This window comes from Vigna radiata, chromosome 11 (genome assembly GCF_000741045.1).
Source record: "Vigna radiata var. radiata cultivar VC1973A chromosome 11, Vradiata_ver6, whole genome shotgun sequence".
NCBI lineage: Eukaryota > Viridiplantae > Streptophyta > Magnoliopsida > Fabales > Fabaceae > Vigna > Vigna radiata.
In genome coordinates, this window is record NC_028361.1 from 2,427,598 (window position 1) to 2,496,940 (window position 69,343).

The 69,343-nt window shown below is 32.1% G+C and overlaps 10 protein-coding genes and 1 non-coding gene across 15 annotated transcripts in view; 6 read left to right on the top strand and 5 right to left on the bottom strand.

Moving 5' to 3' along the window:
- The first annotated feature begins 3,522 nt into the window (after positions 1-3,522).
- On the top strand, positions 3,523-5,266 carry LOC106777734 (protein DETOXIFICATION 56). The gene has a single exon (XM_014665461.2). It carries the CDS (start codon positions 3,523-3,525, stop codon positions 5,047-5,049), a length of 1,527 nt encoding a protein of 508 aa, XP_014520947.1. The 3' UTR covers positions 5,050-5,266.
- A 100-nt stretch (positions 5,267-5,366) lies between these two features.
- Positions 5,367-11,404, bottom strand: LOC106777735 (ATP-dependent Clp protease ATP-binding subunit CLPT2, chloroplastic). The gene is made up of 5 exons (XM_014665462.2): positions 11,155-11,404; positions 11,027-11,065; positions 10,824-10,933; positions 6,850-7,029; positions 5,367-5,666 (listed from the first exon to the last, which is right to left on the bottom strand). Exons 1-5 carry the CDS (start codon positions 11,370-11,372, stop codon positions 5,509-5,511), a joined length of 705 nt encoding a protein of 234 aa, XP_014520948.1. The 5' UTR covers positions 11,373-11,404; the 3' UTR covers positions 5,367-5,508.
- A 5,434-nt stretch (positions 11,405-16,838) lies between these two features.
- Positions 16,839-19,967, top strand: LOC106776465 (ACT domain-containing protein ACR8). Its single transcript, XM_014663930.2, has 7 exons — positions 16,839-17,066; positions 17,661-17,706; positions 17,826-17,940; positions 18,053-18,120; positions 18,235-18,801; positions 18,889-18,993; positions 19,086-19,967. The coding sequence occupies exons 1-7, from the start codon at positions 17,005-17,007 to the stop codon at positions 19,446-19,448; spliced, it is 1,326 nt and encodes a 441-aa protein (XP_014519416.1). The 5' UTR covers positions 16,839-17,004; the 3' UTR covers positions 19,449-19,967.
- Positions 19,968-21,708: 1,741 nt separating this feature from the next.
- Positions 21,709-24,011, bottom strand: LOC106777461 (protein cornichon homolog 4-like). 2 transcript variants are annotated; one of them, XR_002665971.1, is made up of 5 exons: positions 23,549-24,011; positions 23,258-23,439; positions 22,555-22,677; positions 22,347-22,474; positions 21,709-22,065 (listed from the first exon to the last, which is right to left on the bottom strand). XR_002665971.1 is itself a non-coding variant. In XM_014665042.2 (4 exons), the coding sequence occupies exons 1-4, from the start codon at positions 23,618-23,620 to the stop codon at positions 22,450-22,452; spliced, it is 402 nt and encodes a 133-aa protein (XP_014520528.1). In that variant the 5' UTR covers positions 23,621-24,011; the 3' UTR covers positions 21,709-22,449. The 2 variants fall into 2 exon arrangements, 1 of the variants encoding a protein (XP_014520528.1); XM_014665042.2 differs by having other exon boundaries at positions 21,709-22,474.
- Positions 24,012-24,929: 918 nt separating this feature from the next.
- Positions 24,930-27,331, bottom strand: LOC106777116 (uncharacterized protein At4g22758). The gene is made up of 3 exons (XM_014664642.2): positions 26,889-27,331; positions 25,658-25,874; positions 24,930-25,512 (listed from the first exon to the last, which is right to left on the bottom strand). Exons 1-3 carry the CDS (start codon positions 27,165-27,167, stop codon positions 25,268-25,270), a joined length of 741 nt encoding a protein of 246 aa, XP_014520128.1. The 5' UTR covers positions 27,168-27,331; the 3' UTR covers positions 24,930-25,267.
- Positions 27,332-29,371: 2,040 nt separating this feature from the next.
- Positions 29,372-29,444, top strand: TRNAK-CUU. Its single transcript has one exon. It is a non-coding gene; the product is annotated as a tRNA-Lys (tRNA).
- A 1,944-nt stretch (positions 29,445-31,388) lies between these two features.
- On the top strand, positions 31,389-34,622 carry LOC106776542. The gene is made up of 2 exons (XM_014664023.2): positions 31,389-31,612; positions 31,698-34,622. The coding sequence occupies exon 2, from the start codon at positions 31,963-31,965 to the stop codon at positions 34,219-34,221; it is 2,259 nt and encodes a 752-aa protein (XP_014519509.1). The 5' UTR covers positions 31,389-31,612; positions 31,698-31,962; the 3' UTR covers positions 34,222-34,622.
- A 5,257-nt stretch (positions 34,623-39,879) lies between these two features.
- On the top strand, positions 39,880-43,641 carry LOC106776505 (deoxyribodipyrimidine photo-lyase). Of its 2 annotated transcripts, XM_014663984.2 has the most exons (9): positions 39,979-40,296; positions 40,764-41,113; positions 41,192-41,432; positions 41,565-41,722; positions 41,808-41,844; positions 42,083-42,141; positions 42,809-42,890; positions 42,985-43,056; positions 43,313-43,641. In XM_014663984.2, exons 1-9 carry the CDS (start codon positions 39,979-39,981, stop codon positions 43,499-43,501), a joined length of 1,506 nt encoding a protein of 501 aa, XP_014519470.1. In that variant the 3' UTR covers positions 43,502-43,641. The 2 variants fall into 2 exon arrangements, with proteins under 2 accessions (XP_014519471.1, XP_014519470.1); XM_014663985.2 differs by lacking the exons at positions 42,985-43,056; positions 43,313-43,641 and having other exon boundaries at positions 39,880-40,296; positions 42,746-42,851.
- A 1,670-nt stretch (positions 43,642-45,311) lies between these two features.
- Positions 45,312-55,267, bottom strand: LOC106777995 (SNARE-interacting protein KEULE). Of its 2 annotated transcripts, XM_014665863.2 has the most exons (21): positions 55,020-55,265; positions 53,767-53,825; positions 53,244-53,325; positions 52,250-52,328; positions 51,684-51,734; positions 51,492-51,588; positions 51,355-51,387; positions 50,440-50,565; positions 50,136-50,327; positions 49,961-50,044; positions 49,779-49,877; positions 49,625-49,698; positions 48,290-48,386; positions 47,272-47,397; positions 47,072-47,167; positions 46,817-46,936; positions 46,656-46,733; positions 46,195-46,379; positions 45,864-45,954; positions 45,672-45,761; positions 45,312-45,589 (listed from the first exon to the last, which is right to left on the bottom strand). In XM_014665863.2, exons 1-21 carry the CDS (start codon positions 55,090-55,092, stop codon positions 45,536-45,538), a joined length of 1,986 nt encoding a protein of 661 aa, XP_014521349.1. In that variant the 5' UTR covers positions 55,093-55,265; the 3' UTR covers positions 45,312-45,535. The 2 variants fall into 2 exon arrangements, with proteins under 2 accessions (XP_014521349.1, XP_014521350.1); XM_014665864.2 differs by lacking the exons at positions 45,312-45,589; positions 45,672-45,761; positions 45,864-45,954 and having other exon boundaries at positions 46,240-46,379; positions 46,656-46,740; positions 55,020-55,267.
- Positions 55,268-59,657: 4,390 nt separating this feature from the next.
- LOC106777348 lies at positions 59,658-60,930 on the bottom strand. The gene is made up of 2 exons (XM_014664926.2): positions 60,694-60,930; positions 59,658-60,577 (listed from the first exon to the last, which is right to left on the bottom strand). The coding sequence occupies exons 1-2, from the start codon at positions 60,751-60,753 to the stop codon at positions 59,999-60,001; spliced, it is 639 nt and encodes a 212-aa protein (XP_014520412.1). The 5' UTR covers positions 60,754-60,930; the 3' UTR covers positions 59,658-59,998.
- A 7,046-nt stretch (positions 60,931-67,976) lies between these two features.
- The window catches only part of LOC106777753 (putative transferase At4g12130, mitochondrial), a 3,482-nt gene continuing 2,115 nt past the window's right edge, over positions 67,977-69,343 (top strand). Inside the window, exon 1 of one of the 2 annotated variants that reach the window (XR_002665949.1) lies at positions 67,977-68,577. Coding sequence is in view for 1 of the 2 variants with exons in the window: in XM_014665491.2 (XP_014520977.1) it covers positions 68,108-68,577 (470 nt within the window). In the remaining variant the exon portion in view is untranslated. The remainder of the gene's footprint in view (positions 68,578-69,343) is intronic. The other variant, XM_014665491.2, reaches the window with a different exon arrangement.

Here is a 69,343-nt window from a genome sequence, read left to right on the forward strand (position 1 = left end):
GTATACTGAATAATTTATAGTACAAGTGTCGTATTGACAGGGAATTAGTGGAATACACAAAGTTTAAACTATATTAACTTGAATGAAACAATGTTTTTGAGTTGTATGAGAAGTGTGAAAAGAAATTTGATGTATAAATTGTGTATATTTAAAGGAGTAACAACATACTAAAACAACTTTGTGTAAAAGGTTAACTTTAAGATAATAAAAATATGTTAAAGCTAGAATTCACCAATTTGTCCCTCTGATGTATTAATTAAATCATTGTTTATAAAGATGCAATTACTCATGTTCTATAAGTTCTTTTTAAATGTAACTCTAATTCCATTCTTGACATCTAGAACTTAAGATCATCAAACTTTAATATGATTCTTCAATTATTAAATGAATCACTTGCATTAAGGTCAAAATTCTATAGTCAGCTAGAGTCTTAAATTTATTCTTAGGATTTAAAAGGAGAGAAGAGTCCATTAAATCACAACTTGAAATCAATTCCCACTCAATCTCAAGCTAGTAATAATGTTAAATCTTATTTTTTATTAAATTACAAATAGTTAAAATTAAATATAAACTCATTTATAATTAATGTAAAACATTTGAGATTAATTTGCAAGTTAAATATTTTAAAGACCTATATTATTATAAAAAATATTTAAAAGTTAATTAAAGTTGTATAATAAAGATCAAATAACATACTTTAAGTGGAAGTTTTTTCAATCTATTCATCTAGTGAACAAATAAAAGAGAAAAGTTATTTAGATAAGTTGATTGGAAACACTACTTAGTAGAAGAATCCCTTTGAGGCGGTGTGACATATTCTTATAGATTAGTTGTGAATCTTAGGCTCTTTTCATTCCTATCACAATTAAACAGTAAATCCAACTGGTTTAAAAAAACTAATTTCTACATTATCTCTTCAAATCGTATGAATAATCAAGGATTTAATTTGGATAAACTTCATCCCACGATTGACTTTGCTAACTACTACTATTGTTAATTTTTGGCCACATAATCTAGCATCTAACCATTTTTTAACCCGATATTCTTCATAACAGTGCTTCTTTTGCCCTAGTGGGAGCAATTAATGTTGTTTCATGTTTCATGTTAGATGATGAAAATGTTATGAAACCAAAAATCTTTGGGAAAAAGAGACGTCCATGCTTCTATTCCAATGATTAACATATTAAGAATCCTTCGAAGAATTGTAGCAATATCTTCATGATTGAAACAAAATAATACTTCCCATCTTTTCTTCTTAGCTAGCTCCATAACCATTAATGGATAATAAATCTTACCCCTTTAAGACAAAGTAAAGAGGTACACATCAATTTCCACTCCAACATTTTTATATATAACAAACATACTTCAAGACAACTTCTTATACCTTTTTCTATCAATAATTTCAACTTTCTAAACTTTCTGCCTTCTTATTTTTCCCTTTTATCATTGTCACTTAATTATCTTATCATCATTCCAATTACAATTATTTCTTCTTTTTTCAACCCTCACCATCATCTATTCTCTCTCACAACTCGCATTAATTATACCTTCTTCTCATTATTATTCTTGCATATAAATCGATACTTATTAACAATCTCTGCCATTCCATTTTTTGCAACCCTCTTTACACTTATTTTCAGCTTTCAACTCTCGTGCACAAATTTTGAAAAGGGACAAACATTGAACATAATTTCTAAAATTGTATCCCTCTATCATTCTCATAAACATCTAATCGAGTCTTCATTTAAATTTCTAAGTTATCGAAGAAAATGAAAAAGACATCTCTAATAAAACTAGAATTCAATACATATAAAGAATCAACATGATAATAAATTTATACTTTCTTTTACGATCATCAATTTATTCAACATATATTTTGTAATAAAAATAAAAAGAAATATAATACGACTTAAATGGAATATTAAAATATTTCAAAAGCTTAAACTAATAATTTAATTAATTATTTTAAAATGAGTAACTTATTTGAATCAAATCTATACATGAGTGTCTGTAAGTAATGTAGAAATATAATTATTACATTTAACTTCATTTACACGACATAAATTACTGATTATATTGAAGTTTGTCATTGCCATTTACATACATAAATATATGGAATTAGAATATGATTGAAAACGAAAATAATATATAGTGGGAATGGAAGAGACAAGTTGAAAGATTGGGTTTTGTAAGCTTTTGTTCTGCATTTGGACCAACCCTTCACCCCACTAACAACTTTACAGCTTTCGGAATGGGAAAGTAGCATACGTGAAGAAGACTTTCAACAATAAAAGAAAAAACCCTTAAGTATATGATTCCAGCTTTCGGTTCTCTTTTCCACTGTGCTCCCTGCTATCACAATTTCTATTAATCATATCTATCTGTTAAAGTAACACTTCATGCTTAAAAATTCCCAAGATTCCTTAGCCTTAATGTTGGAACTATATCCTCCTAGTACCTACAAATGTTAAATTATCCATTGATTCTCGCTCATGCATGCACTCAAATGGCCAAAGACATGAATATAACTTTCAGACCTAACCCACGGAATTTAACTATCAACCAGAATCAATGTATACATTGTGGATTGAAACCGGCTTTTATTCTTCATTAATTCTTCAACTTTCTAAGATTATGTATTCGCCAATATACCTTGCTCGCATGGGATGGGATCGATCAACCTAAGATTGACTGTCGCCTACCTGCATGCATGCAGGGGTTTCACAAGTGCATAAATAAATAATATGTCAAATAAAAATAATTGGTGTAATTGAAATTAAAAAAAAAAAAAAAAAAATAGACATAGTATAACAACATGTCATAATAATATAAGTATTTTGAATGTGCGTATATGAAGATGAACCTGGGAAGAGAATATTACCACCAATTTGATTAAAGAAAGAATATATTTTCTTATATTTTTGGTTGAAAAGAACATTTGTTTACAGTATGTAAGGAAGGTTCTCTTATCTGCGAATCCAGTGGCATAAGCATAAGACGGTGAAGGGATTTTTATTTTCGCACTTTAGAATTTATCCCCTTGGTTTGTATGCAAAAACGAAAATCTCGTTTAAATTTTAAATCAGTTTTGAAATTCTACGTTTTCAAAAAACTTATCATATAGTTTAGTAACAAAATATATTTAGCTAATGTTTGTGTTGTAGTTTATATAAGTAATATAATTATTTGTGGTAATGTTTTGATTTTGAATAAAAAAAAAGAGGATATCCCAGAGATACTGCATAAAAGGGTTTTGCCTAAATGCAAATGAGTTAAAGAAAACGTGTTGTTGCAAATATTGTTGTGAAAGTAGGGTTCTTGTAGTAACGGAAGTGCGTTATATGGTCTAAGGCATATGGCTCACGCACTATATATAAATCTTTCACCAACCGCTTCCTTTATGGGCACTTGAGAAAAGTATATTAGCACCCTCTGTTCCTCTTAGAAAAACTAAACTCCTGCATTCAAACAATCCGAGGTACAAAGGGAAAGAGACCAGACGCAGAACTTAGCACAGCAACAATGTCAGCAACATGTAAAGTAGGAGACAACCTAAGCTTAAACGATGAAACTAATCAACCCTTGTCACCTCCTCCTGCACTACAAGACCAAAACTATGCAGCCAATTCAGTGAAGATGCTGATCTCAGAGCTAAGAGTTCAACGAGGAATAGCCCTTCCAATGGTAGCCATGAATTTGGCTTGGTTTGCCAAGACAGCCATCACAACAGCTTTTTTAGGCCGTCTCGGGGAGCTCAGCTTAGCAGGTGGAGCTCTCGGCTTCACTTTTGCTAATGTCACTGGCTTCTCTGTTCTCAACGGTATATGCTGTGCCATGGAACCCATATGTGGCCAGGCTCATGGTGCCAAAAACTTCAGGCTCCTTCACAAGACCCTTCTCATGACAATCTTATTGTTGTTATTGGTATCGCTTCCCATCACTTTCTTGTGGCTTAATGTTGACAAAATTTTGATTAATTTTGGCCAACAGCAAGACATCTCCATTGTGGCCAGGACCTATGTTTCCTCTCTCATACCCGACTTGTTTGTTGCCTCGCTCTTCTGTCCCTTAAAGGCCTACTTGAGCTCTCAGAGCATAACTCTTCCCACCATGTTTAGTTCGGCTGTGGCACTAGCTTTCCACATACCAGTTAACATAGTGCTCTCAAAGACCATGGGCCTCAGAGGAGTCGCCATGGCGGTTTGGATTACTGATCTTATTGTTGTGATCCTGCTAGCCATTTATGTTTTAATTATTGAGAACAAAAAGGGAAGCATGTGGAAGGAAGGAGGGTGGTGGGATCAGAGCGTTGAGGATTGGATCAGGCTGGTGAAGCTTTGTGGATCATGCTGCCTCAACACGTGCCTTGAATGGTGGTGCTATGAGATCCTGGTTTTGCTTACTGGCCACCTCAAGAATGCTAAGCAAGCCGTGGGAGTTTTGGCCATTGTGCTAAACTTCGACTATTTGCTTTTCTCAGTGATGCTGTCGCTGGCCACATGTGTTTCCACCCGTGTCTCAAATGAGCTTGGTGCTAACCAAGCTGGCCTTGCTTACCGATCAGCGTATGTGTCTCTGACATTGGGTTTTATCTCTGGTTGCATAGGCAGTTTGCTGATGGTGGCTGCCAGGGGAATTTGGGGGCCACTGTTTAGCCATGATAGGGGAATTATAAAGGGAGTAAATAAGACAATGTTGCTGATGGCTGTGGTGGAAGTGTTTAATTTTCCTTTGGCAGTTTGTGGAGGCATAGTTCGAGGAACAGCACGACCTTGGTTGGGCGCATATGCGAATCTAGGTGGATTTTATTTCCTGGCCTTGCCACTTGGTATTGTTTTTGCCTTCAAACTCCGTCTTGGCCTTGTTGGACTCTTCATTGGACTTCTTGCTGGTATAGTTACCTGCTTGACGTTGTTATTGATATTCATTGCACGGTTAAACTGGGTGGAAGAAGCCGCCAAGGCACAAACACTGACAAGCATCGAGCAGGTTAAGGAACTTCCCAAATATGACGCAGAAACACGAATAGACGCCCGTGAAAAAGTATAAGTGTATCAAAGTAATTACAAATTATCATCTTCATCTAACCATGTTCATACGTATCTCCAACCACCGGGCCTAAACGAAAAAGACATTGGAGGCCATACATACAATATCTCAGTTGCTTGTCGTGTCATCCCCCATTTTTGTTATTCAGTGCTCAAGGACTTTCTTAAAAATCCCTTTAAAGCAACCCATATGATTTACCAGTCATTTTATGTCCCTTTCTCCTGCTTTACTTTAGCGTGCGTGCCTGTTTATTACTTTCTTTCTTTCTGTTTCTTTTTTTCTTTTTTTCTTTTTTTTTTTTTTTGAGAGGAAGGACATTTCACATTCGAAAATAGTAAGTTTTATGCATTCCAAATCAGTAGGCACAACCGAACAGCCTATTCATATATCGATTGTACAAACAATGGTATCAATGATAAATATAAAATTAAAACTAAAACTCTTGCACGTAGACATTCATCAATCATCCGTACATCCAGGTTTAGAAATTAAGGACTCAAGTTCTCCAGCTTTTTCATCATTAAAGCCAAGGGTGGACAGAATCTTGTGACCAGGAGATCCAGCTTCGGACCAGATACCAAGAAGTATGTGCGCCGTGGTCATTTCCCCGTCATCACCTGCAAGTCACGTAAAAGGATTAATTTCTTTGCCTAGAGCGTAGAACATTTGACTGGAATCAATCACCTTTTGAAAAACATAATGTGTAATGATGCACAAAGTGAATGAATAAAATACAGCGAGGGACTTATGGGATAATGTATAATTTGAAAGTGGCTAAATATTGAGAACAAGTTTGTCCCACGAAACAAAACCAATTGCGACGATGCTACCAATAAATCTTTATCAAATAATAATTAAACAGGGGAATATCACAAAAGGTCATTACGAAAACATTCTCAGAAACAAAGATCATTTTTTCAGTAGCAGGAAATATAATGACAAAGAAATGTCTTCGGAAATGACAAATGGCTCTTCTGTTTTGCTATAGAACCAACATGCCATCAAACTCTTAAATAAATGTTTCAAACTCCATCAGACAACTCTATATTTACAATATTTTTCCTAATTGCCTCGGGTTCTTTATCTTGGACTTCTAGTTTAATATTTTATTCTATATCAATATAATTTCCAAAAGCAGAATTTAGTCTTTTTTTATTGTTAAAATATGAACGAATGCCATTAACTAACTAACCATCATCAACCTGAACGCAGGTTTGACAATTATTTTTGCTAGAAGAAAAGCTTCAGGATCTAACAAGAAGTCATTAGCACACCCAAATAACACAAGATCTTGTAAAAATGTTAAGCAACCAGAAAATAAGTATAGGCACGCGAATAAGAACCAGGATTTTAGACAAAATAGTACCTGGCATCCTCAACTTCAACCACATTTATTTAATTTGGCAGGACTACAGATAAATGTGTAAATTCCATACATATTTATTTAGAATTTTTTTGTTATAATTCATTACAAAATGATATATTTTTGTCAAGCTCAAATACAAAATACAAACTGTGTTCCATCACTCCATGTTTAGTAACTAAATTGGCCCATCGCTTAGTAGAAGACGAACCCCAAATGACATCATTCTATAAAAAAATTGGCATACTTTTTGTGTTTTCGTGTTATTTAAAGTTAATTTAGAGGGAGAGAAGAGAGAAAAAAAATAATCAGGTAGAATTTAAACCACTAGCAAAAGCATTAATGCACAAAGTACTATAAGCATCGAAACCAGTTCTCCGCACTCCTCCGCAATTGGCGATAAAAAATAGTAAATGAGAAAAATGAAAATAACCAACCAGATTTTATTTTTCGATCAACAGCCCAATCAAGAGCTCTCTGAGCCTCATCGGTCAGTGGAGGATGCTCTGGGCTGAAGAAAAACAAATCACCTTTTCCAAGTAACTTCACTGTTTCGTCTTGAACCTTGAGAAGTGAAATTCCATTGGCTCGCAAAAACTTGGCAGCTAGATTAGTACCTAAAGCCCACAGATAGGTTAGGAATAATGCTTAAACTTCTATGTTCAGATATTGAAATGTAATAACAACACACGGAACACAATCAAATAATCAATTAAAAACATCCTAAATATAATAAAGGCACAGATTTTCGTTAAAAACAACTCAAAAAATTGAATCATCTGTTAGTGGCCTGGAGTTTTTAGTATTTGATGCAATACAGGTCGCAGTTTATGCTGATTCTATCTATTACTTTTCTGTTTTAGTCAACAGATTCAGTGGTCTCTTACTATCATGTGTTGGAGATATTGGTCCTATCTATTAGGAGTTTTCCAAGTTTGTAATTTACCGATTTAAGAGGCTCAATTGTTCTTAATAAAATGTAGAAAACTTAACAATCTTCACCTTGAAACAACAAAAAAATGTTCAAGTTATGTTGCGCAAAAATGTCCATTTGTCCCAATGGAATAACAAATCTTTTCTTGTCTTGAATTATTTGTAACAAGATGTAATCATCTCTGTACGCGAGTGATACGTACCCAGGAGAGAATAAAAATAGGTGGGGCAGAGTTTATAAGAAGAGAGAAAAGGGTGACGTGACTTTGTGAGGGAATGGTGTTAGTTAGAAGAGAGGGAAAAAGAAATGAGTATGGGTTGTTATATATGAGGTGTAGGAGGTGAGGGGGGACACGTTTTGGTCACTTTTTGGTGGGATTTAGAGGAGAAGAATTATACATTTCTCCTCAGGAGCTTGCTCTAGGCAGAGGGTGCTGAACCTTCTGATGTTTTCTGATTAATAATAATACTAGATTTGCATCATTTCTATTTTTACTGTTCATTTCGTTGATTAGTAAATTCTGGTTTCTAACAGCGAGTTCTAGTCAAACAAACATAGTGGGTTGACAGTTTGATGGTCCCAGTAAGTTGTAGTTGTCAAAGGAGTGCCAATAAACTGCTCTTCAGGATACTCTAATTACATTTCTTCCCTAGATGTATATAACAAATATCCAGGAATATATTTTATCCAAAGTAATCCGAATCATTATTAATCTTCAAACAATTTAAGGCACTACTTACAAAAATCAAAGCCCTTAAAACTAGATGTGAGGTGAGTTTGGGCCCTTCACACAATATTTCACTAATCTTAGAATACAGCATATATCCATATGTTGCACATCATCAAAATGAAGATTTTTAAAAAAAAAAAAAAAAAAAAAAAACTGTTCTTTAGTTGATATCGATGTTCCAAAAATCACATTTTACCTGGCAACTCATGATCCTAAAAGTTTCGCATAGGTCAATGAGCAAACTTGGACCTGAGATCGCAAACGGAGTATATTGATATTTCCCTCTAGAACTGCCCCAATTGCCAATATTTTACAAGTCTTGCATCTTTTCTTATGCTGTCCTAGTTCTAGTAGCGGCAAAACAAAGTCGTTTTGGCCTTACAAAGTCAAGTTTTCACTGACTCAGTTTTGGAAACACTAAATCCCAAGCTGTGTGGGAACCAGACTCAATAATCCCCTTTTTGAGACAAGGAGCGATTGGAAACACATCCTCTTAGTCTAATCATCATCATCATCATCACCACCACACCAGTGTTGTGTTTTACTCTACACTCTCCGTTTTGTTGTATGACATTTCTCCCTTAGCTGAGTGGCCTCGGTTCTTAGTTTATCATTTCTTGTTTGGTTGGGAGCTATATGGATGTTGTTCTTTGACTGTGGGTGTGTGCTGGATTCTTGTCTGGCTGGGGGTGCTTGGGTATTGGTGCATGTTGGGAATGTTTTTGGGTGGTTGTCTGCATGCAGTGCTTGGATTGTTCTCTGTTGTTCTCAAACTGGTGACCAAAATAAGGCTTCAAACACTACTAGAGGTGGTATAAAAAGCAGAAGTTGGTTCAAGAGGTGGAAGCAATAACTGCGTTACAAATCAGTCATACTGAGTACTGAGTACAAATCATTCATGATCAGTCGTGAACTATTTGAAGATGAATTTAATGTTAAAAGACTGAATTAGTTGAAGTTACTTCTTGATTAACTATATTTAGAAGTCATTCTTCTCATAATAGTTTTCAAACTCCTGATGCGTGAATTTCCATTTCCACAACTGTGTGCTTAGTTGACTCACAAGCAAGGTCATTTTCCAGTGAACTCAGAAAAATTGGGAGTAAATTCGCCTGAACTCAAATAAACTTGTGAATTCAGCACAAGTAAGAAAGTGAACTTGGATGGCCCTTTTCACTGTACACTCAGAAAAATGACAGCACCCAAGTCACTTTTGGGTTGTGATTACATACAGGAACGGTAAACATCTGAAAACCACACTGAGTTTTCACTTACTATGGACAAGGACATATTATATCACAACAATACTAATGTGTTATAATTGATTGGTGAACATTTTAAAACTATAGATTTTATTTTTATTACAATTTTTTTTTATCATTTTAAATAATTTAATCTCCTTTTATGCTAAAATTTATGCTTATTCGTGTTTTTTTATCAGTCAAACAATTTAGTCAAGTTTATATACAATTATAATTTTTTACATTAAAATTCACCTCAAAGTACATGTACCCTGGACTTTTGAAACATCTTGTACCCTAAACCCATAGCAAAACTACATGAACTGATTGACTATCAATTTTCTAAATGTTTATATTAAAAATGGTATATATAATTGAGTCTAAGGCTCTATTCAACCCCCTTCTAGAACCAGTTATTTTAACATCAACAAACAGTACTAGTCTATGACTCAACCCTTGGCTGAACATTGGAAGGCACTCAAACAATTTTTTTTGTACTTAAAAGGCAATATCAATCATGGATTTTTCAATGCAACCAACTTGCACTCGATTACATCTTGCACACTATGATGCTAATTAGGCATCTGATATTACTTCAAGGGTTATGTCTTTCTTGCTCTCATCTCTCAATGGTCCAAGAAGCAAAGCTTGGTAGCCTTTTCAAATGCAGAAACAGAATACAAAAGTTTAGCCATGGAGACTGCACATATTATATGGGTTCAAGTTTTTACAAAGAGAAATCCAAGTTGCAGTATCCACACCAATAATTTATGATGACAACCAAAGCACAAAGCCCTCAACCCCTCATACATAATCATGTTCTTCAATCTCACATAAATCGTACCCTATCAGATATCTTTGTACATAAAAAAACCTTTCAACGTGTCTCTCTTTTACTCACATTCGGTGGAATGTGAGTCAACTTAAGACCAGAAAACAGACGTCCTAACGAGGGCTCTTTCAAAACTTCAATTTTCCTCTCTTCGAGACGACAGATATTATGTTTCTGTTTTTTTTTTTATTCACGGGATTTTTCTGTTTCAATAATGTGGTCAGCTATGACGTATTTTGTAGGGATATGGTGCTAAAATTTAGCCCGTGATTTTAGGAAACCACCCACGACTTTATGCATGGTGTTAGTGGGTGCTGAGTCGGTTTTTTCGTTTTTGGTTTTATGGCTATAAGGCCAAACGTCTGCATTTGAATTCAATAACACGACAAGATTACACAAAACAGAGAAAAAACCATACCTTTGTTTTCAGTGTTTTGCGTAAAAACTTAACAGGAAACCAATATCTATTATATCAAGGATTATCCCGAATCCACATTAATGGGAGTAAGCTCCATAAAATGTGTGTTAAGTTAAAATATCACTTCCCAAAACACAAACAATTTTTCTTAATCTCAATTCTTCCAAAATAAATCCTTCTAAAATCAATTCCACAAAAATTGAAAAACTAACACAAAGATATAGAAAATTTTCAATGTAGCAAATGAGATAGTTACCCTCGATGAGAACCCCCATGAGAAGGGCTTCAGTTCCGGTAGTAGGATACTTAAGTTTCCTAGCCTCCAATTCAGACATTGCAAACGATTTTATAGCCTTGGAAGACCATCTTGCTTTCATCAAAGAAAATCAGCAATGAAATAATGACAACCAAACGAGAAAATGAAGTAGAGTGAAAAAACATTTGGGCGATACTACTCACTTGGGAAATTTTTGGCCAGGAGAAGCACGCTCCGGTTTTCTGTGATCAGAATAACAGAATTTAAACTTAAAACCCAAAAAGAGGCAAATCAATTCCGAATTGGGAACTGAAAAAAAAAAAAGACTTACGCCGTGGGAAGGCTAACGGAGACGGTGACGGCTAGGGGCCGGCGCCGTGAAACAGGCACGTGATTTCTGAGATTGAGACTGCATGATGAAACCCTAAGCTCAGTTCCAAGCCACGAACTTTGAGGACTCTCTAGCGTCAAAATCTGGCCCAAACGAGGTCCAGTGTCGGACCGGAATATCAGACTCGCCGCGCAATGGTAGTAGTGTGCACAAGCCATTTGACAACAAATTAATGCCACCGCTTGGGATTGGATAAAGCTATTTTAAGCAGAAGAAACATACGCCGTCGTATGTTGACGTTATACTTTGGGCCGCATGAAAACCACCAGTTGGGTTTACGGCCTCTAAAGCATTCTGCTTGGGCTGAACATTTTTAAAAGGTGAACCCAAAAGTGGTCTTTCTTCCTGCACCTCCAAGTTTTCTTCTTACACCTCCAAACTTTTATAAATTCTTAAATTGATTTTATGAGTAGAGTAAAAAAAAAAAATCTCTCATTTTATTTATCCCACTCCTAATTATATTTTCTCTTAACTCTAACGTTACATCACTCACCCAAAAAGTCTTTTTATTGTCTCTCACCTCTACACTTAGCATGCGCTCACCCACTCCAGATCATACCTTCAAGCCAAATAAATTGTGCCACGAAAATCAGATAAGTACACATTATTTACTACATCTCTAATTTGTAAATGTTTAATTGAAATATGTAATGCTTGGAAGGGAATTAGGATTTTAGGGTTAAGAATTTTGAAATTTAGGATTTAATACCAAAATTCAAAATAAATTTCAAAATATAATTTAGGAGTGTACAATATTTGTTTAAAAGAGTAAAAAATTTTGAAATCCAATAAATTTGAAGTGAATTCCTTGATCAAATTTCAAAATTTAATATTATTTTTAAATTTGATAATCATTAAATTGAATTTTTAATTTTAAATTTCAAAATTGTTATTTTGTTTATTTATTCTTTTTAAATTTAGTTATTTTTTATGTGTATTAGTTTTAATATTTATTTAAATTTATTTGTTATGAAAATAATAAAAATTATGAGGTGTCTGTTTATTGGAGTGAGAGTTCTATATAAGATGAAATTAGAAGAAAACTTGCAACATTTACTCCTAAAAGGAATTGTCTTGGTTAAATAAAGTCTAATCCAAAATTAGTTTTGCATACATCTCATCTTATAAATGTACTTCTTATTATGGTACCTAAAGTTTTTTTCTGGGTATTTTTCTTTTTCCAAAATATCTCTATTATATGTACACAAATCAAAATGCATATAAAAATATACATAATGTATACTCAATTTCAAAACGATTATTCTAGAATATAAATAATACACTTCAAAACAACTATTTCGAAGGAATCATTTAAAAATATTAAAAAAATGACTTTTATGAAATATTAATAACATGCCCCTACGATAGTACTTCTACTTCATAAACAAATGTGTATTCTATTTCAATAAAATAATTATAATATGTAAAATACACGTTTGAAACGATGTTGTGAAAAAATTGAAGAGAGAAATAATTTTCACAATATTCATTTTATAATGATATAGTATGAACGGCCAAGTAATTGAGAATTGTATTGAATTTCAACATAAAATCTTAAGCATAAGTTGAATGGATTTGTTAATCTAAAAAGATTTGTGTTAAGATACATTAAGTCAACGAACTTTTAAATATAGTTTTCGCTTTTAATTTTTAAAAAAACAATATCCTGATAAAAGATTTAGTACAGACAATATTTATTATTAATATAGTTATTGTCTTATCTCAAATGAGTTTAGGTCTCACAAATTACACTTAATAATAATTTGCCAAGAAAGTAAAAACACAAGAAGAAATCGAGGAAACAACGGTTCCAGATTAGGAAGGTTTTACGGGCGTGGATGAAGGAGCTGATGACTGAGGTTGTACTTGCAATAACGCCAAAATTATGTGGCTTCCTATTTTATTTTTATTTGCTTTTTGGTACAATCTCTTCCTGCCGTTGCACCTTCGTGGCAGCTTCAATAAACGTCTCCCACTATTGCACTTAAATGCTTTGGTCCCTTTCTTATTCTATATATTTGTTGTCACTATTCAAAACCCACTTACACACTTCAATATACGGCCTTTCAATATTTCTGCAAATTAAAATTTAATCATACTTAACCTATTTAAATGCAGGTTTATCCACCTTTTTCATATTAAAGAAAATAGAAGCATGGTGTCCGTATAATTGGCACGATAGTAGTTGCGGAGTGGAGTATCACACATTGTATTTAACTTGTTTTATTAATGAAGAGTATCAGGCGTTCTGATTTGGTGCATTAGGGTAATAATAGTGATTATTGATTAAAACATGTTGATGCACGTTGAAGGAAGACAGAAGATTTAGGTTGGAGCAAAACATGCGGTGAGTGTCCCACGGAAAGACATGCGGCGCCGTTGTATTAAAGGTCTCCCACTCCGCCTCCTCCTTCTCCTGTGAAAACCCTAAAACCCTAAATCGAAGTAACAAGTGCATTTGTCCTCGTACAGTCTCCCTTGGTTTGTGTAAAGAGACACGCTGACAAACCAATCACAGTGTGTGGTGTGTGTGTCCCACACGCCTTTTTAGGACGGATCTGTGTATGTCTGGCATTAACCACGTCTCTTCCCCAACACTTTCAATTCAACCATCTTTTTCTATTTCCCTCAACCAACCTGTCTTACAATTCTTTATTGTTTCTTGCAGGCGTTCAGCATTTTCTCTATCTTTCTTTTCCTTTTTTCATGGAATTCCATATTTCAAATTTTTGTATGTATGTATCTTCTGCACATAATACGAATACACTGTATTCGTATTCGTAAACCCTGGAACGTGTTTTCATCGCTCCCAACCCCACTTTCTCCTTTCCGCTTTTATATTTCTTACAAATAAGAATACTGTTCATAACATTTTAAATACATTGTAAGATAATGGTATTTTTCTTTTCGATTGTTATGTGTGGAGTGTTTACTTCAAGTAATATTTTTCATTTCTCAATTTCCTATGTATTAGCTAAAGATATTTTTTATACTTAAGTAAGTTCGATATTTCATTAGTTTGATAATTAATATGGTAATAAATGCATTGTAAATATTTTAACAATTTAATCACAATTTTCGTATATTTTGTGTAATTATTTAATATAGATCTTATTTAATAATATATTGTGAGTAATTATTTCCATACTTTATTACACATTTTGTCAAGTATAATGACTTATATTTTCATTTGTTCTTTTATATTTGTCTATTTAAATAATTGAGAATTATTCAAAGTTATTAATTAATACTCACACAAAACATGTTAACTCATTGGTATTTTTTTATACTACATGAAAAAAATATTTAATTATCATTGATAATGTCACTTTAATAAATTCTCAACTTATCATGACTGCAAGGTTTATTTTATTATCTGATCTTACACGTCTATCTCAACACCTAATAATTTTTTTGTTTTTTTTAATGGAATAAATAATATCTACCTGATATCCTAAGTACACATCACATTTGGTAGGTATTTAATCTATATATTGAGTTGATATAATTTAAAGTATACATTACCAAAATAAAGAAAAAAAATAAAATGTATTTTATATTTTTAAAATTAAAAATATAATATATTAAATTACATATAATGTTTAAATTAAATATCACTATTTAATTTTTATCTTTACACAATATATAATTAATATAAATATAATCTTGTTCACGATATATTAATATATTTTGTTATATCTATAGAGATAAAATTAAACATTAATAATATAATATAAATTATCTATAATCATTCAATATTATAAGATTAAAATTAATACATTAAAAATAAATCATGCACTCCAAATAAATTTTAGTTATTTCTATAAACATATGTTAAAAGTAAGTAATTACATAAAAAGTGAAAATAATATATAAAAGATTGTATTTATACTAAGTAATACATGCTTTTTATGTCTGTTGTGTACTTGAGACAACAAATATCTTAATTCAAAGCACTTTTTATTATTTTGATTATATTAATTAATATTTCCACTTTTTTTAGTGTTAGTTAATTAATGATAAAAGCTAAAAAAAATTAGTAAACTAAAATAAATAAACACTTATGCAGAAACTAAACACAATAAAATCTATAATAATAATAATAATAATAATAATAATAATAAATTTAAAATTACATAAAATTTGGAAATAACTTGTGATGTAATTAGTTTGAAAAAGACTACAAACAACTGAGGGAATATGTAGTTAGAAACTTTCGATACATTTCTTAAATATAACCTCCCACGATCTTATGTTTTAAAGATACATTATAATTATTGAATATTGTTCTTAAAAGTGTAATATTCATGTATATATAATTGAAAAATACATGATAACTAAATTGATATCAATTTGAAAATATGTTAAATAATTTGGAGAGATACATATTAAATCCACACTAAAACTCCCAAAACAATAACTGATTGCATTTAAGCTAGTTAATTATATTTATACAACAAATATTATCCTGCACTCATAAATTTAAATACATATGAATATTTTGAGCCAGTTTTCCTCTTCTGTCAAAGCAAAACTTATTTTATTAATAAATAGAAATATATAATTATTATTATCATTTAAAGACAATTACTGTTAAAATCACTTCATTATCAATAATTTTGACAAATTAAGATTTTCTAATTGGACAAAAAAAAAGAGTTATAATGATTTTTTTTATGGAAAGAAACAATAAGATAAAATTACTAAAATATCTACATTTTGTAAATTGTAATTGTTACATGACATTTTTATATTTTAAAAATATAATATACTTATTTATTGTTAATTTTATAAAAAAAAATTAAAATTAATAGCAGTACAGTAAAACTTTGTGGAGACAAAAGTAAAATTGATTATGTAAATATGAAACCGGGGACAAATTGCTCCCATATATTTCTTAAATATTATATACTTTAAAAAAACCGATTAAAATTTGATAATTTATCAAAAAATTGTTCTGTATGTATTCTATTGATTAATGGTTAATGATTAATTGATTAAAATTAAAATGAAAACAAGCAAAGATAAATACCAAAATAAAAATAATACAATAAAAAGATTAATATGATAACCAAAAGAGAATATCAAAGAAATGAGGAAAAGCAACTAAGAAGAATGAATGCTAAAATAAAAGAAAAGTCAATCCAAGCAGTGTTATCACGTGCGGACGTCATCATTGAGGTGGCAAAATCTCACCTTAATTACCAAGTTTACTGATCAGTTTTGAACTCAATCCTGCCACGTGTCTCTACCCTCTCTTGATATGTTCTTACCTGTTGAGTAGAGAGAAAGCAATGCGACATGCACAGGTCCCACGTGTCCTCCATGCTGGATTACAAGTCACGCTAATTGGTTTTAAAGGACACGGGTCATTCTTGTTTAATCCAAGATTAAATTGCTAATTAAACGATTTAACAGAATTATGGGGTGTGACTTCAAACAGAACATCTAAATTAGAAAGTTGGGTCAGCGCGCAGGCGCTAGTCACGCCATGTGACAGCACTGTGTGTGTTTTCTTTGCCTGTGTTTAGACATGCTAGGGATACCCTATACTAAATATATTAAATTATATCAATTAAAAAATATCTTTAAATATTGGTGCCAGATATATATATGGGTGTTTCTTTGTAATGGGAGGCAAATAGAGAGAGAAACAGAGTCACTGTTTGTTGTACACTGGGTTAAGGGAAGGAGAAGAGAAAGAAAAAAACTGGTAAATTTCATTCTGGTTCTGTTCTCATACAGATACAGGAATCTTCCTCCTCTCTTTTGAAGAAACGGAAAAGGAGAATGGAGTGGCCTGCTTGCACGGACGAATACGAAAAGCTTGTAATAAGAATGAGCACTCCCAGGTTTGCAAACCATTATTCCATTTGTTGCCTCTTTGTTTCTTTTAGTTAAGACTGTAGATTGTAATTCTCCATGTTTTGAATGGATCTATAAGTTTTGAAGCTGATTTTGTGTAATCTTAAGCCATCATTCTGTTTACTCTGGTTTTGTGTTTATTTATGGACACGCCATATGATTTTCTGCAAAAAAATTATCATTAAGCCATGATTTTTTGTTCTTACTCCGACTGGTCAGAACCCCTTACTGATAATTCCAAAGTAGGTGCTATTTTTTCTTGTGTTAGTTTATTTGTCAGCCAAATCCCTTTTTGGCAGACAAGAATTTTTGGTGCCTATGCTCTTTGCATTTGTTCCTTCTTGCATCCAATATTTCAAAGGATGTATATATTTTTTTTAAAAAAGTCACACCGACTTTTGAATTTGATTTGTCTGCTGCTACTATTTAACAGGTTTTTGACTTTTCTAATTGCGTATGGCCTCCTGCTCTTGTGAAACGTCACTGTTCCCTTTAGTGCATTCTTTGTATCTTTATATTGGAAGAAAAATCACGGGACAAATCAATTTTGCTAATTCTGAATTTTTTTTTATTTGAAACAGGGTTGTTATTGACAATTCCGTGTTCTCTTCAGCTACTCTTGTCAAGGTAACCTCCCTACGAAACTCTTGTCCAATGAAAACAAGTTGTTCTAAAAATATTTTGATTTCATGGGAAGAAAGAATAATTAATTAACAGTGACCTTTTTTTTTCAATGAATTTCACAGGTTGACAGTGCTAGAAGGCATGGTATTTTATTGGATGCTGTACAAGTGCTCACCGACCTGGACCTTTCTATAAAGAAAGCCTATATTTCTGCTGATGGCAAATGGTGTATGGATGGTAAGCTAATTGTTATTTCATTTTTTTCATAATTGGTTTGGTTCGGGATTCTTCTCCTGAGATGGGTAAATTCCCTGTGGACTTATATTTGTTTTGCCTGTTCAATTGACAGTTTTTCATGTCACTGATCAAAATGGAAACAAGATAACGGACGAAAAGGTTTTAAAATATATTGAGCAGGTATTGATGGTCTTTACAAGTTCTAAATGAATTACAATTTAAATGTTACCAGATATAATTTTTTGTTTTTAAATCGTGTTTATTGTGTATCTAATCTGATTTTTCTCACTACAGTCACTTGGGAACATTCAGTATGGAAGAACCAACAGTTCTAAAGGTCTCACTGCGCTGGAATTGACAGGAACTGACCGAGTCGGTCTTTTATCGGAGGTGTTTGCCGTACTGGCTGATCTTCAATGTGATGTGGTTGAGGCAAAGGTTTGGACTCACAATGGCCGGATTGCTTCCTTAATCTATGTAAAAGATTCTAGTTCTGGGTCTACTATTGAGGACTCTCAGAAAATTAAGAAGATTGAATTGCGCTTAAGAAATGTTTTGAAGGGAGACAATGACATTAGAAGTGCAAATATTTCTGTTTCTATGGCTGCGATGCACACTGAAAGAAGGCTACACCAGATGATGTTTAGAGACCGTGATTATGAGAGGACTCCCATTCTTGAGGTTACTTCTGATAACCCAGTAGTGACGGTTCAGAATTGGGCAGGAAGAGGGTATTCAGTCGTGAATGTTCAGTGCAAAGATCGAACCAAGCTTTTATTCGATGTTGTATGCAATTTGACAGACATGGAATACGATGTTTTTCATGCAACTATTAACACAAATGATGACAGAGCATACTTGGTGATTATTCTATTTCCTTCCCTCAAAACTAGTTTATTCCCCTTTCTTAATTTGTGTTACTTAAGTTTGTTCTGATCTTCACTGTAGGAGTTTTATATAAGACACAAAGATGGCAGTCCAATTAGCTCAGAACCAGAGCGACAACGTGTAATTCAATGCCTAAAAGCTGCTGTAGAGAGAAGGGCATCTGAGGTACAGGCCTCCTTCCTCTGGCGTTTGTTTTGTTATTACCTTACCTTCTGATATAAAATGAAGATTTTTAATTTTTAATTATTTGATTGTAGGGCGTTCGGCTAGAGTTATGTAAAGAAGACAGGCAGGGGCTTCTGGCAGAAGTAATGAGAACTTTCCGCGAGAATGGGCTCAATGTGACCAGGGCTGAGATATCCACTGTAGGGAATATGGCTACAAATGTATTCTATGTAACGGATGCCATTGGAAATCCAGCTGATTCAAAAATTATTGAATGTGTTAGGCAGAAAATTGGGTTAAGCTATTTAGAAGTGAAGGAATTGCCGTTGGTAAATCATCAGGAGATGCAGAGAGAGGATCAAGCGGTTGGAATTGGTGGGGCAGTGTTGTTTTCCATAGGGAGTCTGGTGAAAAGAAATCTGTACAGTTTGGGATTAATCAAATCCTGTTCCTGAGCCAGGCTAAAACAGAGGAATTTAGGGGTGAGGTTTTCTATGCAATCTTTTTGTAGCATACTATTCTTTGCTTCAGATTTGGGTTGTGTGCAGAAAAGTTGAAAGGTAGAATTTGGTGATGGCGGTTGTTTTAGTTGGTTGGGTTGGGTTTGGTAGGTGGAAACGGATAGTTAAATGTACAGCTGTGGTGGATTGGGGTGCCCACCGTTTTAAATGCTCCTTTTAATTACAACATATTTTGGTTATTGCGGAAAGGTGTTCAGCTCGGTTGGGAAGGTTGTTAATGTGAGAAGAATATAGAATTAGATTCCTGGTGGCAGCAGAGGCACAAGTTTAGGTAGGAGACAGAGCAAATTGGGTTCATTGTTCCCTTAGCATTACCCTCATCTGTACATATCCACATTTCCTCCCATGTTATCAGTATTCATTTTAGTGCTTTACTATTTTTAAATTCAACTCTCCCTTCTTTTCACCCCAAAAAGATTATTCTAATTGAATGCATTTTATATTTATTTGTTATCTCTTGAAAAATATAATTTTTTTTGTAAAATAAAAAATGAACTACATATAATTTGCCCACTTTTTTTTATGTTGGACGGTTTAAGTAGGCATTAGCATTTGACTTGTCTTATTTGTTGATGAAGCTAAAGGTATTGAAAACAAAATAATTGACTGTAGTGTAATATCCCTATCTACTAGAATAAAAGTTAGGCAGTTGTACTTATTGGGAATAAAGTTTTATGAAATAACGAAAGGGACCAGTATCCTATAGGTGGTTGAAATGATTTTACATTAAATGAGAATATTAAATAGGGAATAAATTATATATTCTAAATATTTCAAAATATCAATCAAGATGAAACTAAAAGTATTCTTTTTTTGTCTTCTATGTTCAATCTGAAAGTATTCTAGAACAACCAAAACGGAGGTGTGGGTGCATTTTTTTTTTTGTTTACACACTCACGCTTTGTTAATTCATTCTGGATTGCTTTCAAAAGAATTCATCTTGATTATCGTTGCAGAGTGGAAGATACTTAATATTGGGTCTTTAATTAAATTTTGATTAACTTTGAAGACAACCAAAGACATAATCTAATGATTCGTTGCAAAGGTTTTTATGTTTATTATGATCTTTGCATTATGCCGTTGACTTTTGTAAATATTTAATAATAATAATAATAATAATTTTGACATTATATTAGTAAACTTATTAAAATCAATAAATTTTATTTAACGTGTAAAAAACAGAGTTTAGTTTCTATCCACTGTCTAATTTACTTTTATATACTGTTTGTTCACAGAAACTGATAGTTCGTCAACAAATTGATAAACTGAACCATTTATTTTACTTAATCAACAAATTGATAAACTGATAGTACTATTACAACTTAAAAAGTTATGAAAATCTTAATTGATTATTGTCGTAATTCTTGTTCATTAGGGATCAGTTAATATATAAGACATGCATCAGGCCAGTATCCAATGAATCGGTGCGTCATCTGAAGTGTGAATTAGTGACGAAGACGAAAATAAAAACAAACGTCAGTTTGATTATTAAAAAATTGCATAAAAAGTAAACAAAAAAAAAAAGACAAAAGAAAGAAACAAATGAAGTGCCAACAATGGAACCTCCACATAATATTTTAAGGATTTGTTCACCTTTGTTTTATAGTAAGTTGGAAAGGAAGCAGAAAAAAAAACAGTAACTAAAAATAAATCAACAAAACAAGCTTTATTCTGCATAATATACAATATGGAGTTTCTTAATTAGCAACGATTCGTCCTTTTATGCAAAGAGGTATATAGCACAATCAACAATGTTTGATTGAAACATAAATTAGACTTAATTCAAATTTGACTATATATTTTTATAAAACAAGGACTGCAATACAATACATAAAATGTCTGAACAAGAGGAATGAACAAAAGACACGGACTTTGTTTTTGTTATTCAGAACAATGTTCTTGTTAATAGGCATAAAGATAGTTAAATATGTACTTGAGCAAGAAATTAAAATTTATTTTTATTTCAAACTTTCATAAATTTTCTTTTTGGCATTTTAACTTAACTATCTAAATTTAATGACTAAAAAGAAATTAAAGTTCTAAAACAAACACCAAGAAAGATTAAGTTAAGGAAAAATTTAGAACATATATATATATAAAAGATTGGACAGTCAAACAAGTTATTTCTGGTGTAAACTTCGATGACTGTTCATATATAAAATATTTTTCTAATTTTCAATAGCTGCAAGCCGCCTTACCCTTTTGAAGAGATTGGTGTCGTTGCATTTGCCGAAAGCTTATATTTGGAGTATGAACAATGATGCAAAGCCAAGGAAATAACAGTTAGAAAGGAAAAGAAAATGATGTCAGTAACAGATGTTGTTTTCCTTTTCATATGAGTGACCTGATAATCTGATATACGATAATGACAAGTCACCAAGTTGCACAAATAAATTAGGCTCGTATTTTCAGCTAGCCAACAATGTTTGTTCGTTAAACGTTACGATCCAAGTTGCACACTGCATTGTCTTTGATTACATTGTTTTATTTAATTGTCGTCCAAAAGATTATTATTGGCTGCTTCTGGGAAGAATCTTGAACCGATATGTGCCTGCTCATGCAAGTGTCAAAACCAACATGTTTTCAAATGAGATTACAATGAACATTAACATATTCAATGGAAACAGAAATTCCCTGGACTTGGTGGATGAATTTATATTTCAGAACTGTTTTCTTAAAACTATTTTTGTTATTTTTTCTGAGATAAAAGGAAACAAAAACACATTTCAGTGTTTTTTTAACTTCATTTTGGTAATCATTTAAGCTAAAATATTATTCTTTACCACTTTTTATGAGTACCAACAAACAATCAACACAGACCAGCAACCTCACCTCTAAAGTTCATCATTACAGTGTGAGAAGTAATTAACTGTTCTCTACCGCAAGCTTCTGGGAGTTTGCAGAACCAAATAATTCAAGCAATCAACTATAACTGCTACTCCAGTGATGAGTAAATCATCCTGCAACAGGATTAACAGCTATGAATAAAAGCATCCATTTTAACAAAATCTATATAAAATGAGAGACAAACAAACGTTACCAAAATACTGAGAGGAAAAGGGTAAAGACAAGGTAGAAGAATTTGACTAGCCGTTGCTTCTTTTCCCAGTGGAGCTGGTTGAATATCTCAGTTACATCAATCAAATGCCTTCTTCGTCTGTACCTGATCAAAGGATTAAAACATGCTATCAATACAACTATATTATTCACATTTCAGTACATTTAAATTTCAAGACTATTGTTTCATCTCCTTTAATCCTCTAACCTCTCTGCAACTATCTAACACCATGCAATGGAAAGCTAATCCCAAACTTGTATGTGTTGCAAATGTAACGAACACAAAATAGGACATAAATGAAAATTTAACTGAATGTGAGAACAAAAACCCAATAAGAAAACGAGGAAAAACATTATTTACTTGGTTTGTTTCAGCTCTCTAAACATTCCTAGACTCTCTAAAATGTAGAATACTGAAAAGACCCACAGTTTAATTAAATCCATACTCTGTTTTCTTCTCTCACCTAAATATAACAGCACTAAAGTACATTTTTTTTCTGGTAAAGTTTTCTAGAAATGGAAATCACTGGTTATCGTAGTGTATGTTTGTTTCATGTCGAGAATAGAAAGTCTCAAAGTTCAAAGTCGAGCTTTTTTCTCACTCTCAAACTGAAGACCGGAACGTTTGTAGAATCTGTGGTTGTGTATAATCAAGAAACAATGAAGCAGAATTGATACAAACTTACAATCGAATGTTGAAGAAAAGATAAGGAGCGCAGAAGAGTGCCATTATCCAATGCTGAGTAACAAGGTAGAAGAAGCATAGGGCAGCTTGCGTAGCAAACTCAGGCAAAACCAGCACATTTATTCGAGAAGAGGAGTCATAAGGATTTATATAATCAAATTCCAGGTCTGCTAGGCACATTAACTGCAACAAACGTGAAATCATGTAAGAGGGTAATATAATATATAACTTGTTTTTCCATATTATAACATTGAAGAAAAAGTTGGAAGATGAAGAAGAAGAAAAAAAAAACCTGGTAAGTGACGAGGACAAGCAAGGCAATGAGGAGGAAGAAGGAGATGAGCCAAGCAAATAGATCGCCCATCTCTCTTCTTCTCCTTCTTCCCCTTCAGTGATGGGGCGTAAGTTAGCCGGAGCCTTTTCCCGGTACGTGCGCAGTCTGCACGTTTCTCCTTCCTCTACATTTCTAGGCCATGCACGCCATGCACGCCATTCACGCAACACCACTAACTCAAACAATCATCCCCTTTTCTAGCTTATTTTGTTAAATGCTATTCATCCAATTAACTGTGTTTTTAATCCAAATAGCATTATCCAAACATAATTAATAATCCTTTCCATTTTTATCTTCTAAAAGTCGACATTTTGACATTGGCTGGTATGGTGTTCTGTGATGCAGTACTAATGTCTGATATCTTTAAGAAAACTGTATCTTTTCAAAGAAACTTAGAGATATAAAAATTGTGAGTTTATATTTTGGATTCTCTTTACAGAAATCAAAGCTCAAATTGGCAAATTTATAAAGAATAAATCAAATAAAGCTTTCAGAAATATGAAAAATTTATAAAATTTAAAATTAAAATTCTGTATGGTTTAAGAATTTTAAAAAAAAATGTTTAAATTTTATTACTGATATTCTCTGGTTACATTCATATGTTAACTTCATTAGTATACCCAAATTTATATGATTGGAGTACAATTATTACTTCATCTATTTTTCTTCACTTAATTTTCGATTAATTAAACATCACTTTCTTTTATTCCTTCCTAAATTTAAGTTTGTTATTTTACATTTGTTTGTATTAATCTGTTCAAACAAGTAGTAATCAAAATTGTTTTAATTTAAAAATAAAAAGTGTTTTACGACATATATAAGATATAAAATGTAAGCAATGCACTAATATAATATCCGACTAATACTTTTTATTTGTTAGAAATCTTCATTAGATTTGAATTGCTTTCTTTAAAAAAAAAAAATTAATCTTGTTTTAAATTCAATCGTTTTAAATGTTTTCTTTTATTGAAACTATTGTGTATTAAAATATTTACTCATTAATTAAAAACTTATTGCCATAAATATTAAATTTACGAAATTCATAACGGGAAACTTAAGAGCTTATATTTATTTATTTTTATACAATGCCAAACTGTAATTTTTTTGTACTTTATCTAATTCAAAAACTATATTCTTAAACAATTAATCTTACATAAAATTTGCAAAGTATCTTGTACATCTCTTATCATTCACAATAATAACCACAACTACAAATTACATGAGAATTTATCATATTTTATTCAAATTATACTCGATATTTCGTCACACTTTTCATTGTTTTTATGTTTTTGTAAATTAAAATTATAATTCTATCTTCTCAGTCCAAATCCAATATCCGTGAAACAAAGTTGGAGAGCATATTAATAAATCAAACACACTACAAGTTATAACTATGAAAAGTTCCAGATTTCTTTTTCACTGCGAGGATCCGAATCCCTTTAAATGAGATCGAGAAGAAGCTAATGCCATCTCGGAGATACAAATAACAGGAAGAAGTTTATGTTCACTTACGTATTAATTTAATAGCAGCTTTAATTGATGTGAATGTAAAAAATGGTAAAGGTAATATTTACCCAAGTGATAAACATACTTGAAGCTGAAAATGAGGGGTTGAAAGGCAACATATTAAAAGTCGTTGCTTTTTCCCATCATTGATTGAAGAGACTGTGAGCGTCCTCACTGGGAGCAAACAACAATGTTCCAAAGACGCTGAGCTCTTCTTACAATTTTGCTAATCTTGCGGGCAAAGAAAGAATGGATGAAGAATGGAGGAGGGTTTGGTACGGATGGAGTAGAGGCACGACTGACTAATTGGGGAGCACTTCCCGAATGAAATGAAGTCAAAATAGAAGCACTGCTATTCTTCCGCAGATAAAAACTTCTACTACCCACATCCGCAATCACTTCTGATTTATCCAAACCTTCCAACCAAAGTTCGTAATCCAAATAAATAATCTCTCCAATATTAACCACCATCTTAGAGGTTAAATAAAATTACTGCTATTTATATCTTTACTAATAGTTCTGGAAAAGTGACAAATATGATATGATTAAAATTTTACTTACTCTGGAGACTGAAATGAGAGTGATGCAATTCGAATGAAGATGTCATGCTAGGATTGATATTCGGACTTCTTCCTTCTTCTCTGTATTTATCTACCACAAGCTTGATTGTGTCGTCCACACTGGAACCCAGTTTAACCATGGTTCGAACTGGCCCTGGACTTCCCTCAACGGTCACATTAACTACCACCTTAGCCTCTTTGTCGTACCCCTTTATTATCTAATAATACAATAACACATCACCAGTCACCAAGACGAACATGAAAGTAATCGCTGTGCTTGACCAAGTTTAGCATGCCAATTACTCTATATTTTTAGTACAAGTAGTCATTAGTTAAAAGCCACGCATACTACGTCACCAAGTCTAATATTTAAATCTTTATCACTTGAGGTGCTACACAGGGTAGATTATTAAATTACATACTTCATGTTCACTAACCCCAAATGGCGTAAACAAAAAGACATTCCATGCTCATAAAAAAACAATTAAAAATCAAACACCGTAATTAATTAGTTTCTTAAAAAATAACTTAAAAGAAAGTTGTTTTATGCAAGGTTGGTCTGAGTAAATTGTGAGATGCTGTACTACTAGCAAGCATTTTCATGGATGAATTATGTTCGTGGTTGGGAATCTTCATAAACTAAGTAGATAAGGTATGCTTAATATGATATTCTTCACGCCACCTCTAAAGTTTTTCAGGACAATTCTTGCGTAAACTAAAAGCAAAACCAATGGCAGAAGGGTTGAGACAAAAGGAGAAAAACAAAATTCTCTCTCCCTCGAGTTTGACCCTTTCTTAAACCTTACATAACAATAACAGTGTTTGGCCAAACTTCAGGGTTCTTTCCAATTTCGGACCATATATGGTAAAAGAAGTACAGTTTCGTTTAATTTAACTTAGTTATTCATACCAAACTTCCCTTTTGGGTTTTCCTCAAACCAAAAGAAACGTCTTAAACAGACTCTCGCTGCTCAGGTAGCAAATTAAGCAACCTTGTCATGCAAGATATATGAAAGGATTTCTCAAAATTAGAAGTTCATCCCATTCCACCAACGTAATTTATAATCATTCAACCCTAATTTTAGCCTTCTACTAACCGTACAGAGCAACTTGATGTTCGTTGAAAAACGTTGCAAAAAGCAAACATTTCTATTTTCATGATAATCATAATAAAAAGTAATTAACTAATTAATTAAAACAAAGAACGAGAGTTTAGTAAAGTTGAGAATAACCTGCTTAGTGTGGATCCGCGGGGAGGAAAAGGGAGAAGGGGAAGAGAGAAAGGCATCAGAAAACGTTTTAGGTCGGAAAAACGAGCCTCTTCCACTTTTCCAATAATGGCTGTCAGCATCGCCGTTTTCTCGTCGTGTAAGCAGAGGCGCCGATGAGCAGCGTTTCAAGACCTTGACATGCTTTGGCTTGTTGCTCGTCCGGCGGTGGGGTGACGGCAACAGTTGCCGCGGCTTATTTCTCCGAGCGGAACCAATCGGCGAACTTTTCCTTGGAGACATAAAAGTGTGGGTGATTGAATTGGTTGAGTGAATGGAAGTTAAAAGAGAATGAATTGGGTAGTTGCGTGAATGGTTGTTGACGTGGACTTTCTTCCTGTTTATCTTTCATTAGCTTCTCCTCTGTAATGTCTATAATCTACCATTCCTAATATCTTTCATTCTTTGCCCCCACATGCTCCCAATCATTTTATTTATAATAAATACCTTTTCAAGGACTTCCTTTTTAAATTCTAATTATTATTTTAGTTTTTTCAAAACATGTAAATTTCGTTTTCTATCAACTTAAAAGAATATTAATAAATGTCTAACTTAATATAAAAATCATTAATATCATGCATTTGGTAAGTTTTATTAATAAATTTTAAATTTAGCTATAAAAATTATTAAAATTACAGTATAATAACGTCTCAATAAAACATTAATTACTTTCGGCACCGACCATCCATTATTTAATATACTTTTCTTTTCCGTTAGATAATGTATATAGTAATTTTTGGTGATAAAATAAGCACTTCCTTTTTACTGTTCTATTTTTCATTTGCCCAAGGTGCATTTCACGTTTTTCTTTCTGCACCTCCAATAAATCTAAAAAAAATAAACTAATTAAAAATTTCTAATAAACTAGCAAACTAGAAATAAATCGTATTTTGAAAAAATAAAAATTAATTCAAAATTAAAATGTTATTGATAAAGCCTGAAAAATTATCATGTTTGATTGATTATGAAATTTTGTATAAAAATGTTATTACTGGTTCTAATATTTTATTTTATTCTTTTATTTATTTATTTATTCGTCCGTAATTTCCACTAAAAAACTTGTTTTAAAAAATATTATCAAAACAGAATTTGGAAATTAAAAAACAATTGTGTAAAAGCATCATCCATAAACTAATTATATAAAAATAGTTAGGAAGTAAAAATTAATTTCATTGACCAAAAATGTAATTAAATATAAATCAATTATGGTTATTAGTTATTACTAACAATAATAATATATAAAAAAAAAAAAAAAAAAAAAAAAAAACTGGTGATGTGGTCGAAAACATGAGAAGCATAAACTTGGCATGCAAAATTTGTATACTCTAGTTAGAAAATTAATGGTGTTGTTGATATGTCGACTGCGAAACTTGAAATGATGATTACCGGATTTTGGTGTTGGCTAAGTATTATTAGATTTTGAATTAAATTTTGTTGGCTTTTATTTAGTTTAAAAGTTTGATAAAAGTAAAATTCATGTCGTTTGTTGAATTTTAAATTTTGGTTTTGGTGAATTTTCATCGAATTTTTGTTAAAGTGTGAAATTTAAGTTATTTATTGAATTTTGAAATCTAATTTTAGTTAAGTGTTACTGTATTTTGAAAACTAGTTTTGTTGGTATTTATCAAATTTTAAAATTTGATGAAATGTGAAATTTATGTTTTTTTATTGAATTTTGAATTCAGTTTTGATTAAGTATTGTCAAATTTTGAATTCTGATATTGTTAGTTTTCACCGAATTTCAAAATTTAGTTTGTCTAAATCTTGGAGTTTGTCTGCAGAAAGGAGGGAAAGAGAGTTGGGAAGTGCAGGATGTTCTGACTGCGCAAATGTAAAGAGTGTGAAATAGGATTTTTATCCAAGTCAAGCTGAAAGGGTAGTTTAGGGATTACAAAAGAATTGGGGTACAGGAAGAAAACATTCCCCTTGGCCCAATGGTCCGACCCACATATACACCTCACTGTATAGCCCAATTTGGTCCATTTCTTAATAGATTGACCTGGTCCTATAGACTAATGCGATTCTTACCTGTTTCAAAATTAAAAAATCAATAAAAAAAGATATGAAGTTTTAAAATTTAAATCATATGAATTGAAGTAATTTTAAATTTAAATATGAAAGTTTAAAAATTTAATATCGTTTTATAAAATTAATCGACATAATTATATCCACATATGGATTTGACCTAAGCTTATTTGGCCCACATGCTAAACACACCAAATAAAAATAACTAAAATCCTAATTTTACATTTTTAAAATATTCAATTTGAAAGTGATATCTCCACGGGATAATATATTTATCAGGGTTGGCTGGCTTCATCATCGTATTTTAAAAGTGTACTTAAATTATTATTCATTTTCTAATAGTTAAATATATTCGTGTGTGTGTGTTAAATAACAAGATGAAAGATTTGGTATTAACCAATAATTTAGAAACTAAAACGTAAGCCCGTCTAGCTCAGTTGGCAGAGCGCAAGGCTCTTAACCTTGTGGTCTTGGGTTCGAGCCCCACGGTGGGCGTTTTGTTTTTGTTTTTGCTGTTTTACATGTTTGTTTACTTTCTGGGCCGTAGTGATTGACTTGAGAAAAAAGAGAAAGCCCACTGGGCTAAGAAGTAACGGGCTAGTGGGTCACCACCAATAATGAGGTTTCTAATTTAAATCCCATAAACTGAAATTTGATCTTGGAAATTTTGTGATGAATTTGTTATTTGTTGGCCCATATCTTGCTTTTTCCTGAACCACTTTTACAAAGTGAGTGAAATTTGAAATGAGCTTTGTCATGGTTCCTCAGACTTTATGGCTTTCTTTTCTGATGGCATAATTAGGAATTTCAGTTCTTGAATCTTGGCCGTACGCGTGGTGATCATGGGGATCCCTCCTTCCTTACCCATCTTTACCATTTCAGATCATCTTCTTACTTTTTCTCCCTTCTCTCTTTTCACTTTCCACCACGTTTTCATTCTTACTTAATGTAAAATCTCGAATCCGTTAAGATTTATTATATTTAAATCATTTTGTGATAATGTGTATTGCTATAAGTATGTCATATGGATAATTATGTGCTGAGATAAAGTGATTGATTTGGTTATGGTGATATTTATGGTAAGAATTTTAGGGTTTTCCAGATAAATTCATCTATGGTTGATTTACTTTATACAAAAAAATGGCCTCTTATCTCCATGATGATCTCTGTGGGCCAATATTACCTTTTTTTTTCTTCTTTTTACAAATGAAAAATCTACAATAGTAAAAATAATTTTGTAGCATTCACGAGATTGACACTGGTTTATGCTAAGTTAATTATATTAAAAAAATTATTTTTTTAAAAATTGGTGCTGACGAATTAAGTGTCGAACTTGTGATTGATTTTTAAGTGAATTATGTAAACTATTAAGATCAAATTACTCACTAGAAATCTAAATTAAAAGGTTTTGAGTAGTAAAAAATACATAATATAGTTCTAATCTTTTTGCTGTGGTTTGAAAATGTGTAATAGATCTATTTAATCAATTACAACAAACTTTAACCGTTATCATATTTAAAGTGTTTACTATGTACATGTCACATCTAACACAAAATAACAACTAATGTGTCATTAATATATGATATTAGTAAACTAATAATACTAGTTAGCATCATTTTTCAGAAGAATACGTGAAAGACAAAGTTTATTTTGAATACCAATTTTTTTTAATTTAAATTAAAGTCGTTATATACTTTCATATATTTAAAAGACTATTTTAATTATTTTTATATCTTATTAGTGCACTATTATCGATACTTCTTTAAAACACATATGATAAAAATAAATTAAATGATCGTATAAAATATTTATTTTATAAAAATAACCGTGCCAAAATGTTTATATTACAGACGCCTTTTTATTAAATCTAAAAAGAACCTTGTATTAAAATCATAAATGACATCATATCATATGTTGATAATATAAATAATTTATTTCATATTAATTATCTTAAAATTCCATTTAAAATAATTCAGAATTAAGTGAAGTGACACTTATTCAGACCATATATCTGTGTTCTCTATTTTTGTTAACAAATATTAATAAAGACTATAAAAGATGAAGACTAAAAAGCCCCTTTTTTCTTTGTCAAAATTAAACAACTACAATAAATGCTAATAAAATGTAGGTAAAAGACCCACAACAAGGCCCAGAGAGCAACAGGGAAAATTATAAATAAATATTTGTCCATATTTTACTATGAGTAAATCTAATTACTTTTACAGTGACTAATAATATTACTTAAATTAGTCTAATATATTTATTTTTATATATTATCTTTTAAATATATATAATTTAAAGACAAGCTTATTTCAAAATAATTATTAAAGAATATTTAGAAAATAAACATTTAGTAATACAATTTAGGAAATTGAAATTTATTTCATGTAGAGAAATAATACAGAGAGGTTTAAAAAAACACAAACAAAACTATAGAACGTGAAACAGATGTAGAAACTCAAAACTAAAAGCCTCCTCCCGGGCGCGTGATGTCCACTTGCCAGTGAGTGGTAATTGGGCTGCGACAGCCATCATCATGTCTTGGTTTCGTTCGTGGGATAGTAACAGGTGTTATTCCAGCGTTACCTCGTTGTAGCAGTTCCCATCAACATTCCTGAAGAATGTCCCCCACTCGCAGATAGTTTCCGCGTGAAGATGACGGAGTTTGTTCTTGTTTTCTCTTTGTGCTTTGCTATTTCTGGCTCCCTTCTTTCTCCCTAAACAAACTAAATCTCTCAAATTTTTCAGCACAATAGGACACATCTTTCAAATAACATACTCCATTCCCCCCTTAAAAGTCCTGACGGAGATGGCCGCTTAGTTCCATGGCAACCCACCGGAAATTCAAATTCCGGCCGCTGCTGCCACCTGCTTTTCCCGACTGAATGCACAGAACTTGATGCCTTTGAACATGTAATAAAATAAAACCGTTCATCCTCGCTAAAGAAAACTACAGTTTTTATTCCACTTACAATTCCAATTGAAAATATTACTCTTCAACTTCCCACTTGCGATGGCGAGTAGCACACCCTCTGCCGACTCAGCTTCAGCCGATGAACTCACTGCAAAATCTGCGCACAAGCGCTACGAAGGGTTGATGACGGTTCGAACCAAAGCTATGAAGGGCAAAGGGGCATGGTATTGGGCGCACCTGGAACCCATGCTGTTGCACAACACCGAAACAGGGCTCCCCAAAGCCGTCAAACTCAGGTGCTCTCTGTGCGACGCCGTTTTCTCTGCTTCGAATCCCTCTCGCACGGCCTCCGAGCATCTAAAGCGCGGAACGTGCGCCAATTTCAATTCCGCCGCCAAACCAATCTCCTCCGTATCCCCCTCCGCCGCTGCCGCCGCCATGGTCGCCTCTCCACCACCTTCCCCGACCAACCACAACAACCGCAAGAGAACCTCAGCATCCGGCCGCGATTCATCCTACGAAGTGTCGCCGCTGGCCGTAGTGGATCCGTTGCGATTCTTCGGAGAGCTGACGTACGCGCTGCCGCAGCAACCGCATTTGATGTTGTCGGGAGGGAAGGAGGATTTGGGCGCCTTAGCCATGTTGGAAGACAGTGTGAAGAAGCTAAAGAGTCCCAAAACATCACCTGGTCCAACTCTCAGCAAAGCTCAAGTCGATACCGCTTTTGATTGTCTGGCTGATTGGGTCTACGAATCCTGTGGTTCTGTCTCTTTCTCCTCTCTGGAGCACCCCAAGTTCAGAGCGTTTCTTAATCAGGTTGGGTTACCCTCAGTGTCTGTCAGAGAGTTCGCTGGAAGTAGATTGGACGCGAAGTTTGAAGAAGCTAAAGCAGATTCAGAAGCGCGAATCAGAGACGCTTTGTTCTTTCAAGTAGCCTCGGATGGGTGGAAACGGAAGGGGAAGAAGTACTGCGAAGAGAAGTTGGTTAACATGACCGTTAATCTTCCCAATGGGACCAGTTTGCACAGAAGGACAGTGTTTGTTGGCGGTTCTGCTCCTTCCAGTTACGCGGAAGAAGTTATTTGGGAGACAATTACCGGCATTTGTGAGAATGTCGTGCAACAATGTGTTGGCGTTGTTGCGGACAAGTTTAAGAAGAAGGCATTGAGAAACTTGGAGAATCGAAACCCTTGGATGGTTAACCTTTCTTGTCAGTACCAAGCGTTCAGCAGTTTGATCAAGGACTTCAACAAGGAGCTCTCGCTGTTCAGCACCGTAACTCGGAATTGTGTCAAGCTCGCGAGTTTCGTTAACTACGAAACTCGAGTGAGGAACAGTTTTCACAAGTACCAACAGCAGGAGTACGGACATGCGTGGTTGCTCCGAACGCCGTTGCTCTCGCGGGAGTTCGAGTCTTTTGACACTGTGTATGCAATGATGGAGGACTTGTTGAGTTCGGTCGGGGCACTACAGCTGGTGCTTTTGGACGAGTCTTTGAAAATGGCATCCGTAGAAGACCAGAATGCGAGGGAAGTCGGGGACATGATAGGAGATGTGGGGTTTTGGAATGAGTTGGAAGCGGTTCATTCATTGGTTAAGTTGGTGAAGGAGATGGTTCGGGAGATTGAAACAGAGAGGCCTCTTGTAGGGCAATGCCTTCCACTATGGGGTGAGTTAAGGGCACGAGTGAAGGACTGGAGCTCAAAAACTCAGGTTGCGGAAGGAGAGGTGGAGAAAATTATTGAAAAAAGGTTCATGAAAAACTACCACCCTGCTTGGGCTGCAGCTTACATTCTTGATCCTCTGTATTTGGTGAGGGACACGAGTGGGAAGTACCTTCCACCGTTTAAGTACTTGACACCGGAACAAGAGAAAGACGTGGATAAACTCATAACAAGGCTCGTTTCAAGGGACGAGGCTCATATTGTTCTAATGGAGCTTATGAAATGGAGAACGCAAGGGCTTGACCCAGTGTACGCTCGTGCTGTGCAGATGAAAGAGAGGGATCCTGTTACTGGGAAAATGAAGATTGTGAATCGCCAAAGCAGTAGACTTGTGTGGGAAACTCATCTCACCGAGTTTAAGTCCTTGGGAAGAGTTGCGGTTAGGTTGATTTTCCTTCACGCAACTTCGCCTGGCTTCAAATGCAATTGGTCTTCCTGGAGATGGGTGTGTGCACAAGGACACTCCAGAGAAGCACTGGATAGGATTCACAAGTTGATTTTCACAGCAGCTCATTCCAAATTGGAAAGAAAGGATTTTTCAGGTGATGAAGAGAAGGATGCAGAGCTGTTGAGCATGGCAAACGGTGAGGACGATGTCTTAAACGAGGTTTTTGCGGACACTTCCTCTGCGTGACAATTCTTTTAGGAATTTTAATTTTTAGGATTCATTCAATTCTTTCCACTACCTTCTCTTCTTTCTCTCGTTCCTTTATAGTTATTTTCTTATTTCTATCTAGTATTTGTTTCTAGCTCTGGTCATCTGGCGATTGAATTTTTGTATTCCTGCTACCTGACCTCGTGATTCGAGCAACTTCCCATCGGTAACCGTCGCATATGATTTATCTGCAAGTCGTTAAATATCCTGGGAACTGAGAAAGGATATGTATCTTCTTTGTTCGTACAGCTACAGAAGTAAGTGCTTGACCAGCACTTATTTGTAAAGGCCACAAGAGTATCGTAGAAAATGTATGTTGTAATGTTCCTGTAGTAATTTTGAGAATCAATAATATAATCGTTGACGGGAGGCTTTTGCTTTTTTTTTTGTAAGTTTTCCTATAATCTAAGATCGAATCTATGCTCAAACTTTATCAGCAATTTGGAATTATAGCCAGGAGTGAGCAATGCAAAGAGTGCTGTTCCGTTTTATATCTTTCGCAAACAGCTGCAATTATTCTCCAAATATATGAAACGTTTGGCACGAGAAATTGTCTTGATGGAATGTGGCATCAGATATTGTTTCTGTTGTAGAGAATCTTGAATGGCACATGACATGATGATGATGCATTCGTAAAAATCTGAGTTGTTACTCCGTTTTCATCACTCCTAAATTGGTGAATCTTTTTCTCTCCAAAGTCCAAAGGCATTAAGCTTTCTTCCTAAAGTCAAACTCGTGCATTAATCATCCCAAAGTCTTGTTCAACTCACGTCAAACACGCAACTTTACAAATGACCATTGCTTTCAAAGTTCAGTCTCGACGTTGATTCTTAATAAACTCTTTGGATTGTTTTGTCCGCAGAACATAAAGAACGCCCTACCCCATGGAATTTGTTTGTTAGCCAACACGAACATTGGACGTAAACTTATTGGGTCCCAATTCTTTTTCTCTTTCCGCTGGCAAATATAGAACTCTAATCCTTCTAGTTACTTCAAACTTCCCTCAAAAAGATGTTTCCCCTCTTAAAATAAGTACTCACATACAGAACAATTCTATACTATCACGATAGGAGATGACCGGTCCGACTGATCAACTAGGCACAAATAAAACATTTGATTCAACCTTTTTTTAATGTCAAAATAATGACTATTTAATGACTATAAATAGTCATCGATTAGATTATTAGTAGAGGATAGAAGAATACGACCTATTATAGGATATATAGTGTATTATAGACTAATGATTATTAGGTTTCAACTGTATTATTTTATTCCACTTCTTAGAAAGAAAATAATTTAAATCAAAATACTTAATAGTATGACATATAATGGAACCGTAAACAGTAAAGTAAAATTCAATCCACAAAATCATTTGATCTATGGACAACATCATTGTGGTAAAGATTGTAATGCCAGAGGAATAATTACACTAGGATATAGAGGGGGAGGTCACAAACATCTATACTGTCAAATTGACCGCACGGTTGTGAAAATAAGAGATAGATAGATTGGTCAGTCTCCAACAATAGAAACACCTAAGCATCACTCCTAACCAAGATTATCACAAGAATTACTTAGTGTAAAATGAGTTGTGATTAGACAGTGATTAAGATTTCATTAATCACAAGTCCATTTCGAAAAGTATAAATAATAGTGGGAAGTAAAAAGGTAAATAGTTATATTTATTGCAAGTTTAAAATTTTACAATAATTCCTAGTTAGACTAATCATTAACTTGCGTTAGAGTACCTTTTACAGGTACATTGAATGGTCTGAAACTTAGACAGAGAATGAGTTAGAGTGTCTTTCATAAGTATACTGGACGATATGAAACTTGGACAAAGAATAATTAAAACTAAAAATAAGCTAACTTAAAAGAAAATTTAAAGAAGTGTTTGTGAAAATTCTTGATCTTACACATGAAACCGTGTATATATATATATATATATATATATATATATATAGAAGTTGAAGAGAAGAGATCCAATAATAATAATTGGTTGTTTATAGAAGTTACTAAGCTAGAAAACCTAGGAGGTATCATTCTAAGGCGTGTGGAGAAGAAGCATGAGTTGAATTTTGAAATGTGTTTATGGGTGAAGGGCAGAGACAGTTGGATGTGGTGCATAAATACAAAATATATAATAAAGTTTTGTTGGGTAACTTGTGTTTTAAACATTGTTTTGATGTGTGATGCAGAGAGAAAAAGAGATTGGTGTGAGAGGACCCAAAGCAAAGGAAGGGTGTCGGCATGAAGTAGCACAGAAAATGCTGGAGAGAGCGATTCTTCAACAACGAATCTCAACCGACTTCTTTCTTTTTTCAAACCTTTTCCCCATTTCACAAGGGGTTGTTGAAACAAAATTATTATCATTCATTTTATTCGCAAAAAGTTCAATGTCTTAATTTGCTTCAAGGGAACATTTTCTTCAAGCACCACAACAATTTCTAATTATATATTGCACATCATAAAAGGGAAGGTCGTACTCCTATGATCAAATCCTGACGTCAACATTACAAAACCCTTCTTACTTCTCTTCTATTCCATCACTTTTTCATCTTATACTGAATTAAATGGATGAAAAATAGAAGTTTATTGAATAAAAAATATTAAGACTGAATTAACAATGAAAATAACTAAACTTAGTATTTTAACATTACTTTAGTTATGAAAATTGCAAGTTAAGAGATACAACTAACTATAACCATTTACATTATTTGTCTCTTTTCAGTTAAAAAAAAAGTGCCCAATTGATAGTGTGCTTATTAACTCACATGCGTCATTTATGCTGCCATTGATTATGGTTATGGGGACTCTTGTACCTCTTTTTTTTTGTCAGGGTATTTAAGTCTTCAAATCCTTTCCACTCATGCCAGATATATGGAAACTTTATAATTCTTTTTCTTAATTTAAAACATTATATACTGATTGTTTATAGATGGTTTATAAATGATTACGTATTATAATATCATTGATTATCGTAAGAAATTGATTTTAAATTGTTTTATAAAATACACTTTAATTAATTAGTATAATAAAAAAAACTAAGAGTGTATTAACATTAAAGAGAGTAACCACATTTTCAAGTATTGAAAGAAATACATGGAAACCTGCCCTATATGTTCATGAGAAAGTGAAATAATTATCTATAATCTATAATATTTAGAATTCTTTTACGAGGATCTATCCTTGCATTATATATCTATTTTGTAAGATGATTAAAAATCCGATCGTATATTTAGAATATCAATCAATGATCTTGTAATAAACACGTTTCAACTTCTTTTGTTTTTCTTTAATACTCGTTTGTTGTTTATAAACATATTTTTACGTTCATTTGACACATAATATAAAGGTAAAATGGTTATAAAAGTATAAATATTTATATTTTTTTAAAAAGAATAGAATAAAAAGTAGAAAAGAATAATATTAAATGAAGATAAAAAATTTAAGTGTGTCAAATAATATTTTTCTTTGTAAAATCATCTTCAATATTCGATAGTTTTTTTTTATTTGATGTTCGAACTAATTTTTTATTTAAAAATAGAAGTTCAATATTTCAACGACTGCTTACAAAGAAATTACACCTTTATATATACACCTACAATTATTATAGACGGTCTACAAACATAATCACAAGTTTATACATTTATCAACAATATCAATTAAAATATATAAATGTGCATGTGTTTTGGCTAATGGTAATAATATATAGTAAATTTGTTCATACCATTCTCTTTTGTGACTGTCTTCACGTCGAAGGATGATTTTGAAAGAGAGGAAATTAATAAATTTGAAGAAATTTAAAAATAAGTTTATTGTTATTTTTTTAAAAGATTTACAATTAAGTGAAGAGAAAGTAAAATTTATGAAAATTAATATAGGATTTGACTAATGTAATAGATAAAAAAAATAATTCAATTAATAGAAATTAAATATTAGTAAAATGTCTTTGTAATATAATATGAACGAATACATGTGAAACCAAATACATACAACTAAAATCGAATATCTTAATAATGAAACCAAATATGTTTCATTTGAAACCAGATACGTGCAATTAGAATCGAATGCATTTGGACTAAAACTAAATATATATAGTTGATATCGAATATATATTTTTGGTAATTTTAAATATAATAGAAGACAAAAATGACATTTAAACATAAATCACTTTAAATTAGAGCACGAATGACAAAAAAATACGATATTTCGAAATTTCTCATTATTTCATCCTCATATATAATATATGTTGAAATGAACTACACAAATCTCACAAATTAGTTCTATTCATTCTTCCTCAACAATAAAATCACCTAGTAGGAACACATTATTATGTTTATGGTTTTATTTCTCGCAATGTTTTACAAATCCTGTATTGAATATTAATAAATATTAAATGAAAATGGATGAATAACTTGAAAGCATAAAATATATTGGAAAAATACATAATGAGATGATTAAAAGTTGTAGAAAGCAGAGTGAAGAATGATGAGAGTTAGTTGGGTCTTGTAATTAGTGATATAAGTGAGAGACAGAAATGATAGCTAATGGCTCAGTCACCAACCAAAAATTCATTCACTCACTTTCTCCGTATCTATCTGTCTCTATCCTATCTAGATGCTTCATACGCTTATGCAATGCAATGCAATGATTAATGTAAGAAGACAACCTCTTTATATACAAGAATCTTCTTCTGTTCCAAAGCCTAATCATGTGTTCCAAAACTCTTTCCTCCACCGTTAATTGTTGTTGGATTTACTAAACCAATGATTTTAGTTGAATGTTGTCCACTTCTAATACCAACAGCACATTCAGACATTGATTCTTCACCTCAAAAAGAACAACACACTTGTGACATCTGCTTCTTCAGACTCAAATACCCTTATGCTCTTCTTACTTTAATCTCAATTACTCATCATTCGTTACTAAAAACCATACTCAAATTAATAAAAAAATCAGTTACAGTTTTTCAGTAAAAGAAAAAAGCATTTTTCCTTTAAAAGAAAGCTTACTCTAAACTCTCTAAACAGATTAAAAAAATTAACTAATCTGTATTTATCACAGAATATAAACGGACAAATTTTATTAAAGGTAAAGAAGCCTTTTAAAGTAAACATTTTATCTTCTGTCACCAACCTCTCTCTTTTTACTATCGCTTGAATAATTTCTCCTAAATTAGAAGAAATGAAACTTTAAATATTTTTTGTTTTAGCATTAGAGCTTTTCAGCTTTAATTTAAAATTAAAAAAAAATGGCCATATATACATATATATATATATATATATATATATATATATATATATATATATATATATATAGCTTAATTGGATCGATCGAGATTTTCTCTCTCAGAACAATGCAGACATATTTTTTGGGTTGGGCCTTGAAGATTGACTTAGCCTTTCGGCCTGTTTTCGTATATGTGGGCATTTATTCCTGTACCTCCCTTTTTTCTTCTTACACTTTTAATATAATTTTAATGGGAGACAATTTTGGGATTACCTGGTTTTATGGGTGCAAGAAGAAAAAAGGGGAGTGCAGAAGAAAAACCCATAGGTTAGTGAGGTCGATTTTTTATTTGGGCCTAAGTGCAATGACAAACATAATAATAATAAATAGCATTGTACACGTGCCAAAGAGAGAGTGGAATCACGTACGTTGGTTTGAAACCACACATGGAACTGTTGAATTTCCCTCCAAGACTTGTGGAGTAGAGGCGCTTGGTTAAACACGATGGCTTCCAAATTAGCGTCGCCGATGACGGTTCAGGCAGGTCGGATTCGGACCCTGAAAAATGGTTCCTGTGGAGAAGCGGGTTCGGGTCCCGTTGTGTACTGGATGTTCAGAGATCAACGGGTGAGAGACAACTGGGCTCTGATCCACGCCGTTGCTGAGGCCAACAAAGCCAACGTTCCTGTTGCCGTTGTTTTCAATCTATTCCACAGCTTTCTCGGCGCCAAATCTCGTCACCTAGGGTTCATGCTCAGGGGCTTGCGCCAATTGTGCCACCGTATGCAAAATACTCTTCAAATTCCATTTTTCTTGTTCCAGGTAACTTGCACAGTTATTAAAGTTTCGCTTTCTGTTTGGATGGCTTTTTAAATAATATTTAGGTCTCTATCAACTTTTTAACTCTCCGATGAAACTTAAGTTAGAATTAGTTTATTTATAAATTTTCCGTCTGTTGAAGATGTTTAGATACATTTCCATTTGAAAGAATCATGCACGAGTTTGGTAGAATCACCGTAGAGGACAAAACATTTCCTCCGAGTCATTGTATATGAAACTCGAATTCAAGACCACTTCTTAAGCTAAAATAGTTTGGCATTTGATCAACAAAATCAGTGGTATTCTCCTCCGTTGAAGCTAATTTATGGAAACATTTTTGCTTAATTTCTTCAAAAGATGATATTAATTTGTATTCGAACTGATTAATTTTACCTCTTGCATGAGACCGTTAACTAAACAAGGTCTTAACTCTTCTAAGATGTTGTTTCTGCTTTCAAACTCTATTGTAGGGCGAGGCGGAGGAGACCGTGCCAGCGTTTCTTAGAGAATGTGGAGCTTCACTTTTGGTAACGGATTTCTCACCATTGCGGGAAATTCGAAGGTGTAAAGAAGAGATTTGCGAGAGGGTAAGCGATTCGGTTACGGTGCATGAAGTGGACGCTCACAACGTTGTGCCACTTTGGGTTGCCTCTGATAAATTGGAGTACAGTGCTAAGACAATCAGGACAAAGATAAACAAAAGGCTTTCTGAGTATCTCATCGATTTCCCTGACGTTGAAGATAATCTACCAACTAGGATGTGGGTTCTTCCCGAGAACCATTCCATTGACTGGGATGGTCTCATTGCTGATGTGTTAAGGTTAGTGTTGTTTGCACATTAGCAAATTATGTGGATATGATGCCCCTGCCTTGATGATTGTTTTTGTCAAATTACTAGGACAGGAGCTGAGGTTCCTGAAGTTGATTGGTGTGAGCCGGGGGAAATTGCGGCAAGGGATGTGTTGATGGGAAGTGAAAATGGATTCTTGACAAAAAGGTTGAAAGGTTACTCTCTAGATCGCAACAACCCGTGCAACCCCAATGCACTTTCTGGTTTATCTCCCTATTTGCATTTTGGACAGATATCGGCTCAGCGATGTGCTTTTGAAGCACGTAAGCGGCGAAATTCACATCCTCAAGTTTGTTTACTTGCCCTGCACTTGATTCTTTCGGTTTTTCGATGTTCTTTTCTTCCCCAAAATTGTGATAATAGACAAACATATTATACCCATGTTTAGTATAACTTCCTGTTCCTAACTTGTGGTTTAAAGGCCATTGATGCTTTCTTGGAGGAGTTGATTGTGCGGAGAGAGCTTGCTGATAACTATTGCTTCTACGAGCCCCACTATGATTCAATAAAAGGAGCATGGGGTTGGGCTCGGAACACCTTAGCGGAACATGCCACTGATAAGCGTGAACATATTTACACGTGAGTCACTTTGGTTTGTTTCCAACTCTATTGTTTTTGTTTACTTGCAAGTTCAAATAGTTTTCGTATTTTTTTTTTTTTTCAGGAGGGAACAATTGGAGAAGGCACAAACTTCTGATCCTGTAAGCCAATGTTTCATGGATAACAATTATATTCTCAACTGGAGAAATCGGAAACCTCAAAGATTTTCGTACTTTTTCCCACATAATTTACTATCTCCCTACTTCTAAGTTTCTCGGTGCCTCTATTAATATTTGATGCGTTGTTACGCTTCAGCTCTTTCCAAAGCTTTGTTTCTTTTATTGTCATTTGCCTTAAATAAGTATTGTATTCAATGTATTGTTTTCTCGCAAACACCAGCTCTGGAATGCTTCTCAGCTGGAGATGGTTCACAAGGGGAAAATGCACGGATTTATGCGGTACGTAGCTTTTTGATGAATTCTTGTCTCTTGTTTGTTTCTTTTCGAAGTATCTTATGTTGCACATGCTCATTCTAAGCTTATTATACATGTTGACATGCAAAGAAAAGAATCCATCAACTTTTCTCCTTCAGTTTTTCTTTTGCCATACAGGTTTTCTTTATAGGTTCTTTCATTAATAAGCCTGCATTATAGAGAGAGGAAACATGTGTCGTGCATATTAAAGAGTTATCTTCAGTACATCAAAAGTAAAAATTCAAGTAAGAAAACATGATCACCATTATTTGAAAGCTAATTATAGACCGAAAAAGGAAAACACAACTCACCACGTTGTCGTGAAGTTGAGTAACTGATGTTATACCACTTCCTAGTTTTTGTGTGTGTAGCATGTTAAGAGGTAGAAAAATAGTATGAACCATTTCTTACATTAAAAGTGACTATAACATATGTTGAATATCTTCACAGACATGCGGAAATCCTTCAGATCTAAGGAATATTCTATTTTAGTTTTTTCCTGGAATTCTATTTCGCTGGTGGAACATTATTACCGATTTCGTATAATGCATTATGATATCTTATCAGAGACTCTCCATATCTCTTGCAGTATAACGCTACCTTTCAAGAGGAGCCTTATTTTGTTTCCTCAATTATAAAATTTCATGTACAGAATGTATTGGGCAAAGAAGATACTTGAGTGGACACGAGGACCTGAAGAAGCCCTTGAGACATCTCTGTATTTAAATGACAAGGTAACGTGCATAGTTTTGGTCAGCACATTTGATTTCATGAAATGAAACTTATTACAATTTGTAAAAATGACCACTATGTTTTGACTGACTGCAGTATGAATTAGATGGGCGAGATCCAAATGGTTACGTTGGCTGTATGTGGTCGATATGCGGGGTTCATGATCAGGTTCGATTGTGTGATTCTCATTCGTTACATTTTAATTTGAATGTAGAGGAAGAGTGGTTTTGGTAAATTGTGTTTTTGTTCCTCAGGCCGCTACTTGTTCAGCAGAATTGATTTGATCTTTCCTTTTTATCTTCACGAAAATTAAATGAACAGAGAGCTGGTGTTTTTCCTTGATCATATGAAAAACTAGCAGAATTGTTAAATTCTCTTCTAAAATTCCGAGTTTTGGCATTTACATTCTTATGATGAATTTCAGGGGTGGAAGGAGCGGCCCATTTTTGGGAAAATTCGTTACATGAACTATGCAGGCTGCAAAAGAAAATTTGATGTCGATAAATACATTGCATATGTCAATAAATTAGTTCGTGATCTTAAAAAGAGAAAGGCTGAAAACTTGCTATCTGAAAGGGAAAAAGTTCTTCGCAGTTGTGTTCCAGAAGATTGAAAAGCGAACTAATATAGGCATATCATATTCTCATGTATTTAGCCACTAATATTTGCACTGCGCTCTTTTTAAGATATACTTTTATGATTCTTTTGACTTTGAACATTGATTAAGTGTCAATACGTCTCATGTATTTTAGTCATTGTGGAGTAATTTTTAACCAAACACGTAATCAATATTCAAATATTGTCAAAAAAATGTTGTCTAAATATCATTATTCTACTTTTATAGCATTACTGTTAGCTTTCAATTTTTTTATCACAGCCAACAAAAAAACAATATAAAAAAATAGAAAAGAGTCGACACCCATGCTTTACGAAGAAAAATTAAGGAAAAACTTGAAAAGAAAATGTTTTGTGAAATCGGGATGATTGCGGAAGTTGGTTACGTTTGAGAAATTCTACTATGTCGGTGTTCGTTTTCTTTTTAATTTTTTATTTTTGAAGAAAATTTTAGTTTCACTTAATTAAGACTTTTCTTTTAGATGGACGGCTACAAAATTATGAATGCAGAAAAAATAAGATTTCGTTTATTATAATATTTTTGTATGAAAAATGTGACCAAAAGGTAAGAAAAGGCGTCATAAAATGAAATGACGATGTGGATCATGGGGTGCATATAATAAACCTGGGCTAATTAGGTAAAACAAAACGGGTCCAAATGTGATAAAACACTACATTTTCTTCTTTCTTATTTTCTCTTTTTCCTTATTTACTCTCTTTCTTTATTTCTATATTCTTTTCTATTTTTACTTTTCTATTAATTAATTTTTTTTAGAATTTCTTATTTTTTCAAATATGATTTTTATTTTTTCATTTTTCTATATATATATATATATATATATATATATATATATAATATGATATTCTATTCTGTTGTTATTTTTTCTTTAATTATGCTTAAAATTGTTAATATTATAATAATACAATATTACAAGTAATAAAGATAAATTATTCCATTTAAAATAATCACTACAAACATCATTACTCTACATTATAGAATTTTCTTTTTCTTCGACTTTCATATAAATTTCCAATCTGTAATATTATTTTAATATTTTTCCATTTAGATTATAAATTACACGTGAAATAAAACATAACTTATATATCTTAGGAATAGATGGATTAAAATTAATATAAATATAAATTTTATTTTTCAAATCTTATATATTCAACTAAAAGAGAGGATTAATTACAATATATTTTTAAAATACAATCTTTATAGCTTTTTAATTATATTATACAATAATAACTCCTCTAGTTTTTAAAAACTTGAACACATTCATTCTGCTTTTTAACTAGTGATTATAATTATGATTGTTATAATACAATTATGGACTATTATTATTATTATTAGCACGTGACAATTACTATTATTATTACCATTTCATAACATAATTCACTACTATTACTACAATTAATGCCGTTGACAGCATTATCTTTATTGTCATATTACTTCCACATTTTGCCTTGAGATGCTTGATGTAAACGTGCATTTTGGTCGGTAGCACAAAATAATGGCTACTTGAAGACCTAGTATATCGAAACCGAGAATTCAGTAGTATTTTGAGCAGCACAAAAATAAACATATCCTACTTAATAAATAAATAAAAAAATATGTTCTAACAATTTCATGACTAATTATATTAAATATTATATATTCACTTATATTAATGGTCGGAAGTATTCATTGTTATTCTTTCACAACAGCAACAATATAATTTAACCCAAAACTTAAACTTTCCCAAGTTAAAATGATCTAGTGAGTTGAAAGTATTATTTATTTACAACAAAGTTCTTTAACTAGTTTCTAGTCTAAATCAGTCTATCCACTGAAAACTGAAGTTATTCTGATCAGTAACCAATGACCATTATTCATGTTAGTCTGTAATATCAAATTTCCAAGTAATTTGTAAATGCATGATGATTTTTTTTTTGACAGAATAATATAACATGATGGTTAAACTATGTGATTACAACATAAATATAATTTACAAGTATGTGGAGGCTCATCTTCTAGTTCAAGTCCTTAACATCATATCTGGATATCATCTAATGAAAGCTCATGCGTCGTCATCATGTTTAATTTCTGCAAAAGAGGAATATTAGCACGGAAGAATGGTTAAGAAACACATTACGTTTTACATTAAAAAAGGTAAAAACTTCAATACCGTAATAAATTGTGCAGGGTCATCAATACTCGATGAACCGAGAATAATCTCCCTCTTTAGCTTTTCGGTAAGCTTATGACAAACCCTAAGCTGAGGATTCAAATTATACACGCATCAGACCAGAAAATCAGAGGGGCAGGGGGTGGGGGTTGACATTGAATTATACAAGCTCAATTTATATTCAAATCAAACCTCAGATCTGGTTGCTCCACCAACAATGAATACGAAGATTCGTTGCCCCACCCTCCTGAAATCACTCGATGCATGTCTGATCACGGAATCGCTGTGTGACATCAAGAAAATATAAAATTTACACGTGAGGAAGTCACCTCATGATTGGCAATTTCAACAGAGACGAGTATTTTCCAACAAAATGTCTACAATAATAGCAAGCTTAAACAAGTTTCTACACAACTCAGAAGTGAGGGGAATAATAACCCACCAGAGAGACAAAAGGAAAAACAAACTAATCTCATCCGAAGCAATTAGATTACTGGGTACTAATGAGGAAAGAAAACTAAACCTTGAATATCCATCTTCAGAACCTCGCGGTCGAGCCCAAGTTGGTGTTCGTCTTGATCTCATCGAGTGAGGATTTTGGTTTACAGGCCCAGCAAAAGGTGACCCGTGGTAAGATGGACTTGGATCATTCAAACATGGATAATCCTCACTTGACAATTCATTTCTCGCTAGATTTTCAATGAGTTCCTGAATAAAATCCAGTCATCACATTCGAGGATCATCATAAAGATACTCTTATAAATTTAACATTGGTCATTCATAATTATATAGAGCAAGAATGCTAAATAGCTGCTGCTTATTTCACATATTTGCAGCTAGAATCATAGTTAAAACGACAGTGTGGGAATGGAGCATAGTCGTTGAAGTTGTTATACTCAAGTTTTATTTTAATGCTATCCAGTAGGAGGAATTGTGATCACTGAATGAATGCGTATTCGATACGGATATTAACCTAATTTGTACCTCTATTATCGGATAAAAGCGTGATAACTGCCATTTCTCTTCTTCACCAGGACGCTCTTTCCTTGCAGCGCGCTTCTTCTGGCAACTTAAAAGAACACTTTTCATACAAAACGTAACGTTGAAAAACCACATTCTGTTCATCAAGAAATTACTGTCATTACCTTATGGATCTCAAACTTAAGACCAAAAGCAGATGTCATACTTTTTTTGGCAACTGGTTGTCCCCCAAGCATTCTCAAATTATGCACAACACTCATATCCTCTTCTGTCAATTTTGCTAGCTGAGAAGCACATGAAAGGTAAAAATTGTATAACATCATTGCAGTTGATAGGAATAGTCTATTTAATAGCATATCTTCAAAATAAAAAACGAACAGCTAGTGGAAATTAGGTTTGTACTCAGAAAGCAACCATACCCTCATCAAATTCAGGCCCTTTTCTCCTTCAAATTTCTCAGGATAAATACACGCAAGAATCATTAACAGGCGCAACCTATTTTCATGGGTTATATCCTGCACAAATTTATGTGAAGTTTAAAAGACAACAGGACAAAAGTTGCGTGTCTAAGCATTGATTATATGGAACCTAATTTCTTTTCCCTATTGTAATTTCTTACTTCTCTCGTGGTAAAAAATTTGATCACATCTTTTGTTGTTGCATCTCCGAAAACAAGATCTTGCTCCAGCTGGCCAATTTCCCGTAGTCCTGATTCCCTAATGATCCTATTAATCTTTCCTGCAATCTGGACGAAGAAGCCATTGTATACAGAAATTTGCATCCAGATCATAATCAGATTCACTGTCAGTTTAATGGTTAACTTATTCTACAAGTCCCCGTATACTTGAGGATTTAACAGCCCCCTTATCTACTAAAACTGTAAATAAGTTCTAATCAATGTCTTTAAATCAGCTAGTTCCCTGTAAGCCATATGAGACAAATGATACACTGAATTTGGGTACCCTCAAGTACATAGGGCCTTGTAGAATAGGGTTAGTTTGGATTACTTTTCAAATAGCAGCTACAGGAGAAGAAAAGGAGATAATATGAATTAAATTTTCCCCCTAAGTCAACTAACCTATTCGCCTCAACTTTTGAGAACACTTCCCATATTTCTTCAAAAGTAAAGGTGCAAAAGCTAATCTCACTAGAGAAGTTTGATACATTTTTTTCTCCTATATAGTTTATCCAAAAGTGATAGTAGTTTTTTTATCAGTCAGGACCTGAAATTAATTTAACCTTATTATATCCACTGACAAAAAATTAACTTTATCTTAATCAACTGTAAAAGAAAATGATTAACCTTCAGAAATATCTAAAGAACTCAAGTGCAAAATTTCATTTATTCTATCATCTATCAACAAGAATCATGACAGAAGCAATAGCATTGCATAATTAAGAAGGGAGGGAGGTCATAAAAAGGGAAAACAGAACTAAAATGATTACCCAATCAGGCAATTTAAAATCTGGCACTAACAGAGTACGACACAATTTTTCCTATAGGACATATTCTAACTGTAAAACACCTCTTCTAGGCAGCTTCATAGTACAGAGAACACATTTATTTGTGTAAACCATATCAAATTATCATCAGAAGAAGGCCAAGCAGTATAAGAATTGCATTACAAAAGAACTACCTCTATATGGAGGGAGAGTTTGTCAATTTGTTCACTGTATTGTGGAAGCGCTTGAACCATCTTTTGTATGTCCCTTGTTGACATATCACCGCCACCTCTATACATACAGCACAGTCAAATGATTTTTGTTACGATGAAAACCAGATGAATAGATGAACACTTCCACCAAACAGCAAATCTAGGCATGGTTAAACGCAAAAATATAGCTTTAACTATCAATCAAGGACTTAAACATTTTGCACAAGCACAGTTTTTAAACATTTTACACATGCATCATTGCAATCCTTTAAGAATAATTCCCAGTGGTAAATAAGTTTATTTTTTAATATAAAATTACCCCCCAAAATAAATGGTAAAAAAATTTAACTAATATAGTGAGGGAATATTGCAAAATCTTCCCCAAAAGCTGAATGTCTTACTGGATGATCAAGTAGGAGGATAAAGGTGTGCTTGAACATCTGTTATCATGCTCGATGAGCTCAATGCTACATTTAAGCCAGGCAGCTAAAGAAGCTCAAACTGATTAAAATACAATATGCAGGACATACACTAAGTTGACATGGTATGCAACTAAGATAATTGTGAAAGTTGAGATAGCCAGTGGAGGTTAGAGTAAGAACAAATATTTAATAGCCACACATAAACAAAACCATTGACTCACCATCCAGGAAACAAATTTTCTTTCCAACATGGTCCATATTAATGAGCAGGAATTGATCATACTACGTTAAGGCTAAAACACTCAAATATCCAAGATGGATATTAAATTCAGATTCTCTGTTACGAAGGTAATTACAGTATCCCACCCAGTAGTTTAATCCATGTTCTCCTTGTCCCTATGGTAAAATACAAAATGGCTTCAAATGTTTTACTTACAATCATAAAGCACCCTCAAGTTTTTTCCTTTAATTTGTAATATAAAACAACATAAGCAGTAGTGGAAGCTAAATTTAACTTCAGTTTCCCGATTATGGTCTGCTCCAATTTAATTTGTCCCATGGAACAAACAACCAATAGTATGCCATCAACGATTTGCTCCTTTGTCACATCCCTGTGGTTCAAACCAGAAGGGAATGTTTTGGAGGTAAATATGTGTGATAAAACTCGAGTAAATATGTAATATCGGAGCAAACCATGATAGGCAAACCGTCAATTTCATATCACATTGCGGAATATTACTGAGTCAAGCCATACAATCGCATAAAGGAAAATCTACAAATTAAAAAAGAGGCAAATATTTAATTTCTGATAATAACTAAATCGATAAATTCAGCATCAATTATCCTGCTATACAACAACGCCATTCTGAGAAATCACACGATAATCATTACTCACTTTGAACCAACTATTTGTACAGCTTTATTCTTTGAAACGAAGTTGGTCATCTTCTCATGCAGCCGTTCACTAGCCTGGCATGGTCATCAACATCAAAAGGTTTTCATGTCGCTTAGATCTAGTTTAGTAATGAAGGCATAAAAGCAGGACGTACATCTGCAATATGAGCATGGCGAAGTTCAAGCCATATAGGATCGCGATCCTCCAAAAGAACCTCTCTCTTCTCTGGTGGACCACCAGATTTGCCAGGAACCTTGAAAATACAGTAGATATGTGCTTAGGCACTAGTCGACACAAAAAATTCAGTGAGAAGAGAAGGGTAATGGTGGATGTTACTTCGTGAACATATTTATTTCCATCCATGTTCAGCAAATCATGACACATGGCATCATAAGTCCATTCATGTATCACGGGAGCTATCTACAAAATCAGAACATAATCCTCAATGTAAACAAGACCGTCTGTCAAAAGAATGTTGTGAGCTGATGACCAAAAAATGGAGTTAAGATACCTGATCAATAGATCTGTCAAGAATTAGCAAATCACAGGTCTCTGTCTGAGGAAAATTAGGTATACTTTTTTTATATTTCATAAGGCAGTCCCAGACTCCAGCAGCAAGCTTTGTAGGTATAAGATCACGGAAAGTAGTCATTGTGGTTGCATCTAGGGACTTGGCAGCACGAAAGCGAACAGAAGGAAATTCCTTAAGAAAAATATATTCATGCTCCATTAGATTTCATAATTACATGTTGGAAAAATTATAAAACAGTGAGAACATTTTTTTGTATCCTTGTCAAAGATCACTATTCACATACTCTTAAAGAAGCAAAAACTGTAGCAATTCGTTTCGCCATCACATTCAAACATGCAACACCTCGATAATTATCCTCTTCATCCACAAACAGCTCCTCTAATGCCCTTTCATTATTTGTGATGAAACCCTGTATTAACATGACAAAAAGAAACCCCAAAATTAAAGGCACCCAATAATGGAATGATGATGGCATTAGAAAATAATACAGAATTCCTAAAAAGCAGAATTGGAAATTGATATTCGAAAAGGAAAGATCTCAACAACCCAGTTCGCGAATGCTGAGTTCCTAAATAATATAGAAGATAGACATTGTTAGTTTGTTATTATTTCTTATTTGTATTTTGGGTTTAGTTCATATTTCTTCTATTATAAATAAAGGACTCTATGTGTATATTCAACACAAAGGAGATTAATCACATCATAATTTTCACTATATTCAACCGACACGAATAGTCAAAATTGCCCATTTGCAAAGATGGACTTCCTAATCCACATACTGGTTGTTAAATTTTTACTCTTGGATTCTACTTAAATTTACTCTACATCAAGCTTCAAAATCTGCAAATTCAGCAGAGATTGCTAGCTAAGTCTATTCAGTTTCTTCAACCAAAGTCTTTGTTTATACCTGGGGGAGATCTTTCAACAGCTAATAGATTCTAATTAATTTAACAGGAAAGAAATATTGATTCATCACTTGAATCTAATTCATGGCTAAGTGTGGAACTGGACCAAAACAAGTAACACTTCTACATGTCATAAGTTTTGATATTTATTATTGACCTAAATGGTAACATGATGCTATTCGGCATGGTTAAAAACCAAAGCTTCAGGAATATGATTATATTCATGATACAAAAGTAAACATATTATAGATGGAAGATGAAATAAATTAAAGTACAAGTGAGCAGCCGCAAACCTGGCTGTCTATGGGAAAATACTCCAAGTTCATCTGCATTTGCCATCCAAATGAGGGGGGAAAGCACAAAAGAAATGTCAGTTGGGCACAATTATGAATTCAAGCACAACATAGCTAGGAAACAAAAAAATGTTCACCTCTCTCAGTGCACCTAATCGAGACAAAATCTTTGTATCTTTCTTAATATCCATAACTAATTCTCTGGAAATACTTGAGCTGAAGAAAATAAATGCCCTACAAGATCACAGAAAACAGACTTGAAAACAAATAAGTTGTTGAAGCCCTGATGAATAACAGACAAGGGAGATATTATAATGACCACCACGTACTTCTTGTATAAGGGTGTCCTTCCGGCCATGTCTGACAAACACATAATTACACTGCAAATAAAAATGGAGAGAAAATCACTAAATATGGACCAACTCAAAAAGGAATGATAACTAAATTACACATCAAAGCAAAATGAGATTGTTCCATGGTCAAAGGATGCAACATATTAATTATTCAACAAAGTAAATTATAAATGAACAATTTGGAGAGACGGAGAGACAAAGTAATGCATCATCATGTAACTAGTACACAACAAAAAGTAATACAGATAAAAAACTGCCGAAATAATTCATGACATCTTTGAAAGTAAGCATAAGGTTGAATTAAATAAACAGCTTAATAAAAATAAAACAAAAGGGAAGCTAATTGATAGAGAATTGAAGAGGTTGGAGTAAATAAAGATAGAAGGAAAGCATAAAATTATAGATTTACAAATTCAGAACTCAGTAGAATTATACTTCCCCAAAACGCTTTGTACAAACTCCATATTTACCATGACATTAGTTACATACTTAACAACAGATTGCACTACAATACTATCAAAAACAAAGAGCAGATATATTACTTCTCTCTGGTTGGCTGGATGAAATATATGGCATCCATGGAGGGTAATGGCTGTCTTCGCTTGTATATGTCTTCAACCACTGCAAAAAGAGAAGCAGAGTTTCACGACTTATAACAAACGAATTAAAAGTCGGAGGCCTAATGGATGAGGCTCCCGCCATTATGTAAAGGTGATCATAAATCAATCCATAAAGGTGTTCTACTTTAGTATATAGTTGAATTTTACATTGATAAAATTAGTTGTAATAAAGAATGAGCAAAAGAGGATACAGCATCTTCAACAAGTCCACAAAACAAGACAAAAGGCAAACAAGATAATTGGTGACTTAAAATATGCTTGCAGAGGGCAGTAGTAGATTTTTAAGTAATCTATATATAAAATTGTGTACTAGATTTTTTAAGTAATCTATATATAAAATCATCTATATTTATATAACAGACCACTCGTTTAGGTGAGCAGAGGGGCTACTTCCACGACTAGAACCTACGAAGACCAGGTCACAATGCAGCATCCTTATATTCTGCAAAGGCTCGCCCTTTATATAAGAAATAAAAATTCTAAAAAAACCCATAACAAATGTTAGTTTCCTCCTATTTCCATATTATTGACTGAATTCAATATTAAATTATCAATATTTGTGAAAATTATTTATTTTAATAGAACAATTAGAACGTACTAATACTTCTGACATACCAAGGACATGTAATGAACATGGTCAGTTCAAGTTTGGTAAGCGTGAAAACAATTGCAGTTTCAATTCAGATTCAAAACGAAGAAAACCAGCATCAAACTCTTGAGAAAATTTTAATTCTCAAAGAGAAAAGTGGGTGCCAAACATACTCCTATAGTCTTTTCGGATGAGGTAATAAGAGGATTGGATGGGAATAATTACCCTACTTGGTAATTTCAGGTTCATCATGGGACACTATAATAAGAGAAAACTACGGCGAAAACAACTTATTGTTCCTTGGTAAAAAGAAAAATGGTAGCTTACATGAAACACCTTCATCAGTAATATCAGTCATCTTGCACGAGTGGGACATTATCTTTACAGTAAGTTTGTCCATTATTAGTACCTGCAGGCAAGTAACCCATGAACTAGTATGATATGGTAATCAATAAACTCAACTTTTACCCTGTACTTCTTAGTTTCTTTAATGTACCTTCAATGCTTTGTTCAGATGTAAATATGTTTATAGCTGGGGCTACATCTATGCCAGTTGTATTTATACTTGGGGCCACAACATGCATGTGTATCTTACATGTATGGAGTCTAGCCCATAAAGTATAGTGCATACCAGTATAGATATCTGGAGAAAACTGATGAAATACTACACATGATGATCCCAGTTCCAATTAATTAATAAAGCACTTTAGACATGCGAATTATATAATTAAGTGTATTCTACAAACTTTAAATAAATAATACAGAAATGCGAGTCCTTCATTCCTTCTATACCCTGAGGAAAGATAAATGAAATAAGGTGGGATTCATCCAACCAAATAAAATCGTATACCTTCCAAGTCGATTTGGAATCCCCTGTTTTTGTTGACCTTAGCATTTCATGTAATAATCCTGTAAATAAGTCAGTAAATAGAAATTAAACAAGTTTATCTGATCATAACCAATTAAAATTTAAAAGGAACAAGAGGAAAACCATAAAGATTGCAATACTGACAAAAGATTTACGAAATATATCAAAAAATAAGCAATTCCATATCACAAAAGAGTGCCACATTGAGTTTGGCGATGGTCCAAAATTCTAAAATACTAACTGTAGAGAATTTCTCATGACTTTTAAAGTAACAAATTGATCTGATCAGTCTTTAAATAACTATTAAAATATTCGGAGTGTGATTTCATCCATCGTGCAACTTTCCCTCTTTTTCTTTCTATTTACTAATACAAAAGATATAAGTGAAGAAGCACGGTGAATTACAATAATATAAACTATTGAAAAAATGAAGGGGGATACGTGTGCATCTGCTATACTGACTTTATCTTTGTTATTTGCGGAATTAAATTATTTGATTATATAATATTATTATATTATTGAATAATACTTATCAAAAATTGATATCCTGGTACTTAAATGACGAATTTAAGTAATATAGCTTTCATTCCGAATGGCCCATAATGAGTTGGGCTACTCACTTGTTGCTTGTTGAATGAACGTATGCTAGTGAGATAAAAGGCAGAGTTTCTCCCAGTGGTGTTTTCTCTCACACCTATGGGAAGGAATTCTCTCAATAATGCAAAGACAAAGATGAAGTCATTCATCACACCAGGTGCACGAACTCTACCTTAACTCTCTAGATAGATTATGATGGAACATATTATGAATAGTGTCTACATCAAAATTGATCAAGGCATGCCATGAAAATTTCCGTCGTGGTCGTGGAGCATACAAATGACAACCCTGAAATAATCACAAGCTGAGCACCCATGGAATAGGCAACGGAACCAAAACCATCCAGAAAACTCAGTCACTACATTCCAACCATAAGCACCCAAAAACCACACTCCAAAGTCCAAACTCAATACACGAAACCATAAGCTAGTTGCCCTAACGTGCTTATCATGTAGCTGATAAAAGGTCGAGCAGTAGAAACCATACGCCAAAGATGATAATAATAAACTTGAACACTAAGATTTTGTTGAAAATAGTAACGAAATGCCACAGGTCGAAAAGGCGTGACGAATCATCGATGGGCAACGTAACAAAAACAATATATATATATATATATATGAGGAGAAAAGGGGGCTTACGCTCGCGGGTAATTAGCTTGAAACTTTTGCAATCGCCAACATAAGAGGAGGAATCGGAATCGGACATAGACATGTTTGCTTTGCTATGCCGCCCTCTCACTCTTGATTGATCGCTTCAGAGACGACGAGCACAGCCACGGATCGTCGATTGATCACGATGAAAAAGCGTACGCACCAGCACCAGCACCAACACCAACACGCTTTCACGCATAACGAACGAAAGAGAGAAAAGGATTCAGTTTAATTTGAATGTGAAAAGAGTTTAATACCCATGCACTATATTTAATTTTTTTTAATTATTATTTTTAAAATTAAAAACGCATCGATGACTATTCATGACGTGTTGGAAAATTGTCAAAAATCCAAAGTTCGATCGAAGCTCCAAATGGCTAGCCGTCCGGCGAGTTTTCTTTTCCGGATTTGGTCAGAGGAATGTGATTAGTAGATTAATTAGGGAATAATTATTGAAATTGTGATTAATTTTAAATTTTTCAGTAGATTTATTTTTTAATCCAATTATTTTCAACTCACTCAAATCCTTATAAAAAAAACTTTCGTAAAGAGGGGTGAACCCGATCCTCGAAAAAATAAAAAATAATTAAACAATTTGATTTATTCTATAAATATGTAAACAACTATGATAAGCTCTCAAAATCAATATCATAAAAAAGGAAATGTTAATAAATCAAGAACCACTTACTAGAACAAGTATTTTTAAAAACAAAATTACTCAGATTCAATTATTTCAGAATTACCCAATACTAATAATGAAACTGCTGATTGATTTATTGAGATGTATCATGAAGTGACATGAGTGAGTGGTCAAAGTTTTAATTTTTATTTCCAAAACTATAGTTAGCTGTGCCTTTCAAACTTTCTTTATCCACTATGCTTGCTATTCACGAATCATATGATTTTACCAAAAAAAAAATCACATTTCAATATTGGCGTTGTGAAGGATTTATTAAAATATCAATTTGATTTTGATAAGCATTTCTAAAATTGCTCAATCCCACTACACAGTCCATTAAAAGAACTCATTACTCATCCTCTGTTTTTCTATTTTATCATTAATGTTGTATAGAACATATTCAAACGAACATCTGTTTATCACTCAACACGACTTTTTGAGGTATCAATAAAATCGGACTACTGTGTTTTCTGGAAAAAAATTAATGTTGTCTCTTTTTTGTTGGGCCGTGTAGAAAATGATTGTTCACGTCGTTTTATACATCTACCATCGTGTGTATATATATATATATATATACCCGAAACTTCTACAGTTAAAGTCAATCGGAATAGACTAGATACTGTTGATAGATTGTAGCTTGGAATGGACCTCATATATTCGTGAAGGATAATGGTATTTTTGAAAACATTTTTTTTATAATATTTAAATATGTGATTAATCTAAAATTATTTTATAATCAATAATTAATAATAATAATAATAATAACCTTTGGTGAATCTCCTCTACCGTTATGAACCGTTAATACGGGTGAAATAATATAATCATCAAAACAATAAATTTTGATGCTAAGATAAGTTTTAAATTTATGATTCTGAGAATAGATTAAAAAATACACTTCAAAACTAATAAGATGATATTCACACACACATATATATATATATATATATATGGTTTGCTAACTTGCGTACGTATGTTCTGTTTTTCAGTTTTAGCCATGTGTATCGGGTTTCAGTAGACAAAAATATCTTTATATCATGAATTTTTAAGGTTGAGGGTATTTTAATAATTTTCATTCTCAAAATTAAAAAAATAAAAAAAGAAACTCCCAAACCCTTATCCACCTCTCTCATTCCTCTCAACCCTTTCTCTTTTATCTCTTTCACTCCAATATTTTCTCTGTCATTCCTACTCTAATCTCAATTGAAAAAAAATCATAAATACTTGCCTTATTTTAATAATTTTCATTCTCAAAATTAAAAAAAAGAAACCCCAAACCCATCATCACCTCCTTCATCCCTCTCAATCATTTCTCCTTCATCTCTCTCACTCAAACATTATCACATTATCTCTGTCATATCTGCACTAGCTCCAAGTAAAAAAAACACTCATTATTAAATAAAATGGTTAGGAAAAAAATATTTATATAAATAAACAAATTAAAGCACCTAATTTTTTCTTTATATAATTTTAAATAAAATTTCAAGATTTAGAATTTTTATTGTTTGATTTTATGGTTGAGAATTTTATTGTATTTTGATTTGTTTTTTGTTTAGTAAAGGAATGTTATGTAGTAGTCTCATAATGTAAAGGAAGGATGCGCATAAGTCTTGGTGCAAGTTGCGCGATGACTGTAATATATATAGTGAAGATAATGAAATTAAAGAGATTTTAAATGAACTTTTTTCATAAGGTGAATATGTCAATGACTTAACTATTTACAAAAGTAAATTGTTTAATAATGAGTGCTTTTTTAGTTGGGACTAGTGTAGAGATGACAGAGAAAATGATGTTTGAGTGAGAGAGATGAAGGAGAAAGGGTTGAGAGGAACAAAGGAGATGAGTAAGGGTTTGGAGTTTCTTTTTTTAGTTTTGAGAATAAAAATTATTAAAATAAGACAAGTGTTTCTGATTTTTTTCAAGAATGAAAGAGATGAAAGAGAAAGGGTTGAGAGGAATGAGAGAGGTGGGTAAGGCTTTGGGGGTTTCTTTTTTTATTTTTTAAATTTTGAGAATGAAAATTATTAAAATACCCTTAACCTTAAAATTTAGAATTCATTATATATATATATATAAGGGTATTTTTGTCTACTGAAATCCGGTACACATTGCTAAAATGTATCAACTGAAAAATAGACGTACACAAGTTAGCAAACCCCTATATGTATATATATATTTTAAATTAAATTTTTTAATTAATATGAAAATTCCAACATTAAATTTTGATATTTCAACAAAAAATAAAATTGAAACATATATTGTTCAATAAATGATTACATCGATGGTTGAAATTATAATAATGAATAATTTTAATTTCTAAAATTGACAAAGAGAAAAAAAGAAATTATTGTTTTTATATTAACAAACATTAGCATATATATTCGATCAAATAAATAAATAAGTTATATGGTCCATTCAGCTTTATTAAGAGAATATTTTGATATATAGTTATTAGTGTAAATATATATTTATTAATTATATATATATATATATATATATATATATATATATATATATATGACAAAATTTCTGTAATTTATTAATGGGATATTCTTTAAAACCATATACATGGTATTTTGTAAATCAGATAAAGTATTACATATTTATATTGTTTTGTTAATTATTATATATACATTATATTTGTTAATATTTTTTTATATATTTTTAATATTATCGCATGAATTACAAAACCTAAAAATCTTATCATTCATTTACCATACCCATTCTTTCTTTATCTAAACTCTTATTTAAATATAAGAGAGTCAAGTAGATCTCCTTGCATTCTAATTCTTAAGAATACATATTAGAATTTTTCAATCCACTTAAATCTTGTCTTTAAATATCCATCAGGATCTTATAAAATAAATTAGTTACATTACTTTTTAACTATTTTGATTATTGATTTTATTAAATATTTATGCTCTTCTAATGATTTTTTTTTTTAAAAATAATTTTCACGTGTGACACGCCTAAATAGATTGGTGGTATTATGTATATTTTTCTTGGTTACTTCTACAATTTTTCTTTCTATTTAATACAGTACATAAACCATTTTCACAGTTGAAAATCCCAAGGTTGTGTACTTTTTGATATAGTCACCAATTAATATTCCATGCCTCTTTATTCTTAAGCACTTTTAAGATATAGTGATTCTATTATCTGAATTGGTAAAGAATTACCATGCTCATAGCCTCACTATATTTAAGTTACCTATAACATCATAGCCTATATATCTTTCTCCAATCTAAATGTGAAATAAATGTCATTTAAAACAAGGATAGTAAACATCAAAATAGTTATAGTTTTATAGCTGAGTACTTTAATTAACATTGACGAATTTCTCTTTATCAGATCAACAACATTGAAAAAAATGCTATGTCAAATCTTATGAAGTAATCATTATGTAACTTTTAGCTACCGAATGATTTTTTAAAAGAATGTTATTCTTATTGGTTAAATGAAAATAAGTTAAATATATTATACAAATATTATAGAAAGAATTTCTCTATTGTTATTAATTTACTGTCTGATGGTGTTTAGATTTATTGTAAATTTATAATTGTGTTTATTCCTCATAGGCAGTAGATGTGGTTACAACCCTCTAGAGTGAAGCCTCAAGTGCAGAACAGTGTGAGACTATGAAGCGAGAAAGGTGAGATCCAAGAACTACCCAATTAAATTATCCTAACAACATATACAGTTCACTGACTCAACTCATTCTCATATTTTCTGTTACATGCTTTTGCCAATTACAACCATTATGCCTAATGTCTCAAAGCACAAATCATTCCATGATATTCAATGAATTCGAGAAGCAGATCAGCAGCCAACCTTCTGGAAGGATTTGAACAGTTGTTTGTGTTATGAATGCCCTGAGTTGAGTACTGGAAACCACGATTTTTCCAAATACAAATAACTTATATCTAACATTAATCTTTAGGCGTCAAAACTCTGATAAACTTTTCAACTAAATTCATGACTGTTTCTAACACGACAGCAGGGAAAACAAAAACTCACCAAAGGCTATCCCAAATAAGGGATAAAACAGAAAAAGGAACAAGGAATGTTTATCATTTTCTAAATGAATAAACAAATAAATGCAATGATTTCTGATAGACGGAAGTTCATCATTTTACAAGAAAAAAAAGAAGCCAGATAAAAGTAACTACTAGTTTTAGCTCCTTCTCTCTCACCGTCTAAGATGTTTAAACACGAGTCCTTTACTTTATATCCATACATGCACAACTCTATTTACATAAGAGAGGAATTGAACATAACACAAATACACTGTTCATCTCCGAATGAAATGCACGTCCCCTGATTGTTGATCAACATGCTTAATCCATCGACGTCCCGTGCTATTACTTCCGCAAGCAGACACGTGTGCCATGTCGAGTCCCTTCCCCACGGGAAGAAACGCCGAACGAACCACGCGACGAGAAGAACCCTGCGCCACCAAGCTCCGCCAGATGAAACCCTTGGAAGTTGAATTCGCGTTCTTGCAGAGCAACACAGCGCCTTTGTTACTCAGCTTCGCCAGCCTCAGCACGCGTGGAAAGTCCTTCCTCCGGGAATCCACAACCAAGAAGTCCACGCCGACCAAACCCTGAATAGCCTCCTCCGCCTCTCCGACCACGATCTCCGCCTCGACCCCTGCCTCGCCCATTCTCTCCGCGTACTCCGACCTCGCGCGCTCGTCGGGAACCACGCACACGTGCCTTCCGCACGTGTGCGAGCGCGCCACGGCTAGCCCGATGCTGGTGGCAATAGGTCCTCCCTGCGACCACGTCTCCACTATGAGCTGCGCGTTCCACCCCGCTGCCATGGCGGAAATGAACTCCGCCACTCCTGATTCGCTTAAAACCCGACACTGCACGAAACGAAAAACAAAAATCAGTGGAGATCACAACACTTGAAGGTAAGCAATAATCAATAAAATAATAAAAGAAGAAGCAACGTTGAATTGATGAAATAATCTATGCTTACAGATTGGACTGTATGGATGTATGCTCTGGATGCTCTCTCAGGTGACCAGGTTAATTTCATATTGGTGTTGGTGTTGGTGTTGGTGTGAGTGTGAATTTGGAAAAGGAGAAGTGAGGGTGTGGGTTTAATTTATGTAGGATAGGTGCAGGGGATAAGGGTTGGGTTCAGACAAAGACCGTTGACTTTTCATGCTTTGCTGATTCAACTAACGTATGGGATTACGATGGCGGTGGGGTTTGGGGGCCGAAGACCAACACCCTTTTTTCCACTTATATATTTTTCTCGGTGCTTTCTTCCTCAGGTGTATGACGTGGCAATTTCTCAGGGAAAATTCATTTTTTATTTAAAAAATTAATTTTAAATTGGTCAAAAGATATTATATAAATATTAAAAAAAAAACAGTGAATGGTATAGAATTTTTTGGTGGTTTTAGATTGTTCGTGGTTGGCATGCCATTTTCATAAGTCGTGTTTTAGATGCAGTTTGCGGCCTTGCGGATCAAGCCGACTCTGATCATTGGTCATGCAACAAAAATATCCGCGTTCCACAAAGTATCAAATTTCCTTCTGTTCCCACATCAGGTATGACACACATCATAATATATCTTTTTATTTATTTAGTTGGTTTTATCATTCTTACATATAATAAATCATGTGTAAAAAATATTAAACAAATATAAAAGTGTGACTTAATATATTTCTTTTCCAAGATGATTCAGTGACATCACTACAATTGGAATTTTAGGCTATTTGATCAAACAACATAAATTACTAATATACGTAACTAGTAATTTAATATCTAGAGATATTATTAAGATTCGAATACTACTCTTGTTATATTTAAGCACTAAAAGGATTTTTACCAGAAGATATATCGTTTTTTGTTCAACATATTAAGACTAGTTTTGTGAAATTATCTGAGGATTTGGAGGACATTTTTACAGAAAAATATTATAAATTTAGCTGGTTTTAATTCATTTTTTTATCAGCTAATGTAAAGAAATGTTTTATCTTTATGCTTGGGTTCACGTTAAAGGAGGTGATTCAGTTTGTGAATGAGCTTTACAGGCTTGAAAGAAAAAGACAGTAGAGAATGCAAAAACAAGGGTCAAAAAGTGGAATGCATTCAATCTAAAATGGTATGAGATCACTGCATCCCTAGTTAATAACTAAGAAAAAAGCTATTGAGTAAATGATATTTGGTTCATAACTATAACTATTTATTTCATTATTTATTAAGAAATTATTGATGATTATTATCATTAAAAAAATATCAAAAATATAATTTCTCTACCAAGAAAAGAGAACCAGGTCTTATTCAAACTTGCCAATAAACACATCTCTGACTAACATCCTTAACCTTACTTGGGAAACTAAAAACGTGTAAAACCTTGTGTGATGGGGTGACCACACGGCTTAGTCTAATTTATTTTGGTCCGGTCTAGTGTGTCAAAAATGAACCAACCAGTTCATCAAACAGAAATTAATCAATAACGATAATCCGGTAAAAAAAGAATGGACTGCCATTTTTTTTATTTTTTATTTTTAAAAATTATTTATATATGCAAATAAATGAATAAAAATATATATTTAATTATATAAATATTTTTAATATTTATAATTGATTGGTTAATATTTCTAATTAGACAAATTAAAATAATCATTATATATACATGTTAAATTACTCTATTAGAATTTAAGTAAGTAATAAATGTTAATGATTAAAATTATAATACTATTATATATTTATCTCTTAAAAATATAATATAGAAAATTAATCTTTTTAATTGTTTTTTATTTTAACTTTTAATTTAAAAAAATAATCAACGAATAGAATCACACTAATCCGTATTTTGATCATAAAATTGATAGGTTAGACGGCCAAAACAGATTGATGTGTTAAAATTTGTAGCTGTTTATTTATTTTTTTATATGACTAATGAACTGGTCCATCATATCCAACCCGTTTTTCTACCCTTGGTTATATATTATTAAGTGATAACATTTTTTAATAATTTAATTTTAATTCGAAATTTATCATTAATTAGATTTAAAAATTTATAAAATAGAAGAAAGATTTGTTAAATATTAAATACAACCTACTGAAATTACAATTTTTTATCCAATAAAAAAAATCTCTTAATTCTTATCATACAGAAAAAAAAGGTCAAAGTTGGCTATTTAAGTAATTAACGTCGGCGCTTAGGTTCTCACATTCTTTTTATCGCAATTACTTGACCGGTTGGCCTAAATTTCTAAATTAGTTAAAGATGTTTAATAAAAAAAAAATTATTCGTCATTTTTCTTTATATATACTTTAATTACTATTACTGAAATACAATAGTATCAACAAAATTACTCCTTCCAATATTTTCAAAAGTGATTTAGGTTATTTTTTGGGAAATAAAAAATATAATAAATTCTCATGATATTAATAAAATATTTATATTGTTTTATTTGTAAATTACAATATATATATATATATATATATATATATATATATATATATATAATTTAATAAAAAATAAATATAAGGTAATAATAGAAATCAAAAAATTATTAATATTATTTGAAACTATAAAAATAACTGTTAAACAAAAAAATAGGTCTAAAATAATACACTTCAAAAACAGAGAGAGTAATTAATAAATAAAAATAATTTCCTTAAAAGTATCGTATTGCATGGAGTCTTGAAAATATTAAAATTTCTGTTACATATAAAAAAACGTTTAGTTATATTTTAATATTTCTTGGAACTTTTTCAATTTTATTTAAAAATAAGTAAAAATAGGATTGAATAATTTATTAGAAAATAACTTCACATGTTGTCGAGAGAATACCATTTTTCACCTCCACGAGGAGAATAATAATAATAATAACATAATATATATATATATATATATATATATATATATATATATATAACGAGATTACAACTTTTAAAAATTATAATTTTACAAAAAAAAATATAATAACAAAATAGATAGCCATTAATATATTTTAAATATAATCCACGGGTGAAATAAAGAATGGGATTCAAATGCTGACCAATTTTTCTATTATGAACCTTCCAAAAATATATGTTTTCTTGTTTATTGAGTATCTTAAAAGCTTATTTTTTTATATTTAAAATGAAAAAATAACGTTTCTTGTAAATATAACTTAAGTAATTAAAAATAAAAAATTGTAAAATTAAATTCATCAATATTAAATAATTATAATATTATATTCCTTAGTTTTTTTGTCTATCTAGCATCAAACATATGATCGCATACCTTTTTTTGGTTGTTGACCTTATCTGTTATAACGACCGCCCTCATCCGTACCTTTAGTATATTCTTCCGTTCATATTTATAATAGGCTAAAAACCATGGACTTAAATGGGTTTGGTTACTGTATTGTTGTCAGCGTAAATAATTACTCTTTTTGGATTTCTAACTAATAACAATAACAATAACAAATACTTTGTTTAGGATATAAATGGAGATGAACGGTTCAAACTATATTATGTCATTCAAAATCTAAATATTCTTCAGGAATAAATATTCATCCAAATCATTAAAATGTTAGTGTCGGATTAACGTTTAACAGTAATAATGAATACATTTAATTTACGTTATTATTTTAAATTTTTATTTATAATTTTTGAAATAGATTTTCGATTAATATTAATATTAATAATTATATTTTCTTTTCAAAATTTATTTTAACTTGTTGTTTATTTTATTTTCTTATTTACTTTATTCCGACAAAATCGAATACAAAAAGTCATAAACATTGTTCTTGCAACGTTGATAGAAACACATTCTGAATTATTAGAAATGAGTTGAAAAGGTTTTTTGTGGTGCCAGACAGTAGCTGATCCATACGCAAAGTAACGAGGGTGTGAGGGGAAGATAGTCAAAAGAAGGTTTGAAAGTAGCGAAGCGAGTATTATTATCAGGACATTGATATTTTGAAAATTCTTTTTTGACAATTTTTTTATAATAGGACACGTGTTATTATTTTATTTGTTCGTTTAAATTTATGTTTAAAAAAATATTTAAAACAGATCAATTATAGACTTTATGTTATAAAAAGTTGTCAAGAAAAAGTTATTAAAGGAAATTTTTCCTTTTTATTGTATGTAACGTGTTTTCTGTGGGTGGGTGGTAGTAATGCAGTAATGCTGTGTGAGTGTTTATGACAGATGCATGCAAATCCCTTTGGTTGTTGTAGAATGAACGCAGTTATTTACTACGATGAAATGAAATTAATTACGAAGAAGATAGTCTTCAATTGAAACAGAAACAACAATGCTACGCGTCACTCACATTGCGCAACACAACCTACTTTTTCTCAAGGTTTTCTATCAGCACCAGAAAAAGGTATTGGGAAAACAATCACTTCTTCCCAAATTAGCTCATAACTTACTCCACTAATAAATGCCTGCGTAAAATTAATATTATCTCTGTTTAAACATTAATAATCGCATTAATAACTCCAATTTTCCCAACTTTAACATTAAAGGTTTTAAAAATTTAACATATCCTTACTTTAAATGCATATATAGAAAATACATTTAAAAGTACAAGTGTTCATTTATTCTATAAAAATATGATATTACCTAAAATATACCTCACTCACCCAATTATTCACAAATTCAAATATTTTATTCCACATTTCTAACATAAAAAATCTTATATCAATATTCACAACTTAAAGCGCAAATATGCAATAAATAGTGTTTAAAATTAGGCTAATTTTTCTTTCCTATATATAATTTTGTTGTAATATAAAAACGATAAGCAAAATTATCATTTCGATGTAATTTTTTTATAAGTGGGTAATTTTAAAAAAATTATAAAAATAAACAATTCACATTAAGGTGATATAACTTCACTGTAAATAAGTTATATTGAGGTGACACAAATTTAATGCAAAGTACTTTTAAAGTTAACATTGTGTAAATGTATTAAACTAAATTCATGCTACATGAATACGATTTTAACTTAAATATATGCATTGAAGTAGTGTTACCTTGACACAACATTTTCATAATAAAGTCATACCAAACTAACACAATTGATTGTGACTTTTATCAAATTTCCAATTATAATATATATTTTTTTAAATTATACAATTTTAATGCTTATGTCAAACTATAATTTAGATTAAGATAGAAAACGATAAACTAAAAAAAAAATGTCACCCTAAGTATTCATATAGTTTGAAAGAGAAAATAATAAAAATTAAAGAGAGGAGTGAGTAGGATAAATTACCCAATATTATTTAGAAAACCTACACAAACTCCTAAGGTTGATTATCACAAATAACATGGGACGATTTCAATTTCAAATATTTAAAAAGAAGGAAAGACACGAAAAAGAAAAAAAAAAACATAAGACTATGCTTTTTGAGCTTATTTATTATTTGTGAGAGAATAAATGAGAATAACATACTTGTTTGTTTAAGGAATATCTAGATATTTAAGGAAACAATTTGGAGAGATGCGAGGTTCTAATTTTCCTAAGATAAGAGGATTTGAGGAGGTAAATATATCAAATGATCTTATTTTTTAAAAATTTACAACCTTTGATAATTAACAATCATAATAATAAAAATAGTAATTTAATGATAATAATAAGTTTAATGATAATAGTACTAATGAAATATATAATATTTAAGAATAATATTAATGAAAAAATATACAACATCTAAATAAAACATTAATAAAAATTATAATTAATAATAGAAATACTCTTTTTATAATTTAATATTTAATTAAAATTATTTTTAACTTATCACACTTTTTTAAAATTAATTACATATATTATTTTTTATATAAAAATCATCTTAATTTATTTTAAATTAATTTTAATTAATTATACATAACTTTTTATTAATTTTAATCATAAGGATAAATATGTAATTTTATCATTCTTCAATATATTTTCTCATCTATCGTATTCTTTAAATGATTCACAAGATCTTATAAATTTTATTTTGAAGTCTTTCGATTTTCACTTTCAAATATCTTAAAAAAAGAATTATTTTATCATTAGTTCTTTTTTAAACTCATTAATTCACTCATCCTACAATAATCTCTCAAAAAGAAAGTATAGTCTCATGTGTTATTTGTTTTAAAAGATTAAGAAGCAAAAGTAATAGATTTTAAAATAAAGTTTGTAAATGATTTGACAAATAAATATATAATTTTTCTTAAGAGTTAAATATTTTTTTAGTTTTTTATTTTTTAATTGAAAATTGAAATTAGATTTTATTCAAAATTTTGATTAATTTAGTTTAATAACTTATGAAATATATTAATTTAGTTTTTTTAACTTTTTTTTTAAATTTATTTGATATGTTAAAAACGTTTCTCATATAATATTAAAATAAAATATGTTAAATAAGGTAAACGATTCAAATATTATAATAATATTATAATAAAACATATTTTAAACACTACATAAATTAATTTAATAAAATTTGATTAAAAAATTCAATTCATACAATTTTTAAAATTAAAAAATTAAATTGGATTAACATTTTAAAGATAAACAAATTTCAATTTTAATTAAAAGTTAAAGAACGAAAATATATTTAATTCTAAATTTAAATATAAGATTACAATTTTGTGGGTGTGAGAAAATTTAAAAATAAAATTTATTAAAGTGTGTGAATAATTTAATATGGTAGAGAAAAACATTTTAGTAAATAAAATTGTTAGATTACAAAATTTTCATTATAATTAAAATTACTGTAAAATAAAATGTAATTATTATTAATAATATTATTATTATCAATATTCTTATCACTATTCTTATCATATATTTTTTTTCAAAAGTCTTTATTTAACAATTAATATTATTTCTGCCAGCATATTCAAAAGCATTTCACCTACACAATCAAAATTTAAATACAAGTTAAGAAATTCAATTAAAAACGAAGGCATTCATATAAAATGATTTATGCTCAGTTGTCTTTTTCTTTAATCCCTTCACCTACACCAATGTGATGATGAAATTCAACCCTTCTCCTTCGAATATATGTGCGAATCAGCACAAATCAGTGGAAAGAAACCTCGAAGATATTTACTCCCCATCTAGTGTAACAGTATTAATCCTCAACCTTGAAAGAAGAACGGTTCATTACAGAGTGATTGATTTCACAGGGTAAAAGAATTTTCCTTAAAAACTTAGCGTACACACAAGTAAATGTAAGAAGCCACGCGAAGTTGAGTAAAGGGTCTAGCCTGGTCAGGAGCGGACGAGTGGATTCCCTCACACGACTTTCATCGAACACCTATCCATCTCTAGCAACGTGTCCACCTTCCAACAACCCACGCACACAGCCAAACCCAACCTCCTTTCTGTCATCACCTTCTTCTACTTTACCATCTTCTCCTGCTTTTTCTACAATCGCCAATCTCCATGAATCGTGTAGCATTGCCCAAATACCTTGCCCACCGTTGCAGAGGCATTCACCTCACAACTTGGAAGAGGTTTGGTAATCGTTGCGAAAGTCAGGTCCAAGGTGTCGGGCCCCTGGGCTCTCTTCTCAAGTCCCGTTCCGTTATACGGTTCCGCGGGCCTGACACCCTCAAGTTCCTACAGGGCCTCCTTACCAACGATGTACGGAGGTTGGGTGACCCCATTGGTGACAAAACTGAAAACTTGCCCACGCCGAACGTACCTGCTACGTCGATTCCTCCTATATATGCTGCCTTATTGACCCCTCAAGGGAGATTCCTCTACGACCTCTTTCTCTATAAGCCTCCCACGAGGGACACCAAGCTCGATAACACCGGCTCTGCTCCAGAGTCCAACTCCGATGAACCCTTTCATTTGTTTGCTGACGTGGATGCTTCTGTGTTGGATGAATTGTTGCAAACCTTCAACAAGTGAGTTTAATCTTTCTTTATTTTAGTTTGGTTTATTTGCTCTGTTATGTATCAATGTATCATTGATTCTTTTCGCGCCATTGCTTTGATTTAGACTTAATTTCTCAACTTCACCTCTGAGTTATGTATGGGAAGGGAGAGAGAGAGAGAGAGAGAAGTTACTTCACTTTCAATTAACAGTTAGTTTTTTTATTTTTGGCAATTCATTTTTATTACTTTTTCGCCATTCGCACTTGGAAAGATAATTATATATCCTTGGCCTTAAAAGGGTTATAATATCTACCATGATTCTGATTGATTCACAGATATAAGTTTTAAGATGAAAAGTACATAGAAATCAAACTCTACTAATTAGGTGAATTTTTAAGAGGAGCAAGTACGAGTAGAAGAATGTAGAATTGTTCTTGTATTCAATCCTTGTCTCCAAGCTTAACCTGGTGCAACCGCTAACGAGTCTTCCAAACACACTGAAGAGCATTGAACAATCTTTGTGTTTTCCATATATAAAATAAATGCTCTGGTTTTTTTCCTATAACTAGTGTCCTAGCATTTGTCTTAAAGCTGTAGCTGATAGATACTGAATGGTATAGAACTGATAGAATCAAATAGGATTAGGGAAAAGAAACAATGAAAAGAACTGATAGTAACCGCTTAACCTCCTCTCAACTGTTCTGTGCCTCTTTTATAGGGACCTGTTACGCAATTCCCATCTCTACTACTCTATTTTTGCTCCTTCATATACCCTTTTATTGCATCCATTTATCGT

Excerpts from the sequence above, each read along its gene's own strand:
- LOC106776465 (XM_014663930.2), top strand. The coding sequence starts at position 17,005 with ATGGAGTGGCCTGCTTGCACGGACGAATACGAAAAGCTTGTAATAAGA. Across the intron at positions 17,707-17,825 it reads CTTCAGCTACTCTTGTCAAG|GTTGACAGTGCTAGAAGGCA; the intron begins GTAACCTCCCTA and ends TGAATTTCACAG. Across the intron at positions 17,941-18,052 it reads TGGCAAATGGTGTATGGATG|TTTTTCATGTCACTGATCAA; the intron begins GTAAGCTAATTG and ends TTCAATTGACAG.
- LOC106777734 (XM_014665461.2), top strand. The coding sequence starts at position 3,523 with ATGTCAGCAACATGTAAAGTAGGAGACAACCTAAGCTTAAACGATGAA.
- LOC106776542 (XM_014664023.2), top strand. The coding sequence starts at position 31,963 with ATGGCGAGTAGCACACCCTCTGCCGACTCAGCTTCAGCCGATGAACTC.
- LOC106776505 (XM_014663984.2), top strand. The coding sequence starts at position 39,979 with ATGGCTTCCAAATTAGCGTCGCCGATGACGGTTCAGGCAGGTCGGATT. Across the intron at positions 41,723-41,807 it reads AAGCGTGAACATATTTACAC|GAGGGAACAATTGGAGAAGG; the intron begins GTGAGTCACTTT and ends TTTTTTTTTCAG. Across the intron at positions 41,845-42,082 it reads AGGCACAAACTTCTGATCCT|CTCTGGAATGCTTCTCAGCT; the intron begins GTAAGCCAATGT and ends CGCAAACACCAG.
- LOC106777995 (XM_014665863.2), bottom strand. The coding sequence starts at position 55,092 with ATGTCTATGTCCGATTCCGATTCCTCCTCTTATGTTGGCGATTGCAAA. Across the intron at positions 52,329-53,243 it reads TACTGATGAAGGTGTTTCAT|TGGTTGAAGACATATACAAG; the intron begins GTAAGCTACCAT and ends CTCTTTTTGCAG. Across the intron at positions 50,045-50,135 it reads TTGACAGATCTATTGATCAG|ATAGCTCCCGTGATACATGA; the intron begins GTATCTTAACTC and ends CTGATTTTGTAG.
- LOC106777116 (XM_014664642.2), bottom strand. The coding sequence starts at position 27,167 with ATGTCTCCAAGGAAAAGTTCGCCGATTGGTTCCGCTCGGAGAAATAAG. Across the intron at positions 25,875-26,888 it reads CGCGGATCCACACTAAGCAG|ATAATAAAGGGGTACGACAA; the intron begins GTTATTCTCAAC and ends TTGTATTATTAG. Across the intron at positions 25,513-25,657 it reads CTCTCATTTCAGTCTCCAGA|GTTTGGATAAATCAGAAGTG; the intron begins GTAAGTAAAATT and ends TTTGGTTGGAAG.
- LOC106777735 (XM_014665462.2), bottom strand. The coding sequence starts at position 11,372 with ATGGCTTGTGCACACTACTACCATTGCGCGGCGAGTCTGATATTCCGG. Across the intron at positions 11,066-11,154 it reads TCCGTTAGCCTTCCCACGGC|AAAACCGGAGCGTGCTTCTC; the intron begins GTAAGTCTTTTT and ends TTCTGATCACAG. Across the intron at positions 5,667-6,849 it reads TGATCGAAAAATAAAATCTG|GTGATGACGGGGAAATGACC; the intron begins GTTGGTTATTTT and ends CGTGACTTGCAG.
- LOC106777348 (XM_014664926.2), bottom strand. The coding sequence starts at position 60,753 with ATGAAATTAACCTGGTCACCTGAGAGAGCATCCAGAGCATACATCCAT. Across the intron at positions 60,578-60,693 it reads ACATCCATACAGTCCAATCT|TGTCGGGTTTTAAGCGAATC; the intron begins GTAAGCATAGAT and ends CGTTTCGTGCAG.
- LOC106777461 (XM_014665042.2), bottom strand. The coding sequence starts at position 23,620 with ATGGGCGATCTATTTGCTTGGCTCATCTCCTTCTTCCTCCTCATTGCC. Across the intron at positions 23,440-23,548 it reads TTGTCCTCGTCACTTACCAG|TTAATGTGCCTAGCAGACCT; the intron begins GTTTTTTTTTTC and ends CGTTTGTTGCAG. Across the intron at positions 22,475-22,554 it reads CTTTTCCTCTCAGTATTTTG|GATGATTTACTCATCACTGG; the intron begins GTAACGTTTGTT and ends ATCCTGTTGCAG.